At 40.3% G+C, this 72,089-nt stretch overlaps 3 protein-coding genes and 1 pseudogene across 3 annotated transcripts; 1 reads left to right on the forward strand and 3 right to left on the reverse strand.

Annotated features, from left to right (window-relative positions):
- Positions 1-943: 943 nt before the first annotated feature.
- umps (uridine monophosphate synthetase) lies at positions 944-7,062 on the reverse strand. Its single transcript, XM_068329551.1, has 10 exons — positions 6,855-7,062; positions 6,283-6,436; positions 4,924-5,048; positions 4,605-4,792; positions 4,425-4,522; positions 4,058-4,218; positions 3,509-3,626; positions 3,213-3,388; positions 3,002-3,116; positions 944-2,186 (listed from the first exon to the last, which is right to left on the reverse strand). Exons 1-10 carry the CDS (start codon positions 7,002-7,004, stop codon positions 2,008-2,010), a joined length of 1,464 nt encoding a protein of 487 aa, XP_068185652.1. The 5' UTR covers positions 7,005-7,062; the 3' UTR covers positions 944-2,007.
- Positions 7,063-7,769: 707 nt separating this feature from the next.
- Positions 7,770-35,486, reverse strand: fn1a (fibronectin 1a). The gene is made up of 49 exons (XM_068328502.1): positions 35,198-35,486; positions 34,226-34,351; positions 33,998-34,135; positions 33,571-33,702; positions 33,266-33,403; positions 32,526-32,684; positions 32,010-32,207; positions 31,693-31,875; positions 31,103-31,279; positions 28,310-28,465; positions 27,898-28,026; positions 27,538-27,681; positions 24,039-24,160; positions 23,701-23,869; positions 23,330-23,515; positions 23,107-23,235; positions 22,887-22,976; positions 22,606-22,800; positions 20,655-20,933; positions 20,234-20,497; positions 19,896-19,990; positions 19,337-19,505; positions 19,127-19,213; positions 18,747-18,938; positions 17,945-18,217; positions 17,124-17,238; positions 16,931-17,007; positions 16,756-16,845; positions 16,375-16,641; positions 16,172-16,288; positions 15,919-16,083; positions 15,657-15,812; positions 15,394-15,507; positions 15,025-15,294; positions 14,263-14,474; positions 14,057-14,144; positions 13,374-13,559; positions 13,092-13,181; positions 12,702-12,893; positions 12,492-12,581; positions 11,969-12,077; positions 11,624-11,843; positions 11,335-11,505; positions 10,952-11,090; positions 10,555-10,722; positions 10,162-10,287; positions 9,934-10,040; positions 9,305-9,424; positions 7,770-9,163 (listed from the first exon to the last, which is right to left on the reverse strand). The coding sequence occupies exons 1-49, from the start codon at positions 35,325-35,327 to the stop codon at positions 9,092-9,094; spliced, it is 7,521 nt and encodes a 2,506-aa protein (XP_068184603.1). The 5' UTR covers positions 35,328-35,486; the 3' UTR covers positions 7,770-9,091.
- Positions 35,487-57,421: 21,935 nt separating this feature from the next.
- Positions 57,422-60,533, reverse strand: LOC137605316 (melanoregulin-like). The gene is made up of 5 exons (XM_068329891.1): positions 60,286-60,533; positions 59,940-60,171; positions 58,057-58,147; positions 57,811-57,977; positions 57,422-57,723 (listed from the first exon to the last, which is right to left on the reverse strand). Exons 1-5 carry the CDS (start codon positions 60,357-60,359, stop codon positions 57,646-57,648), a joined length of 642 nt encoding a protein of 213 aa, XP_068185992.1. The 5' UTR covers positions 60,360-60,533; the 3' UTR covers positions 57,422-57,645.
- Positions 60,534-61,694: 1,161 nt separating this feature from the next.
- On the forward strand, positions 61,695-63,262 carry LOC137604551 (carboxypeptidase O-like; annotated as a pseudogene).
- The last annotated feature ends 8,827 nt before the right edge of the window (positions 63,263-72,089 follow it).

Genomic DNA, 72,089 nt, shown 5'->3' on the forward strand with positions numbered 1-72,089 from the left:
TGACGTGTGCAGGTTTCCTGAAGTCACAAACTGCGGGCATAGAGTTAAGAATATTTCCGACATGTAAAAATATCTAAAAGAAAAAAAAAACATGAAATGGTGTTGCTTTATTGGAATTGTAGGATAGAAACCTGAGTGAGAACTTCTGAATGTCTGCTTCTTAAAACGTTTGGCTTTGATTCATTTATAAAATTGATTGGTGATTCCTTTCTGATACAACACATAAAAGAAATAGATCTTACAGCAAACAATTCATGGATGTTGAATCTGTTTTGGAATGCAGGAGGAAGAGGAGGAACTGGAGCAACCCAGCTACCCAAGAAAGAAAAAGGATATTAAACAACTAGTAAATCAGGATAAGCTTGTGATTCTCAGGGGAGTAATGATTATTGATTTAAACTATAGGCCATGGGCGTTCAGTCATCTTTCCATATAGAACTCCTAAATTAGGATTTGCTGATGAAACCAAATGAGACGGCACAACTGCTTATGATGCTGAATTAGTGAGTTGGTGAAGCATGTTTCATTAGAAACCTTACAAAATAAAATTAAAAGCATAAAAAAGCCCAACTGAGTTATTTGTGTACTGTCAATTATTTTCCAGACAAGACCACTATTCATACGTAAAATGTTTCCATGGAGATAAAATATTTGTAAACAATTCTAAATATTAGGGCAGGATTACTCCCATGGTTAAGAAACTTTTGTTTGTGCAGTATGGACAGATAACGGATGACTATTGTACCCCCCATCATAGATACTTGATGTTGTGCCCCTTATCTCCCATATGAAACTGTAGTGTTAGTCTAATATGATCACTAAAGGTTCAATATTAAACAGGAAAAGTAAATCATTTTCAAATTAAGATTCACTGATGTATTAATTTTTTTTTACTAACAATAAAAACTTTTAGCTGTAGAAAAAGATGAGAAATATTCATTCAATAAATCAAGAATAAGATGACACAGGAGCCATTTTTTTGTTATCATTGATTCTTTTGCATTTACGTCAAGTGGAAAGAGCACAACTGTCTTTGCTTCAGGACACAAAATTCTACTGCTGTCTACTTTCACAGGGAGTTGTCACCACATTAAACAATTCTTTTCTATTTAAACAAAAGTCATTTGTCGAGCCGGTTTCTGGGTGAGGGAGAACTTGTAGAGTGAGATCAAGGCTCGAATTTTAACTGAATTCTTTTCCCTTTCAAAATGATTTACACCGGCATTACTCATTTAGGAAATGGACGGCAGAAATTAGACTCTGGAGACTAACCCAGATCAGCACCCAAACCATAAAAATCAAATGTGTACAGCAGCTGGAAAATCTATCATTAGGTTGGATGTTACAGGGTTCCCAAAATTGTTATATTACAGTTGGTCAAAAGCAGTAATTCTCTCATTGACCTATTAAGTTTTTGATATTATAAATATGAATCATTTCCCTTTTAAAAGTTGAATCAAGTTTGGATCACATCCATGACTGAGTCGTGCCAGCTAAAACTCACCTGCTATAAAGTCAACTTTAAATGTTGTAGAGCACTCCTCCAACCTGGCAGAATTCATTCTCACTTAATAAGCACCTTGCTTATTCCTTTATGTACAGACCTGACACTCAAGATCCAGAGTGGACAAAGCAAAATAAAGATTCGAACGACAAAAATAGCCTGAATTTCAACTCTTTGGAGAGTAGCAGTAGCAGCCACCTAATCCGAAAGACTATTCTAGCTTATCAACTCCTTTGAAATGCAGCATGATTTTCCCTGGACAGGAGGATCGGACCAAATCATTAAGAAAAACCTCCCAACATGTGGGAGGACGCTCAACAGAAGGGTTTCAAGAACATAACAGAATCTAAACATTGCATGTGCACCTCCAGAAACACATGGGGGTGCGTTTAGATGTAACTGTGATGCATGTCTGCAGGTCTCAAAGTAAATGACAATGCTCCTCAAACAGATCCTTAAATTTGAAACCAGATGTAATGAAGAAAAAAACGCCTCCTGAGCTCCTATTGGCCGCTCCGGCCCAGTCTCTTCCTGTAAGCCTCCCAGCCTGCTGTTCTGTAGGCTTCAGCAGCCTTCAGCCTATCAGGCGCCTCCAGGATCCCCCGACCCACGATGATAACATCAGAGCATTTGGTGTGCAGGACTTCTTCTGGACTGCAGTACTGTTGGCCCAGTTTATCAGCTGTAAGACAAAAATGGGAGCAGCAGGTGAGGAGGGGAGACAGGAAGAAGAGGAAGCTGTGCAAGCCCAGCAGTCATTTTGTGTACTACAGCCCCCCTGTGTGGTGAAGATGAGTCATAAGCACTACTTTTAAGCCAAGTTAATACAGGTAGTCCTCAACACGCATACTATTGGTTGCTGTTTGTAAGTTGAATTGCTCGTAAGTGGTTATTTATTTAATTTCAGTCTATGATAGTATTTGAGGTCATTTAAATGCCATTACAGGACATATAAAACAACACATAAATGAAACAAAATACTGCAGTTCCATAATGTAACTCTTACATCTCTACCTCTGCTGAATGAATGTTATCCTCAGGGGGTGTAGAAGCTAAACCAAGCTTTAATCCACTGAGTTATTCCACCGCACTTACATGAATGACACGCTGATGTGCTTCCTGGTAATCCTTGATTGTCCTTGTTTTATTTCCATCAAATTTCTCAGTTAACTCGACCAATAGTTAACATCAAATATCAAAACATTCGGAGTTCAAAGTTATTGTCAGTTAATGCTTTCGAGCAAAAACCGAAGCCAAAAACATTGGTTCCACATCATTCACTGCCTACAGAGGGACAACCATTTGTTTGCATTTTGTGAATGTCTTAAGTTGAGGACTACCATTTCAACCAGCTTCACCCGACTGCTGGTTCTAAAGTGACACAATGCCATAGTCATCAGCTGGTTAATGAAATAATTAGAATGACAAATGAGAAATGGAATAGATCCCAGTTGGGACGAATATGTAACCTCCTTGGCAACACAAAGTGCAGCTTACCACCAGCCTGCATCTGCACTCCTGGTGTCATGTGAATAAACTCTGGCCTTTTGCTGATCTTAGAACCACAAATGAAGCCAATCACGAAGTCTGACTGTTCCTCTGCCATCTGCAGCTGTAAAGACCAAAGAAGAGAGATAGACACCTGTAAAATGGTAACAATGCCCTCAACAATGGCTTACATGGGAGTAAAATGCAGGGATGTGCTTACCACAGCGTTTGTGTATTCACCAGTAGCCAGGGACCCCTGGGAGCTCATCTGAGCAATGAGCAAACAGCCCCGACCCAGAGGCTTCCCCACCGCGCTCAGACCTTTGACAACCCCTGGCCCCGGCACAGCGTGGGCATTGACTACGTGTGACCAAGAGGAGATCTGATACAAACCACCTTGGCAAACGAGAGAAGAAAACAGTCAAGTTACAGTACTTGGAACGTAATGGAACTTGGTCTAGAATTAATTCAGCGAAAAATTGCATTTCATACAGGAAAGTTCCAAAAAGTTCTCACCTTCGTACTGATGCTTCACTGTGTTCCCGATGTCAGCAAATTTGCGATCTTCAAAGATGAGAAAGCTGTGCTTCTCAGCCAAAGCCTGCAGTTCTTGGCTGAAGGCCTCTGTGTAGTCCTGATAACAGATGAATGCAGAATTGTCTGTTAGGACAATTAGAGCCATGACATTTGACAAAACTATTGTCACATAGCAGAATAAATATACAATCAATTCATATAGTGCAGTACTTCGTACAAATTTAACAGGAAGGCATATTTCTTGTGAACTAAATATTTACCTTATTTACTCGGTAAATACGGTATTTTTTAATTTGTTAATTTTTTTACTTCATGCAAAAAACAAATAAACCCATATTCCCCCTTTAAAACATTGTTGGAGGTCATATAAACGTCGTAAAATGTTTACAAGACATCTAAACAGGATAATGTCCACTAAAATCATTTATAATATTCATGTTTTATATCTATAAACAATAGATGAGACCAAATCAAACAGCCCTAGTGACTACATTTCCTGAAAAAAAAGTGGACCGGTGTCCCGACAACCTTTAGGATGTCGATGTGGGTCTTCAGCAGGCAGATGCTTGGACCCAGAGAGTCTGCCAACCCAAGAAGCTCTTCGCTGCTCGTCACATCGGCCGACAAGCACAAATTTGACTGCTTTTCCTCCATGATCCTCAGCAGCCTTGATGCAAGAGGGTGAATGTCTGCAAAGAGGAGGAAGGAGAGACTGCATAAGGTTTCATCATTAGAAAAATCATCTCTCAAATCATGCCTCAGGTGGAAAAAATGGAAAGTGTTTGTCTGGAGCGCCACACAAGAAAACTTTCAAAACTTGCAGCACATTTTAAAACCCAGAAACGCCGCAAACAATGTAAAAGAAATTCATCACACGACTCAGAAGATAACCTACTTGGTAATTTGGCTCTGTCTGCATAGCTCAGCTCCGCCGTCTGCTCCACACACAGCTTCTTGGTAGCAGGAGCATCGCCAGTGTTATCGACTTTGGGGCTGAAAAGAGATCAAGTAGAGAAGCATGCGTTAAGACTCGCAGACAATTTCTAGAGCCTGACTTGACTACGCCGTCTCGTACTTGAAGGTGTTGTTGTCCAGAATGAATTTGCGGATCATCTCAGCAGTCTGGCCGTCGATGCGTTGAGCTGCAAGCAGCACGTCGAGCAGACGGAACATGGAGATGATGGGATGAAGTTTGATTCCACGTGACGCCAACATCTCGACACCGCCTTGCTCCCTGTCCATTAGAACAACGGCGTCGGTCACCTTGAACAGATCAATATGTAGACAGACTTCAGTCAACTCAGCGGAGAGCAATCCAAGAGAATGGTGGCAGTAACTGATGTATAGAAATATATTATAGATTATCCTCTCTAATATATTTCTTGCAGCTGCACCTTTAGTCCTTGCTTGTAGAGAACCTCGGCTGTCTCCAGGATGCTCAAGCCACTGGTCACCGTGTCCTCAATGATCAGACATATATCCCCCTCACGAAATGAGCCCTCCACCATACGTTTGGTTCCTAACAGGGTTGAATAAAGCAGCATAATCAGTCTTTATTTTTCTGTGTAATAACATTTACTGTGTCTCTTCAAACAAATAAGGTCAAGAGGAGCAAATGTAGCTCCTACAGTTGTTGACCAAAGTCTTGTCGCTTATCTAAGTTGTAAAAACACCAAATAATTTGGAATCAGAAATAGCTTATGTGAAGGTTAAAGTCGCTATATTATAATACCAAAATATGGTCTTGTATAATTCAATGAGTCTTATTTAATTTAAGAGAAAGGTCAGATTCTGTTTGGACAAAACTCGTGTTCCATAAAAAAATAATGGTAAAAATTTCTTTACTTTGAATACACAAACATGCTGCAATAACATTGAAAGATGAAGTCTCGGTGCCTTGGGAAAGTAAATACAGTGCGCCTGCGTTCTTTGTGGTTAATGTGTTCCAGGAACACAAACGCGAATAACGAATTTCGCGATAAAGCGACAAACTATTTATCTTATTATTTATGGTTAAACCTTTATGAACCCTCCCCATACAGATATTAAACCACCTTCTATCTGTATGACCTTTTCCCACACTCTCACCGACTATTTAAAGCACTTTCGTGTCTCACGGAAGTGCGTTGCGTTCCGAGACTCAGGGAACATAGCGCACTTCCGGATGCCGTCAGCCAATAGAATGCGTGTACGGTATCACGTGACTACCCACCGAAAATCCGCGATGAGGTGAAGTCGCGAGTGTTGATGCGGGAATACGTAGCAGACATGTTCTTCAGGTTCTTGATCACTCTGATCTGTATTTTATCTTAGGTATGCTGTGAGAGTCCAGGTTTCACTTCATATGAGGTATGACATGCTGGGGTTCTTTTTAAACACACCTCAGAATGTATTCATTACAGTATTTGTCACAGGTGAAGCCCTAATTTTTGACTGGCTGAATCATTTAAAACCACAACAAACCTTTTTGTTCTGATCAAAAGATCTCAATGAATGATACATGATTTTGGTATAATAAACACAAGATATTCATATCAGTCAATTCTGCATCCAACTGATCAACTATTATTTTTTGTTCCTACAAATGTGAAGCCGAAGAATGTCATGCACCCGAGGAGCACGATTGTGCCTTGATTAAGATGTTATTTCTGGAATCTAAATGAACTCAGGTTCTGACTAATAAGTAACTAGATTTAAGACCATGAAACACAACATAAGACACTTTCTGTTATCAAGTTCTCCCATCCACTCACCATAGTCTTTGGCCTCCTTTCGCCTGATGAGCATCGGAAGTTCATGTCTGGAACAAATGATGGTAGCCAGTGGCAGGGCTGTGTAAGGGACACCACACACCGAATCAAACTGGAGCCCCTCTTCTTGCACACGCTGGTAGATGAGACTGGACACCTAAAGAAAAGAGGGGAAAAGGTTAGCAGGTGACAAAATAAATGCCTACACCTCCAATTTTACCACCATGTTCATCAGCTCAGTGTATATCAAAACAGAAGTTATAAAACAATTTAAATCCATTCTGCTGATACCCTTGGTTCTTAAAATGACAATACACACCGCATATATAGAAAACAAATATACAATGATCAGTAGCTGTTTGTACTGAAATCCATTAAAGGTGAGGGGAATCAGTAATTAAGTTCACTGATAGGTAACGTTCCCTGCTGATTGAAGGATCACCTCCGCCACCACCTCACTTCAACACGTGGATCGTCATTTTAGCACGGCTGAAGTAATGCTCTTTCTCTAAACGGGTACGGCACACACGCCTGTATCAAGTTCGCCCGGCACTGCAAGCACGTGTCCGGCGTACCTCGTTCATGAGCACCGGGTGAGACACGAGTACCCTCAGGTCGATGTAAACAGGAGCCATCAAGCCGCTCTTCAGTTTAAACTCTCCAAACTTCACCGCGTCCACATCATGGAGCTTCAGGATTATTTTGTCCGTGGTGTCGTCCTTCATTTTGTTTCTCGTTAACTCTGCAGATATATGTGGAGACCAACTCTTCTCTCCAACTCTTCTCTTGTTTCTTCCTGTCTGTATTCCAGGTGGCGGGTAAATTTACAATGCTTCCGCCCGGACATTTTTCACAGTAAAGGCATCGTACGTGAAGCGTGCTCTGATTTCTGAGCGACTCGGGGCAATTTATTGTGAATGTCAACAAGTCAGCTGGATCGTTCATGAACTCCAGTATTGTGTTTATTGCCTCGCCGCTTTTTTCCCCTCATATTTGTGTGAATTTGGCTCTTGTTAGCCTCCATTAATAGGAGACGTCTACATTGAAACAAACTGCAGATTCTCATATGATTAAAGATCGCAAAAGCAAGATCCTAACAATACAAAAGAGAGAGAAAGGTATAACATCTTTCTTTTGCGATTATTAACCTAATTTTAATAATAACAAAGTTTAGTAAACGACAAAATATCATTTGAATATTTTTTTAAATTTTATTTTGAAAGAAAACACAATTTCACTCAGTTCCTGTTCTTATTACGACACAGTATCATTAGCCAATCACAGCGTAGTGCGACGATCCACGACTCTGCCGTTTGTCAGTGATACAAAAATAAAATCCCTGAATTTATCCTACACTGAAGATTTTTCTTTTTACACTCAACGCAAATCTTTCACTTTTCTCTCTCACCAAAATCTTTGAAGATTCTGAGAAAAAAACAATTAAAACAAAACAAACAAATAAACAAACAAAACCACACGGGCATCATAGGGCTTGGAACATTTTTTTTTTGTTTATTAAAAAGAGTCAGTCCACAGTAGTTCAGATTTTCACACCATCAATATAAAAACAAGTTAATCAAAAATAAAGTGTACACCCCAAAAAGCATTAAACAAAATGCCTGAATGAAAAGGGATAAATAAAAGGAAAAAAAACAAAAACAAACATTTTGTAATTAACATGTACTTCACTTGTACACAAGTGTGATTTTTTTTTCTATACATTTTTGAAGCGGTTTAACTTTTGGTCAGTCAGCTTTTGATTAATAGTTTTCAAAGGCTTTATCCCCTATGACATTTTTAAACTATCCACATAACTGATCACAGAATCTTATCTAGATGATGACCTGAAGGACCTATGTAATAAAAACAAGGCAACCTCTTTTAACAGAAACCTTTAAAAAAAACTCCGTAACTTTTTAATGAGATTTGTTTTGAATTGCCTGTGACTAATAAAAAAAATCTTATTGAGTCGTTGCTTATCAAAATACAGGGACACAACACGGACAGACAAACAGAACTCCTACAATCATGTATGGCTTTTACAACTGTAATCCCATCCATTCTAATCTGAGGGCCATTCTCCTGTGTTAAACCACAATAGAAATACTGTATGGCCTTCAAGTGACTTTGTAAAAAAGCCACTTTCTCTTGATTTGGAAATGTCTAAAAATGCTGTCATTAACTAAAGGTTTCTCTAAATATATTAGTCACAGTTGGGCACAGAATGATGACAAATAAAACACATGACTAAAGTTACTAGCAGGGAACATAATTCTATAAAATCAGAGATATTTTGAGTGGTTTGTTTACTTAAGTCAATGACAGGTGGAATGTTTTAAACAATATTCGTAAGCTACAGCAAAAAATACACAACAGTACTGCATCTGGTGTGTGTGTGTGTGTGTGTGTGTGTGTGTGTGTGTGTGTGTGTGTGTGTGTGTGTGTGTGTGTGTGTGTGTGTGTGTGTGTGTGTGTGTGTGTGTGTGTGTCTCCACAGTAGGTTTGGGTGAAGAAGCAGCAGGATTTGTGCTCTGACAGGTTGATGTGAAGGATGAATCGGAAATAGAAATCCTTGTTTCAACTGAAGAAAAGGGATCACAATTGACAGGAAAAGTTGGATCTTTGAAACGGCACAGAGGTTGGTGTAGCAAATAGTCTTGTTAAGGCACTTAAACTAGTTGAGTGGAAAACCTTTAAGGCATAGATCTGATGGAATTGTTTTCTTTTGGGGGAAGCAGCAGAAGGCTTCCTTCTTGAAGTGGTAGCGATGCTGTAAGGGGTCTCTGTTCTTCATTTATACATACTCCCCTCTTCACTGGTCAGAAGGGCTGATGGCATCTGCAAGCAGCTCTGGCCTCAAACATTCAATAGGACATTGAATGTTCTGCACAGAAAAAAGAGCAAGCAAAGTGAGAAGACTTCATTAAATTAGACTTGGAAATAAACGAATAAGTTAAAAAGAATGAAAACAGCATTTTTTAAACATTGAACTTAAAAGTAGAGAAAGTCATAGTGACTAACTGACCAGTTTACGGAGGGCGTTTTCTCTATACCGGTCGAAGGCATCTGATCGCACGGGATGGAGGAGATCAGCATCTACATCAGTCTGTCCTCCTGGCCTTCTGCAGTTCTCACAACGCCAGCCCTAAGGTGGAGGAGGGAAATGTTACTGAACGAAAAAACACAGTCTCACAATCAGGTCACTTGTTTTTGCATTAAAATCATCTCCAAAACACCGTGTTATGAAAATTCTAAATGTCAATTGACATGACTTAACTGTTGGGTCATGAAAAAATGTTTGGCAAAGTTTTGTTTTGTTTTTTACGACGGATGCCCTTCCTGTTGCAAATCTCTGCGGTTATCTGAGCTTGGGACCGGGCTAGAGTTGACACTGGCTCGTGTCCCCGTAGGGCTGCAGATACCAGGGATTGAACCCGGAGCAGTATACAAGTGAAGCATGCGCTCTACCACTGAGTTACGTCCCCAGCATACAAAAAAAACATTGTTCCTCCAGCCCTCCATTTTCTGATAAATGATTCAAAATAAAGCCTGCCTTCATTTTTTATTCTCAAGATTTAAAAAGACACATATTCAGGACACGGCTGATGTTTGTGAAAGATTTCAAGACACACAAACACATGCAATCTGGCATACCTGTTGCCCTCCGTAGCATGTACAGGTGCAGATAGCTCCCAGATATTCTTTCTGCCACTGGTTTCCAACCTGATACATTTTCCCATCATCATAACATGTCGACTCATCTGGAGAATGAAAGACAAACACTTTTGTTCATTTGACATATTTTTCCATTCATTCTAAATGAATCTTGCAACAGACATAAATGGGTTAATAAATACCAAAGAATAAAATGTCCATACTTACGGGGTTCACATTTGAATTCTCCTTTCCCATTACCCATACAAGTGCAGCTCATCATGTGACCATTCTCGGCACGACGATCCCACTTCTCGCCAATACGGTAGTTATTGCCATTATCATGGCACCATTCTGAGGAAGAGCGAATAAATAGAGAAAAAAGAGAGTGCGCAGATGAGAATTCCATGAGACTCATACACTCATAAAGACAACCAGCTGTAAAGGAACGATGATCTCAGTTTCTCTATTTGTAGTGTTAGCTCTACGGACATTACAAATAACTGAGACTGAGTTAGCTTAGTTTGGAAATGTAGAATTCACATCGCATAGAATTATTTGATTTCTAATTCCATGGTATCTTTGCTAAGCATGCTGGCAGGGGGTTAATAAGCCACTCACTGGATGAATCACACCTAAAGTGACCGCTGCCCAGCCCCAGGCAGCGGCACCACAGCTTGAAGCCTGTCTCTGACATTCGCTCCCACTCAGTGCCCACCTCATGGTACGTTTGTGTGAATGTGTCAAAACAAACATCCTGATTGGTCACAATGGGCATGTCACTTCGAACTGACAAAAGGAAGGAAAAAACATGTTCAGAGTAAACAATATACGGTAATAATGACGTCAAAACTATTTAAATCTTCAAATTATAAGATTCGGAATATTAAAAGGTTGCTCGTCAAATTCATCAAACATGGTGCAACTTATATATTCTACATAGAACCAGTTATTTATATTAAAGCGTGTTAAATATTATTGTAGTAAGAGCATGTTTTGCTGATGTGGACTACTGTACCAGTGTTGCCAACAGTTACAACTTCCTCCAAAACCTTTTCTTTGCCCCCACCCCTCATGGCCTCTACCACAACATTATAGGAAGCTCCGGACGTCAATCCAATCAACGTGGCACTGTTGGAGGTGCCGGGAAGACGCATCTATAGGACAGAAAAGATGGGAAGAGGTCCTTAAATAACAAGAAGTGACATTGAAAATACCTTTTTATAAAGCTAAGGACAGGAAGTGCTGGTGGAATTAACAGGAAGTTGTTTGTAGACCAGACTGTATTATTCAACATTGCTAAGTGCGGCCTTTTTGATCGATAATGGCCACACTTCAATAAACTGCGCCCGTTGAAGGATGTGATCCATGACCTGTGAAATATATAATGTGTGTGTATACCTGGAAGCCCCTCTCCTCCAGGTGTGTGATTGGGTTACAGGACACTTCATACTCTGAGGTCTGAGGAATGGGCTGCCAGGAGATGGTTGTGATTGTCTGTACTTCTTGAGGTAACTCTGTTTCATTGTCAGGGAAACCAAAAGCAAGGCCTGGAAGAGGACCATCGCTCACCTACAGGATCAAGCACAAATAAATTGTGGTCATTAAAGCAAATGTAACTTATGTTGCAAAAATATTATTACAGTAGTAACAAAGCGGTTTTACAGCAGATAATTTAGGTCTCACAAACCTTGACCAAGGGTACTCTATTTCCATCAGGGCCTGCTACAGGAATATAGACCAACGGCTCTCTGAGAGTTGGTCTCTGGCCTTCTTTTGGTCCAGCAAATGGACCACTAAGTCCATTGTTGGGGCCCAGGTTCTGGTACTCTGTGTAAATGTGCTGGCCTTGCTGTTCTGGTCGGTTTTGGCCACTAGTACCAGCCAAGTGAACATGGTTGGAGTCAAAACTGGACACAAAAGGGGAAAGCATGAGGAAAGAATAGGAGGAATTACGTACTTACTATGAGGACAAGCACAGACATTAAATATAAAACATAACAATATTTTCCAGTGTGATAATGAAGGTTCTTACATCTTGTCATTGAAGGACTCTGGAACATCTAGGATGTCAGTGCTGGGTCTATGAGGAACAGGAAGCTGTGGAAGCTCGGGGACCAACAGCTGATGATCTGTATCTGGTTCTGATTGGACAGGAGATACAACAGGAACCCATAAATTTGTCCATGTGATCAAAAACAATAGGAATACAAAGAACACTTATGGAAGGGCACTCATCAATTTATATTCAATAAGTCAAGCAAATTAAAGTAAGAATTATAAATTCAGCATGAAGTCATTCCAAAAACTTAATATGTATTATTACTAAGTATATTATTAATACTCAATATTGGTAATTAATTTTGTTGATGTAATTCCACTTTGACTGCAGTTATAATAAGAAGCCATCAGAGGGCAGCAGAGCTTAGCTCTAGTGCACAGAATTTCTAGTACAGTATGTCACTCTTGTGACGAAAATCTTTGTGGTATTATGGATTTTAATTTGTGATTTAGTTTAATGAAAATAAATTCAAACTTGGCTTAATGTCTATACTTACGGGTTCTGGCTTTGCCCACTAGAGACGTACTTCTCAAAGCATTCTGCAGTGCGACAATCTTAACGACATACTCAGTTCCTGGTTTCAAGCCTGTGACAAATCACAACACATACAGTCAGTCAAAAGGAATGAACAATTGTCATTCACCATTAGCAAAATTAGCATGGATGCTCCACTCGTTGCAAAGTGAAACTCAGACTCCACACCTACCGTTGATAATAGCATAGCTCTGACTTGCATGGGGCCTGGGGTTAAGTTCACGTGGCAAACCTCCGGCCTCCTCATAGGTGACATAATACCCAGTCACCCCCGGGCTGCGTGAGGGCTCCCACGTAAAAGAGATGCTTTTAGGGTTCAGGGAGGTGAAGCGGATGTTGGTGGGTGGAATGACAACTGGTTTGGCTGAAAGAGATAGAAACAAGTGGTCAAAAAGTCATTCTCTACATGTGTTGAAGCATTTTGAGAAATACTTTAGATGATGTTTTACCTAAAAGGAGAAAGGAAGTATGCAGTAATGCCAGTTCATAGTATTTAGTATTGTAGTCTTGAGTATGTTGTTACCAATTATCAATTTTATGTAGGACAGAGATTAATGGCCACCTGTGGTTGCAGTGAGAGTGAGAGGTTGGCTGCGTCCATTCGCCTTCAGTGTGTAGATGTTGATCTTGTAATTGGTGCCAGGCTCCAGACCTGAAAAGAAGACACAAAGTCAGGTGAGTCATGGACCTTTTGTGGCTTTGAGCAGAAATACTAAAAAATGGATGTGATGATTATATAAGGTGATGTTTTGGATTACTTATTGCTATGTTAACTATTGTAATAATGTTACTTTTTTTATATACAAATATGTGTTCAAAAACCACATTCCAATTATCTGTGTACCTGTAATGGAGTGTGAACGTGACTCGGGGGGGATGGTCTTTTGGATGGGCACGTATCCTGAAGAGGAGAAAGTGGGTGTGGCCTCAACCAGGAAGCCTGAGATGGCATCGCTCTTGGAGCGCCAGGTGAGAGTGATGGAGGAGTCGTTCGCATTAGAGATTCGTACACGACGAGGAGGACTGATATCTTCGGGTGGGGAAGGAGAAAAGAAAGAACAAAGGTTGAGAGAACTTATCAATTAATCAATCACGTTTTTATATACCGGTATATATAAAATCAATCACGTTTAATGAATTGAATTTATCAGTATTTATATATTTATATATATATGAATATATATACTGTATATATATGTATATTTATATACAGTATATATATATATACAGTATATATATATATATATAAATATATATATATATATACTGTATATATATAAAGTGATTAAGAAGTGAGGAGATAAAGTATAAAGTATTAAATACAATGCACAGTGAAAAAAAATACTTAAAATATTGATAATATAATACTATAGAAAATCCAGACTGAATAATTTTATCGATAAAAATATCAATATTTTCAGCTACTGTCAGTAAAATTTGATTTCTATCTCAAATATTAACAGAATATCCAATTCATTTATCAGATTTATTGATCAGACTTTTTATATTAGTGAGTTAGATACTCACTTTCCAAAGTGTTGACCTCTCCTTGGAGGGGTTTGCTGGTCAGTGAGTTTTTCAAGGCGTAAACATGAACTTCATAGGCAGTTGCAACCTAAGAGAGTAAAAGAAAAAAATACATCAGTCTCTAACTTTATTGCAATCCCTCCCTAGGACCGGTTAACAATTAAAATATTTTTTATATCCTGATAGGTATGATATCATGTGTTCACCATGAGTCCAGAGATGTGTGCTTGTGTGGCATCTGGAGCCAAGTTCATCTCTTTGGTGGGACCACTCTTGTTCTTTGGGTTAACCACCACGCGGTAGCCAGTGAGGCCTTTGAGACCCGTCAGTCGGTTCTCCTGACCCGGCACTGCCCAGCGCATAGTGAAAGACGTGGGGCCAACTTGGGAGAATTGGAGTTTGGTGGGAGGTGAAATGGCTGGATGAGGAGATGAAAGTAAAAATAGTATTAGAGCAGGGGAAACTTTTGGAAGGTCAGATTTGAAAATATGAACGTGTTTGAGGGCCGACAGTCCCTGATGACAATATATAAAACAATCAAAGACGCACATATATATTGCTATTTAATATCTATTTATTTATATGCAACAAATAATGAAGTTACCAAATGTAATCATTCAGATGAACACATCGGGGCGCTCTGTGTGATAACTGACGTGTTGCTCTGATAACTTAACAACAGATTAACCACTGACATTGATGTGAAGAGTGAAACTGAGGTCTGGATCTCAGTACTGACGGCAAGTCTGGTTGGACAGCAGTGAAAGACATGTGCAAAATGTCACGTAAGTGGGAGCTACTATACTTAGTCTTGAATTCAAACCGTTCAAGTTCACCAGACTTTGGACATGCCTGCATTCAAGCTTATGGATGAAAATGAAATAAAACCTTTGTGCAGTTCTCTGAACTTAAACATTCATTTATATTCACCCCCCAAATATTAAAGCGATAACTTTTTTCATTCTTACCTGTGGCTTGTGTCCCCACTAGAGGTGTGCTGGCTGTGTCGTCATGCACAGCAATGACCTTCACAGTGTATTCAGTGCCAGGTTGCAGCCCATATATGACGGTAGACTCCGCATCATGTTGAGGAGCAGGATGCAGCTCTCTCTCACCCTCCTCTGAACTGGAATACAATACTCGGTAAGATGTAACGATTCCCTCGGGACTGTCCCAGGTGATTCGCAGAGAGGTGGAGTCAATGTCAGAGAAGGTAAGGTCTTTGGGATGGTCGACATCTAGAAGTTGAGAGATGGAAAGAAAAAAAAGGAGGCTGATGGTACGAATAGGGGAATTTTGGTAGGGAACATATGACAAACATATAAAAGTCTTCTTACTTGTTAAAGCATTCACTATAACTGGAGAGCTCTCGCCATCTTGGCCAAGAGCGTACACACTGAAAACATACTCGGCTGTGGGCATTAGTCCCGAGAATGTGAAATCTGTCTGGTCTGGACAACAGAACAAAAAGTAACACAGGATATGAGGACAACAAAGATCAAGAGTATCTAACCTTCATAAGTCAGAGAAAAGACTAAAAGCTGGCCAAGCCTTGACCTATTGATAAAGTCACACATCTTAAGTTCAATCAAATGCATACCTGGAGCTACAACCTCCGTAAAAGATGGCCCCTGTCCATTCCTGGGGACCCCTGTTACCCTGTATCCCTTAATTGGGCCCTGGGCAGGACTCCACCTCACGGTGACACTGTTGTCCTTCACATCCATCACCTCCATCTCACCAGGAGAGTCAACACCTTAGAGAAAAGAATGTTCAGATGGAGACAAGAAAGTTGTCTGTGGAAACCTGTGTGTGTGTTAGTTTGTCTGTGTGTGTGTGTGTGCGTATGTTTGTGTATGTACCTGTCCTGTGTGTGACATAGATTGGAGTGCTGGATGCAGGGCTGTCTCCTCTACCAGTCACAGCATAGACAGTGATGACGTAGTCGGTTCCAGGCTTTAGGCTGCTGATTGTGGCAGTGGACTGAGAGCCAGGTACTGTGAACTCTTTAGGGTTACTGTGACCTCCTGGATAAAAATTTACAATGTAACAAAAGTTAAGAGGAATATTTGTCAATTAGAAGAATAATTCATTAGGTCATTACTTCATGCTCACCTGTCTCTCCATGAGTAATTCTGTAATATCGCACAGTTACCGGCGGAGCATCCCAGTGAATGGTTATGCTGGTAGGGGTGGAGTCAAGCACTTCCAGGTCTGTTGGAGCATCTGAGACTGGAGAGAGAAAAAACAAAGATAAAATTGAACCACCTAATGATTAGTAACATGAAGAAGTCAAGCATCAAGTCAGGAGTTCATACTCGTCCTCTGTTTCCCGCTAAGTGGCAGACTCTCTTCCATCCGGTTCACTGCGTAGATGTTGACCAAGTAGTCTGTATCAGGAGTGAGTCCGGTCAGGGTGAAGTGGTTCCTTGATGGGGGCAGTCGTTCGTCCTTGGACCTCCCACCGCTGACCATCTGATAGCGGACGCGGTAGCCGGTGATTTTGCTCTGAGGAGCCAGCCAGTGGATGGTGAAGGAGTTGGTGAAGATCTCAGAGAATTGCAGGGCAACCGGTGAATCCAGAGCTGGAGATGATTACAATCCAAAAAAAAGGTTTAGATAATACAAATTAAGATAATTTTTTTCCCTTCAGGAACGTGTGTGTTCTTGGTGTTTACATCAGATCAGGTGCGACTCACCAGTTTTCTGAGTGCCGACGAGGGGTGAGCTCTCTCTCTGTTCATAAACACACACCACGCTCACTAGGTACTCGGTGTATGGTAGCAAGTCTGCAAGCAGTACAAAAGACAAATGCATATTTAGCCATTTATGGGTCTGTTTTATCACAATTACTTTGTTTTTGCTGAGACTCACTCCTTAGCACTACTCTGTTGCTCCCATCCGTTACACTGGTTTCTGTGATGTCATCTTCATCGTCAATGGGATGATACCTGAAAGAAGAGGGTCCATTAAAGTCAAAGTACATTCAAGGGAATGTACTTTATTTGCAATACAAATAAAATTTAAAAAACTGAGCATTAACAACTTTTTCTCTTTCTACTCATACCTGATGAGGAAGCTGTCGATGTCAGCAATGTTGGGGACACGAGGAGACGCCCAGGTGACCTCCATACTGTCTTGTTCAACCTGGCCAAAGCCCAAATCAGTGGGGGCTGGTACAGCTGTCGCAACAAGAGATCAGCTCGATTGAGAGAAAACTCAGGGTAGGTCTTTTTGTTTTACTTGCTCAAATAAAACAGCGGTCAAGGAACTGTGAAAGACCCGTGTGAAGGAGCAACGATACAAATGAGGCCTGAAAATAGACATGAAGGAAGAAAACAAGACAATGATGCAACTAAGAGAGAAGAGGTCTTTGTCGACCTTTTAAAGGAGTGAGCCTGTGTTTTATGTGTGTTAGTGTAAATATGTCTGAACTTTTATGACATCTTTAAACTGAGAGAAGGAGCTGTGTTTGCATTGGGGGGCAAAATGATCTCAGTATGTAAAAACCCCTAAACTGAAACCAGATGTTACACACACAAACACACACACACACACACACACACACACACACACACACACACACACACACACACACACACACACACACACACACACACGCATACAGATACGGACACGGACAACACAGCATGAAGCGTGTTAACATCAACAACTTAAAAGGTTGGCTTTGAAGAACCATACGTTAGAGCTAATAACATGACATTGTTACATAATAACATTGTTACATGACTCTGATCACACATCTTTACTTAAGTCTCGTCATTTATCTACAGAATGGACAATTCTGCTTTTTACTGATGACATAATAACAAAATTCCTGTTGATTCTATCAAGAATAAAGCATGTTGGTGGAAGCATGGGTCTTACAGGTCTGCTGAGTAACCTTGGTGGGTTCACTCTCGCCATTCTCCGTCACCGTGATCACGCTGATGTCATAGTCAATGCCTGGTTCCAGCCCATAGACGGTGTAATGACCGGCTGATGGCATGACAAAGTCTTCAAAGATGGGTACACTCTCTCCAGCAGCCACAACCGTGATCCTGTAACCTGTGATGGCGGTGGTGTTGAGCGGTGACCAGCGGAGGCTGATGGTGGTGTCGCTAACGTCCTGGAAGGTGAGGTCCGTCAACTGTGGGATATCTGTACCGCCGGAGAGACGGTCGGAGAGAGGTGGTGTATGGGAGAGGACAAAGAGAAGACAACAAACCAGACCGAAAGGCAGAAGGAAAGTGACGGGGTTGGACAGAAAAAGAAAACAAGTGGTTAAGGCGTGCAACAAAGTGTCTCCTTCACATCACACTGATGGAAGAGCTCAAGCAAGGCTGCTTTTCCTAGTATATATTACTGTTAAATGAGTTTTTATCTGTTCAATGGGGAATCTCCATTGAAAAGTCTTAATATATACTCAGGAAACAGTGTTACAAAACAGTCCTTGGACTGTTTCCATGAGTTCTCAGCTACTAACGCAAAGTTAGAGAAGAAATGCTAATAGTGCAGAACTAACACATATTAATCGTTGAAAAGTTAATGTGTTATCTTAGTGTTGAAAATCATATGCTTATTTACAAAATAGGCAAATGTTCTTACCTGTCCAGATAAAAAAAAAAAATCTAAACAACATGGCTCCCAGAATGTTTAGTGCCAACATCCTTTAGTTTAGCTGACTCACCAGGAGTTATAGTAGTCGATACAGGAGCGCTCTCCATGTCATCCTTAACAGTGACAACACTGATGTTGTACTCCACTCCTGGGCTGAGGTTGTCCAGGGTGCAGGAGGTCTCCCCTGCCTCCACAAACTCCTCCACACTGTTTCCTTGCTGCCCATTGGTAGGGGTGCATGTCACTCTGTAGCCTGTGATGTCTTGGAGAAAGCAAAGTTCAATCGACAAATTCAGATCATCAGTAACAGTGATGAAAACACGGAATCGATCAGTCTCAAAAAGAGTTCACATAGCGAAACATAACAGTCACAATATCAGGATAGAATATTTTCGGTATTTTTTATGCCACTTAATACTTAAATGCTTATTTAGTTATATGTGTGTATACCTGGTGTACTGGCCCCATTCCATTGGACTATGAGCTCTCCAGTGCCAGGGTTGGACTCCAGGTTGAGATCAGTGGGAGGAGGCAAAGCTGGAGATGACAAAGTAAAAGAAGAATCAGAAGAGCAGGAAAGGAATAGAAGCACATCAGATCATGAAATAAAAATACAAGAACTAAAGGTTTCAGAGTCAGTATTTAGTGTGGTTGTCTTACGGGTGACTACACGACGTGTGACCGGCGTTCCCTGTTCATGGCCATTTACGACTGGCTGGACGCTGTAGGTGTACTCTATTCCCGGAGTCAGACCGGAAATGAAAATACTCCCAGAGTCAGAGGTCACATCTCTGGGGGCTTCTCCACCCTGACTGGGATGCACTGTCAACTGAGAGATAAATGCACACAGTCAGAGACATGGCAGAGAGACAGATATGGGCTGGGGTACAGGAGGTAAAGGTCAGGGGTGACTGTTTTCTCAAGAGCGTGGCAGCCAGTGGAACATTCTGATCTCTGGTGGGATATGTTCCGGCCAATCAGATGGACAGTATCCCTGAGTTCTATGGTGGCTGTGTTATGTAACTGGAGCCTACACGAAACCAAAAATAGACTACAGCTTTCCACAGAAAACTGAACAAAATAATTTGCGCATACAAAAATATCACACAATCCACTTTTTAAAAACAATATCTATCGATTTAAAAAACAAAGACAACCAGGAAACATTGTCACATTTATCATGAAAGAAAACTTTGGTGTGCATTTGTAGCCAGTGTACCTTGTAGCCGATGCGAGAAACAGGAGTCCAGGAAATTATAATGGAGGTTTCTGTCACATCAGTGCTGAAAGGAGGAGCGTTTCCCATTGGTGAGTCTAAGAAACACAAATTGAGCAAGACCTGATTAGTTTTTTATGAGCTGGCCATTTTTTCGAAAATATTGCACCTTCTATACTCATAATAATAATCTCTGCTCATTTTAAGTGACTGATCTTGGTACAAGACACTTTAATATCCTTCAATCATCATAATGATTGGTCAGTTTGTTCCAAACTAACACACGATGAGCATATACAGTACACAACAACCAACTATGTGGCCTGACCCTCAACACTCACTAGTGGTGAACACAGCAGTCTCTCCTTCGCTTAGTGTATTCTCTTGCTCTGCATGAAGTGTAGCTGAGTACTCTGTATCCGGCTTCAGGTTGAGCAGGGTGTATTCAGAAAGACGGGCAGGCAGGCGCAGCTGCTTGGGAGTGGAGTTCTCGAAGGTGAGGAAGAGCCGGTAGCCGGTGATTTTAGCACGGGGGGCAAACCACATCATCACAGCGCTGTCCTCGGTCACGTTGGTGAAATGGATATCTGTTGGAGCATCGGGCTCTAAGAAAGAGAAATATATATATAAGTCAAAAGTTAGCAAGGTTGGAAGAGCATATTTTTCATCTCATATCGTGGTCATCTATATTTTAAAATATGGAATTTTCCCCCAACGCATTATGCAATATGCAAAGATCCTAATTCCATGTGTCTGACTCACTTGTAGTTTGTTCCCCAATGAGCGGCAGGCTTTCCTCTCCATTATGAATCGTGTAGATGTTGAAGCGGTATTGTGTTCCAGGCTCCAGGTGTGACACTTCGATGTAGGAGTTTTGACTAACAGGCAGAGTCATCTCCCTCTGCGGAGATGTAGACTCGTCAATGGGGATAGCGGTGACTCTGTAACCCGAGACGTCGCCACTCGGTCCAGTCCAGGTCAGAACAATTTTTTTGTCCGACACCTCAAAGAACTGCAGGTCGGTAGGAGAGGACACTTCATCTGCATGCAGGGAAAAAAGTCATTATTATACAAGTTCTTCATTCTTCATCCTTTAATCACTACATAGGCAAAGTAACATTTATTTATTTATTTTAAGAGACTAAAAAAAAAAAAGAGCTATGAGTCCAAAGCAATAATATGGGTAACTAAAATGCACGAATGGCTTTCTCATTTTGTAGCTTAAGGAAAACTCATTGAAGATTTATAGAAGTACTGCATTAGACTGAATCCCAGCTGTGGCTGGAGCTCTCATGCTGGAAATACATTTTAATGCATTGCGAAGCTCATTTATGAGGGAAAGTCTCATAAATTGTAAACTTTAACAGAGCCTGTTGTTTAGATGCTGTGAGAAATATAAGTCACTTCCTTTGCCATGCAAGAGAAAATGTGCCTTTCTGCCTTAAAAACAGGCAGTACAATGTACAACTCATCAGATAACATTTCAAATATGATCTGCACTCTGTAAAAGTTTTCCAATTAATTCATGTCAGCGTTTGTTTTTTTTAAATCTTGCAACCAATGAAGAACATGATTTAAAAAACAAGCCTTTGACGACCCTTGCAGAAACAAACAGCATAGTTTGCTTTTATACCATACATCTAAAAAACCCACATGATATTGTACATCTTAATTGAATCAAATGTGCAACCATGCAAAAAGACTTTCTGGGACTGAAGTGCCAAGTCATTACACTGCTTCATATTTTGGATGGAGCAAAAAGAAAAGAATGTATAAAATTGGAACATGAAGGGAAGAAATTAGATGAGACAACAATGAAGTAAGGAGCGAGCGAGAAAAGAGAACATTTTTATTACATGATCAAGTATTGCATGTAGAGAGGAAGCCCTTTATGACCAGGCTCGTGGCGAGTGAAGCCAGATCCCCTATTATGTGTCATCTTAGGCCATTTGTAACAGTACATCTGCCACAGTAGAGGAGGCCTTGTCTTTCCAATAATGGCAGCACACTCGCTCAACTAGGTCATGGATCTTCATTCCTTTACTGTCCAAACAAGCACACATACACACACTTCTAGCATCTGGACGACTGGCCCAGCGGTATTTTCGAGCTGGCGACCTTGGACATTTTACACAACTCCAATCCAGTAGAATTAGAGCACAACAGCTGTGAACCCAGTGACTTAACTTTCCACTGAAGAACTCCTCACTGCTCATGACAGTTCTAAATAAATCAAGCAACAAGCCATTGAGTGACTTAAGGGATTATGATGGATGCAGGCATGATGAGAGTAATATAGAAAAGTCATATGGACATATAACAGAGCAAGGGCTGAAGTTGGGTTTGTTAAATGGTCAAATTATGATATTTAAGATTTGAAATCAGCAAAGAGGCCAATTTGGTCACTGATGCCATAAAGTAACAGAGAAGAGTTTCCTTCTTTATTACTATAGCAAAGGTTTTTGCAAATGTTAACTTATTTCCGATAACAGTTCCACATCTGTAGACGTAAAGTGATTCTCCAGAGGCTCCGGGAGGACAAAAGCATAGCGCGCAGAGACTGATGAGACCAAAGCAAAGTATTTTTGAGGAAGAACAAATCAAAATGTGCTGCTTCTCCAGAAATCCATCAACACGGATTACTGTAAATGCTCTGGCTGAAGGCTAAAGAACCCATTCTCTCCCTTTTGCTTTGCACTTTTTAGGCTCTTACCTGGTAGTGGATCTCCAGCGGTGTTAACCTGCAGAAAGATAGGTTCGCTCTCCAAACTGTCTTCTACAGCGTATATACTGATGTTGTACATTTTCCCAGGTCGGAGGTCACTCAGAGTCACAGAGGTTGCCGTGTCTGGGAGGTTCAGTTCAGTGCTTTCACCTTCAACTGATGGTGTGTAGACAACCCGATAGCCTGGAAAGAAGGAGAGATGATAGAGCTTCCTGTTAACGGAATGGTGATAGATTTGGGATGTGACCACAACCATTGCCCTAGCATACCAGTGATGGGAGCCAGAGGTTTTTCCCAGCTGATAATGATAGAAGTTTCTTCAACATCCTCCACTTCATGATCAACAGGGGCATCAGGTGCTATGGAAAATATAGGGGTCAGTAAAACACAATTTCATTCTCAAAGCTTTTCTTTTTGTGCCTTGGAAGTTATAAAAGAGAGAGATTACAGAAGGGAATATCATATGAGAGAAAATGTTTGCTGGCTCACCGGTGGTCTGTGAAGTAGTAAGAATGAGGTTGTCTTCTCCAGCATCTGTAACCTCATAGACGTTCACAGTGTATTTCCTCCCTGGTAGAAGCTCATTAATGTTCACTGAGGTAGTTGTACGGGGCAGGTCTGATGGGAATCAATCAAATAAGACAGCCTGTCTTATTTTATGCACCTCTCCAATATGAAGCCTATATCTCACTACATGTATATATGCACTTACCCAGCACCATGGGCTGCCCAGTGCCCTGTCCCTGCTCACTGAGTTCATACTCCACTCTGAAACCTGAAACGGTGTCGGAGGCAGAAACCCAGGAGATGACAAAGCTGCTGGAGGTAATTTCGGTCACCGACTCTGAGATGTCAACCACAGGCGGAGGCTGGGTGGTCTCGCCCTGTGATGTAGCCACTGAAGGAGAAACAGAGATGGAAAATGAGAGAAACGGAGACTCAAGACTTTCAGAGCAAAAAGAACGTTTTTCACAAGAAGAAAAAAAATCAAAAATAAACTGATCATTTGCAAATATTGCCAGTTCAGACATCATGTCACAATTCTGCCGAGATCCAACAGCACATTTACCAAGAACAACTCACATGAGCCGTAAGTGGTGGTAAAGTCGAAGCGTGTGACCTCTCGACGCCCAAACCGCAGAACGCTGATCAGCTGACCTTCGTACGTGATGCCGGGTTTCAGACCAGAGATGGTGTAGGAGTTAAGATGACCAGGGATCATCACCTCCCTCCATGGACTTTGGCTGTTTTTCTTTAAATGTGATGAATAACATTAGGAAAGAAGAGTGAAAATGTGTCAACTTGGTGTACAATACACCCAGTAAGATTAGGTCAGCAAAAGCTGCTCTGTCATTATGCCCAGTTGAGAGAAACAAGGAACCAGGTGTTTGTTTACTCAGAGACTCAAGAAGAAAACTCACCACTTTCCATTTGAGGATGTACTGGGTGATGTGGGCAGACGGTGGGGCATTCCATTGAATAGGGTGGGAGTTGGGTTGGTTTCCAGATTCTGTTATAATCACCTGGACGGGCCGGTGACCACCTGAGAGAAAGCCAGTAAAGAGTTACACAAAAGAGAAAAGACCACGACGTTCACATTCTAATGTGGAATAAAGATGCCATCATAACATCTGCTCTACTACTATAAAATCTATTTCTCAACATGATAGCTCCTCTACAGCTGGAGACTTTTCAAAAACAGTCTTCACAATCTGACACAAAAGTGAGTATCAGTGAGTGTGCAACAGTGTGGACACAACGCAAAAAGAGTGGGGAGAACGTAGCACAGCCCTGTGAGATTCCAGCACAGTTGTCAACATTTGGAGGAAAGAAAAGTTTTACTCTACATTATGGGTTCTCTAATCTTTCCTCTTCTCTTGGACAAATTTATTCTACTGGAAATAAAAATGATCGCAAATAATTGAGCTGCAAAAATTAGTTGTATAATGGTTCTTTATGCTTGCTTTATATGTCCTTGAATTCATTATGAAACTCCAACACTGAAGATGGAATAACTAGATGTGGGATGGCTTAGTTGCACAATAAATGAATCCTTGAACTACCCACTTCCAGTGTCTTGGAGGAAAACAAGCAAACCAAAGTAAGATTACAGATGATGTTAACAGAGCCAAGAGATCCATTTTTAGCCCAGTATTAGTTCTGGAAGTTAAGCACCAAGCCAGACTCGCCACATCAAGACCTAACACCTGGTGGTTCAGTGGGTCACATGATTGGAGTATGGTGGGCTCTGCTTCACAGCTCCTTTAACCAATCTCTGACAGGACTTTGTGCCGTGGCTGAACTCCTTTCATCATGTTTACATCTATGAGCCAGCCGTATCCCGGGAGGATGAAGTATAGATGAGCACAAGCAGTTTAAATGCGCCAAACTACCAACCAATGAACCTGAAGATGTACAGAAAGGTTTTCAGCATCAGCAACTGGATTACTCTGTGAGATAGGAATATGCAGTCAAAGACCTCTGCCATTCTAAGGACAAATAAAAAAAATGTTGTCAGCAATAAAGAAAGAATGAAACAGCACAGATGATGTCTGAAAATAGCTGAATTTCTCATACTGCCTGAGGCACCTCGGTCTTAAAATATTCTAATAGCTCAACTAAACTCCTCAAGCTTTATTACACACTACCAAACAACATGAGACCCCTTTCCAGTCTGTCCAAATCTGTTAGTCAATCATTTTGATAAAACAGAATCTTTTATAGTGTAATTATCACATTTTACAGCAGTCCAGACTCAAGTCTACCCATTCACCATACAATGCAATTATGTTGAGTTTAATATCGAAGTCGACATCGAAGGTGGGGAAAAATGACATCATCAGTAGCTCAAAGCTGAAGTAATTTCACTGTTTTCAGAAATGAGAAAAGAGTATCAAGTAATTTTTAATGTAAGCAGAAGTCATGTGGTGAACAGCTGACATTAGCTGGGCTGATAGAAACTGGTAGCTTCAATAAAGTACTGAGGCTTTCTGACCACTTTTCCAAATAGCAGACCTATAATCAAAGTTTCTGAGCAAGTGGCTCGGTTAACCAGAAGTTTCAAGCACATACACAAACCTCAAAAGCAATCTGGGACCAATTACTGCCCATTACAGACCAACAGGCCATGGGCGACGGTCAGGGTTACATAGAATCAGATGTGGGATGCAAATGGAAATGGATGCACAGTTACAATGGCTGTACTGCATGTCCACACATGTAGAATCTTCCAGCATTGAATCCACACATGCATGCCCACATCTCTCTCTGCTTCTCAAGCATAGACACAACATTTAGTCTTGATATGGACAGATGCACAATCACGGTGGTGATAAGGACCAGAGTAAGAGGAAGTAAGTCATCCTGAATGCCCCAAAAGATTAAACTACGACGCAGAAAGGAGAGATAAAACACAGACGAAAACATGTCTTTTGAAGATCTTATTAATGGGGAGTTAAATCTGATACTTTTTAAAATCCTTCGCTTCTGTTTTTCATTGTTCCCTTTTATGGTGTTTTAACCAGCAAGACCAGCGAGCCAACTGTCTTGTAGTCTGGAAGGGTTTCTCTCTCCCCCTCTCTCTCTCCCTCCCTCCCTCTCTCTCTTTCTCTCTCTCCCCTTAAATCTTAATATGCTGTATTTTGTATGCCTAGACAAACACACACACACACACACACACACACACACACACACACACACACACACACACACACACACACACACACACACACACACACACACACACACACACACAGCTGGTTACTATTACATCCACTTACAGAGGAATATTGCCCTACATTTTGTGTCTCCTTTCAACCTGCTTCACACATGGAGTGAAAAATCAACTGTTCAAATGTTCTTTGTTTCACACCAGACATCACACATTACTCAGAGCTCTGCTGACATATTTATGACATATTCGATTTCAAATATATTTTCTTCTTAAAAATATGAAATTCAGTCAGTCATTCTGTCCACGTGCATAAACATTCGGAAAGAAGAGTGACTGAATATCCAAGCACTTCATACAGCGATCACTAAAATATCAGCTTCAGTAAGAAAACGGTCAGAAAAGGTTAACAACACAGCCTGTGAAGAGACACAACCTCTGCAAGAGGTCAAGCTGATAGTCTCAAGTCATCAGAAATAAGGAAATTTAACCAACAGGCAAATATAATGTGTAGCATTATGATCAAAGAAGCTCCGGTTAAGAGCATCAACAAAAATACATGGAGTTGAAATTTAGTGATTGCTAAAATCCACAAAATCAAAAGGTTTTATGGTGTGCATGCAGTGTGTGTTTGTGTTCAACTGGGGTCACGTGCACACACACACACACACACACACACACACACACACACACACACACACACACACACACATGCAGCGTAGTGAGTCGTGCAGCTGTGGCAACAGCACAGGGGAGCTACCAAGTGCTACCAAGAACAAAGGCTCCGAGTTGGGGGTGCGTTTGAACCAGAGGAACTAACACCCATGTCTGTCTGGTTCACATCAGAGTCAAGGGCCTCATTTCTGAGGTGAGTTAAACAAACATCCTGTGAACATTTTGTCCATCAGGACACTGAATTACACCAGTATTCATATTACCTTATTCACCAGTTCAAGTCACAAAATTATTTTTATTTTAAGTTACAGGTGAGATTCTCCTCTGTTTTGGAAAATAGCACATTTTCTGTGGAAGCCTTTATGGAAATAACAACCAGCTAATCCAGAAATGTAATAAAAACTAAAAACTTACAAAATGAAGCTCACTCAACAAATCGAGGCACAAATCCAGAACTGCCTACCGTATGCTGATACACACAAAGTTATGTTAGAAATGTGAGACCTGTCTATTAGCATGTGAAGTATCCCCCATCCTAAATACTGTATATACACTTTATATGTTGAACACCTTACCGGGGTAGGACTGCTGAGGCTCACAGCTGAGCTCGCCAATGCCGTTTCCATAGCAATAGCACTTGTACATGATTCCATGAATGACTTTGTCCCAAGACTCTCCAATCTGATAAAAGACTCTAGTTTCAGGCTCCTGGCACTGGTCTGAGAACAGAGACAGACACCGCCAGAGAATTAAAGTTAAGAGCTAAGAGCTGGCATGAAGAATCTTTTGTCTTTTCACATCCACTCATCCATTCATCGATCCATTCATCCATCTTCCAACCAGCTGGTTCTGACACAGATATATTCACTGCTAAACTGAACATTTTATCAGAGAAGATGGGTCGCTCTGTTAGATATATAACAAGGTAAACTCACCAATGGCGTCACACTTCCAGCGCCCCCGTCCCTGTCCAAAGCAGGTGCAGTTCATCATGTAGCCTTCCTCGTGTTGTTTGGTGAAGGTCTGGTTCACCTCATAGGTCAGACTGTCCACAATGCATTGGTCTGCAGCGAATGCACAAACACGGGTTCTTTTCAGAGTAACAAAGTACCTCAATGTTTCGTGTGTTTGTGTGTGTGATGCAGGTGTGTTTGAAGTTTCATTACATACAGGTGTGCAGGCTCACTTTTAATCCTCCTGCAGGTGAGTAATAATGTCACGCAGGACCTTTCACCTTTCAGAGACTTCTATTATTACGCTGGAATTACTACTACAAACAGAGGGAGGAAAGGTGACCGACCTCTACCGTCATGTGTGTTTTGGTATCTGGTAACTACGCAAACACACCTTTCAGCTGAGAGTAAGCGACGCAACTCCATTCTCCACGACCATTGCCGACGCAGGTACATCGCATCATGTGACCCAGAACATCATGTCGTTTGTCCCACTGGTCTCCAACGCGGTACATCACCCCTTCACTGGTTGTGCACACTTCTTCATGGGCTAGAACACACATGGCAAAGCCAGTTAATGAAGAAATATATTGCCCAAACACTCAAGAAGTGTCAGATACTTTTGTTCAGTAAATATTTGACTTTGGAGGAAAATGTGTGATGGAAAATCTCATCCAAAACTTCTTCTGAAAACCATCAAAAATAAACGACAGAACATAACTAAATGAATAAAGTGTGCATCACACAGGAACATCTCCAGTACATTACTCACTGGTGACTCAACTGGTTCATGATGGCATCAAGCGAAAAATAGACGCTCTCTAATGAATGATCTCCCCTGGAGATCACAGATTCCAACCTGCAATTAGGCTTTAGAGGATACAAATACCACAGAACACCTGGCCTGGAGAAAAGAAGCTTTTCCTGGATTGAAAGCCTGAAACAGCTGTCCTGTGTCCTTGTCTATGAATGACTGTGTGTGTTCAACACATGTTTTCCCCTTATTAATATTATTATTTTTCTTTTTTCAGGAAGAATAGAAAGTTTGAGAAGGTGGAAAGGCTGAGACATGCACCTGTGTGTGTGTGTGTGTGTGTGTGTGTGTGTGTGTGTGTTTCAGCGTGAATGACAGCCTATGCATCTGCTTAACTCTTCATATGGAAAAGAGATGTGGAACTTAAGGGTGGATCTGCTGTTTTGAGAACATTGTGGACTTTTCCATGAAAAGCAGGATCTGGTCCAGAGTACACCACCATTCTGGCCTCGTTCAGCAGGGGGTAGAAACACTTTGGCTGATATGTCAAGTACCAGAGTGTTGGTTTGAGATATGTTGGCTTGGCCTACGACCCAAGCTAATTTCAGCATCCAAATGATCAGAGCAAACTTAGGTGAATGACCTTCCCCTTCAGTTTTAGTCACTCTTTACATGTGTTACATTTAGAGGTTTCAAAGTTTTATTTGAAATTTGATCTGGGTTTGGGGTTTTTTTTCACTTAGCAGCCTTTTTCCTCTAGAGAAAGATATACCCATATCTACCTCAGAGTATAATAGGCAATTAATGTTGAATGGAATTTGAGGAACAGCGTATTTGTTAAATGATAGATAACTAACTATGGTGATGTTTCCTAGCACTGTTGGGGAAAAATCATTAAAAAGTAAAAAGCGCAGTTTGAATGATGAAGGTCTGATGAAGGGACAAGTTGCTCCATCACCCAAGGAACACATGGTAGACAGCAGCTTAAGCTTTTACAGGGGATAGCACAGGTGGAGGAGAAGGGATTCCAGACTATCACTGTTCTTTCAACTTCACCATTAACATCTCAAGCAGCATGTTTGTTTTGACAACCCTGTGAAGTCATTAGTGCCAACCTCAAAGACCTCCCACTGCTATGGCTGCTGACTGAGTTTAACTCAATGTCATCCCAAAGTTTGGGCGTAGACTGAAATATAAAAATAAGCATTAAAAAAATTCAGAAGTAAATTATAGCTTTAAAAAAATATACATTGTCCCATCAGTATCTGCTTGATTACATACCAAAGATTACTTTTCTAATTGTAGACAAGAGCATACAGTCAAACTGCTCTCAAATCTGCACACTGCACTGGTCCGTAACTTTGGCAGTCAAACACAATTCAAATGTTGAGGATCTTAAAAACATCATCTATTTTATCAAACTGTAAAATATTATTAATTATTTTTTTTATTTTAAGATCTTAGAAGGATTTTTAAAAAAATCAGGATTAGTTGCCCCCTCTTTTGGGGGGGCATTGTTTCAGAGTTTTGTATTTAAATCAAGTATTCTGAATTCAAGAAACACCTGGGATAAAGTGTTCCTCTGTAATCAAATGACTAAAAGGTACCGATGTCAGGCTTTGTCATTATCTTCAAACATTTATTTTCTGCACGTACCTGATGTAAGTATGTTGTTTTTATGAGCATCAACACACATTAGCTCTGACATCTAAATACGTTAGCTTCTCCTCTCTGTTTAGTGGAATGCTTGCATCATCATTACCGTTTCATTACTCCTTTGCACATTAGTGCCGCCGTCAATGACCCCCTGCTGTTTCACTGGCTTCAGCCTCCCTTTGTTTCCCATGGAGACACCTTCCCAAAACAACAACACATTGCTTACAAGGCAATGTGTCTTCAGTGTGGCTGTGTTATAAATAAAAAGGCGTAAGAACTGTAAATTAGATTGTGTCTGCGTCATCAGCCCCAACTCCCTTTTAGCATCTATCTGATAATAGCTTTTATGTAAATTAAGGTTTCCAAATCAAATGTTTTCATAACCAATGAATGCTCCGAATACAAAGGCCGTGTTAACTCTCTGATTCCAACTGGCTAAAGATACAAACAGGATGCTGCGGAATAAGTAGCTAATTGAATAAGGAGTCCCCATGGATAACCAATTCAAGGAGTGACCCGCCAATTTGCAAAGCTGTCCATAGAAATGCAGATAAACATGTTTTTCATCTATTTTGACCAAATACCTCAATTAAATCAGAACTTGTAACATTTGAATATTTAATTTGAATTTAACCCATTTCAGTGTCGGATAGAGTGACTTAAAACTGGTTTTAATGACACAAATCGTAGCAAACATTTGTTGTCTCACTGCCTCCATCCTTTCCTCTCTCTCTGTCACATTCACACACACACACACACACACACACACACACATACCAGCCATGGGACAGAACCCAAAACGTTGTTCTGCATCATAGTCTGTTGTAGTTCCGCACCACTTCATGCCATCTCTTCGTCCTTCTGCGGTGCAATCGGTGTAGTTTCGGCCGTTATAGAGGAAGGGGAACTGACACATGGCACCGTTAGAATTACCACCTCGTGTCACCACGAATGCTGTGAAGAGAAAAACACAGCAAACACTCAATTAATGGTTAATTACAGTTAAATAGTTAACACTCATGCACGCACACACACACACACGCACACACTAAATGTGTTTCTTTTAAGACAGTAATGTTACACTTTTAAAAGCTTAAAGGGGACATTCCACATTTGCCCATGACTCAACACATGACTTAAGACGAGTGGCACTTTTTAGAGCATTGTGATAATCAACCAGCGGCAGAAGAGTGGCAAAATTAAACTGCCAAAGATGAGAGAAGACAACAACAACAACAACAACAACAACAGGTTGTCTGCTGTTCACAATCTGTTGTGGTTGCTTACCCCCAGAGCCGAATGTCATGCCTACACCAAGACAAACACAAGAAAAACTGCTCATACCCTCATGAATCTGAAACACTCACCATTCTTTTCTGTGCAGAATGAATATTTCTGGTCTGTCTCAAAGTCAGAGGAGGTGGAACACCATAACTGTCCATCACTGCGTCCGTCAGAGGTACACGAGTGGTAAGTCTTCCCCTTGTAGACGAAGGGAAACACACAGGGCTGACCCCCAGAATTACCACCGTAGACAGGAGCCGGTCCATCTGTACAAAGACAAAAACACATACAGATGTAGAGAATATGACCAAACATGGCAACCCATAGATGTTGAGGATGACTAACCATGTGACTGTTTTGCATGACGATAGAAAAAAACAGTTATAGAAGCATCTCTTACCCCACTGTTCACAGCTGACTCCACTGCCCAGACAGGTACAGACCATCTGCTTAGTTCCCTGGTTCTTAATCCAGCGCTGGCCGATGAAATACGACAGTCCTGTATCTGACCGACATGGTCCATCCTGGAGAAGCTCAGGGACGACGGCAGGCTGGTAGACCGCTGGCTGGATGTTGGTGACAACACGTGAGCCAGTGCCTGAAAGGTTACATGGGATGTAAAATGACTGAAATCCAAACATGTAAACTGAAACATCAGCACTGTATTCCCACGAAAATGTTTCTGTCTCACCCCGTCTCTGTGAACTACTTCAAACAAATTCCTTCCACCAACTTTCCCATGATTCAGTTCTCCCTCTCTTGTTCCCCATTCCCCAGAGGTCACAATCACAAGTTTTGAGACACGTCTTTCTCACTTCAACACATAGGACACTTAGCGCTCCTTATCTCTCATCGCAGCATCTGTCTCTGGTATTCATTTTTCTCTCAACACAGAAGGGATATTATCATTTCTCACCTAGGCCAGTGGTGTGAAGTGAGGCGTGTCGCTCGCACTTCCATTCCCCTCGACCATTCCCTGTGCAGAGACACTGCAGGAGGTGGCCTTGGCTGTCTGATTTGGTCCAGGTATCTCCAATACGGTAGGAGGACAATATATCCTGGTCATTACAACGATCTGGGAGAGAAATAAATGAGAGAAAGTCATGAGAAATGAGTGCAGTGCTTTTGGTACAAGCTTTCCGAGAGAAAACATCAAGCTTACATGCAGAATACATTTTCTTAAGACTATACAGATTGCGTCGGTACTGACTCCTCCTGGCCACCAGCTGTTTCTGTGTTTGTACGCTGTTGACACAAGATAATCATTCATTGAGGACCTCCAATACAAAATTGGCCAAGGCCACCCTGAAGTCTCCAATTCAACAACAAATGTAACTAACAGTTTGATCTGCTGCGTCAGTCAACATAAGGGTTACAGTCAGAGGCCAATTAAAAATCTTCCAACTAACACCATTAAAGCTAGAGAGAAAATCAGTGGCATGTGATGAAGAAAAAAAAATCAATTAATTTCATTTTCTGATTGTGTGGTTCTTAATGAACTAGTTTCATGATTTCAAAATACATACAATTCGTATATTTAGTTATAACTTTTTTTTTTTTTAAAAAAGAAAGTTATATTGAAGTGAAGCTGTTCTGTGTGAAAAAGATGAAAAAAATGCATAGATTATACCGAGACAGACATAAACGGTGTCTTACTTCTGGAGGTGCATGTGATGCGTCCACTCCCCTCCCCCAGACAGGTGCAATCCACCACCATCCATCCCTGGTATGGCTTCTCCCATGTCTCCCCAACAACGTAAGACGTTCCCGCTGAGTTGTCGTAACAACGCTCCGCTGCAGGAAAGACACCTTTTTTTTAAAATACCAACAAACTCAAATAGTAATATTTATTCATCAACTGTCTCTAAACCACAGCATAATGGAAGTCAATTCCTGAATTTTTTTTTTCAGGCCAGTTAAGAAGCAATTCATCCAAAACCTTGTGGTCTGTGACGACTCACCGACGGGTTTGCAGGTCCACTCCCCTTTTCCGTTACCCAGACAGACACATTCCAGCATGTAACCACCTGTTTCATGGGGTCTCCTCCAGGTGTCACCTATCTTATATGAAGCCCCGCCCTCATGACAGCGGTCTAGACAGTTGAGAAAAAGGTGATTTTAGAGATGCATATGAATCTCTTGACAGAAAGAAAGGCAAAGAAAATAAATGAATAAAAACAAACAGTCTTCTGTTTTGTAACTATCCAGCTAACAGCAAACAGATGCACAACACCAGTTGCTTACAAGATGTTGGGTGTATGGAGATTAACCAGTTTACAGGGATCTGTCTGGAAAAACTGGGAAAATGTAGTTGCTGGGATGTGTGGTCTGAGGTTAGAATAGGTAACAACAGCAGGACAGCTTCAACACAAAAACACACAAACTTACTGGCAATGGTGCAGCTAATCTTTCCCCTCCCAGATCCAATACAGGTACAGTCCCAGATCATTCCATCCTTGGGTCTCTCATAGGTTTCTCCCACAAGGTAGAACAGCTGGTTGATTTTATCGTAACACCTTTCCTCAGCTGCAGCGGAAAACAGAAAGAAAAATGGTGTAAGGAGGGAACAGGAGATGGACAAATGCGTATTTATTGGATAAATACATTCAAATTAACCTTCAGGTTTGCTTTTGCACTTGATTCCAGCAACCCCATGACAGGTACAGACCAGGATGCTGCCCAGGTACGTCCGTTCCCATTGGTCATTAATGCCATAGAAGTGGCCATTCTCTAAACAACCATCTGACAGGATGGAGGGGAAAAAAGTTGACGGGACAAATGAGAATCGGCCAGCAGGAGGTTGAATAAAACTCACACCCCTTTGGACCAACACCCAAACACATACACTAGGGAAAATGTGAGCGAAAAACACACTCCATCCGCATACAGCCAACTCTGTACCTGCTTATGTTCTTTTGAGGGTGGAAAGACAAATGCAGCCACTGGAAAATGGTCTAACCGTGACAGAAACTACCGTCACATGCAGTGAAATAAAAATACATTTTTTTTACAGCAAAATAAGTAAACCCTAAAATGGTAATCATCTCTACTGAAAGTCGAAGCTTCACCCTTATTTGTGAAACTGAGCCTGGATGTGTTAACTCCACTTCAAAGAGCCAAGTCGCTGCTAATAAATCAGCAGCACTGAGAGGAGAGTAATGTCCAGCTTTGCTCCATCCACCAGGAAACTTCTTTGTTCACATCTAACTACTTCAACCACCCCCCACCCCTACCCCCCATTTATAAAACCAGAGTTTTGGTTAATCCAGTTACTCTGTGATTTAATCCAGAGTTTCAGTAGATATTCTGATTTTTGTGTCTTTTTTAAAGCCCATAAACACATAACCCAGACTACTTGAAAAACCAAATGGTGAATCTGCAGGAACACACTCTTGTTGGGTGTGACATACTGATTTCTATTTCAAGAAAGAAAAATGTTAAACGAGTGAGAATGACTGTAATTTAATCTCTCAAACTCCTGGTCCCCCCCCCCCCCACTGACCTCTGGTGGCCTCTGATAGGGTTCGGTTTTACCACAACGACAAATTAAAATAAATGACAATTAATTGCTGAAAAGGAAAGTCTTACCCTGAGAGACGGAGGAAACGTGATGCTGCTGTCCTTGTCTCCGGCTCCTGTGCGTCCCTTGGGGCATGCAGTTCACTGCGCTCCCGACGCAGAGGGCAACCAGCACCCTGACTATGTGGCTGCCGGACATTCTGTTAAAAACGATCTGTTAAAGCAGAAAGCACTTGTAGGAACTCCGTGACTCAAACTAGTGACGGAGAGAATTCGGTTCCTGCGCAAATCCCTTTTGTCGCGTTGCGCTCCAACCTCCCCCGATCGGTCGGCTCCTCTGCAGTCTGTGGCCCCTGTGTGCAGGTTACCAGTCTGTGGGAGTGATTTATCTGGGCATGGCTTACTTTCAACCGGAGGAGGGAGGTCCAACAAAGAGACCTAACTACCCACGCAAGTTAACCGGATAAACTTTTCGACCAAACATCAATGCGTCAAAGCAAATTTCGAATCGTGAACTCATATCCTGGCTGTTGGTTAATAAAATTATTTGCTTTTCTCATTCTCATCATTTTAATCATGTTTCCCATAAAATAAAGTTAATAAACGTGTTTGATATAATTATATATTTAATATAACCTTCATTTACCCAAATTCTCATCCCAACAATAATTCGTGTCCTCGTTGCTAGGTGATGTGTTGTGCTGCTGGAGGCTGATGTTGTGCAGCACCTTGGCCTGTAGGGTCTAAACAGTGTGTCCTGGTAGTGATCTACAAGAATGAGGTCAATGGCGTCAGGATCTGGAACATCTCCAGTAACCAAATGTTTCAATGTCTGGAAAGTGTTTAGATGTCCAGGGTTTCAATCGCAAATGATTCATCCGTGATATAAACTGTTTTCAGTAAATGCACAACTCAACAGGTCATTTTTTAAAAAAAAATTTTGCCAGCTCTGTTCATCTCTTTCGTGCGTGTTCTTTCCTTTCTTTTGTACATACTGTGGTTGAATTCTGCTCCCTCGCCTAAAAGCATTCAAAACTACATTTAAAAAAACATCTCTCACTGTTTACTCTTTATGATTTGTGTGAAGTTCACCTTTATGAAGTTCAAACATTTTATGGAAGACTTAAAATCATGTAAGTTTGCTTTTGTCGACCAGTTGGAATGGGATGAATGGAGTTTCTTGTCATTAATTAGGATTTAACGACATGTCTGTAATGACATGTGGGCATTGTTGCAAATCATTATTAAATGATATTTCAGCCACTACGTCAGATGGAATCATTATTTTATAAATGCACAGCAAGAAGATCATCCTGCAGACGTTGTGTGTGAAGTTGTTGAGCAAACACTTCTGCTGTATGTTTTTAGTCACAGGCCTATGGGGTAAGTCCATCTGCTCTATCTGCCTGCATATACAGTATAACTAAATGACAGCTTGACATGACTAATCTTCCCGTGATAGCTGTCCTCTTTTTGACATCTGATGTTTTCCAGCCTCAGAATAATTTGATCTATGCATATGCTGGTTGGATGGTAATGGTGCTTAAAGATGAAAACGTCTAAAGGTCATCCATTCATCTTCTTGAAGACGAGATAACCGTAATCTTTTCGTCTTCAGCCGCTTCGTTCGTACGTGGGTTGCAGGTGAAGCTAGAGCCTCTCTCAGCTGTTTGTGGGTGAGAGGCGGGGTACACCCCCTGTCTGTCAGGGCCACACCCTAAGACAATCGCACACACTCACACCCACAGAGAATTTTGGATTGATCAGTCAACCTAAGCTGCAACATGGAGAGAATCCACACAGATATGGAAGGAACATACACTACAAACTCCACAGAAAAGAGGGAACCCAGAATGTTCTCGCTGTGATGCAACAGCAGCAACAACTTCTCCAATGTACCGTCTTTGTCAAAAGGTCATCTGATAAAATGCAAGTGCATTTTTAATAATTCTCTGTGGAAGCACTGGAAATATGATGTCGCTGAACTCGAACCGCTTGATGTAGATGTAGAGATCAAAAACAGAATTTTGCATATTTTAGAGAGGGGGAAAAATCTACTTTAGTGGAAAACCAGAGTCAATGAAGAGAATGTGAAGTTGCATCCTGCTACAATGACAATTTAAAGTGTAACGATCTCAAGCAGTGAGACAATAACAATAGGTGGAAATATAGAAATCCATATAGTTAAAAACAATCAGATCTCCACTGATGTTTTCAGCTCTCTATTTTACTGATATTCTAATCATTCATTTGCAATAATTTATCACCTTCTTGCCCCATTATAAGACCAATCCAAACTAAAACGAATTCAGTATTGCTTCTGTATTGATCTTGGGATGAAAGGTGAAGTTAAAACCCTCATCTTATCAGCTGCTTGCTGTGACTTTACATGTAAATATGTGAACATTATAGCCATTTCAGCTGGTTTGAACTGGGGGTTTTCCATTTAAAGTGAGTCATGGGGTATGGTAACAATGAATCACACAATCATTTCCCATATGCAACTTAAAAAAGAATCTTATGCAATGAAAAGACCTTTCCAGGCACAAAAAGAACTGTTCTGATTCTATCTGCTTTAAACCACGTAATAAATGGTCTCAATACAAGAGGTCAAAAAAGGCCACGTGTCCCGAATAAAAAAATTCAGTGAAGGGCTTTATTTTAAAAAGAAATTCCTTTTGTCTAAACTTCTCAACTGATTTTGTAGAAGGTTAACAGATAATGGAACAGATTACACAAGATTTGGCAAAAGATCATGAACTGAAAGGGAAACAGAAGAGAAAAAAAAGTAAGTGAGAATGAGATAGAAGGAGTGAAAGAAAGAAAATAAGGAGAAGAGAGCGCAGGAAAGGTAAAAGGAATAGAAATCCCAAGAGCGGGATCCAGTCTGAATAATCTTCAATCAGTGGGAGAGTCAGGGGAGGAAAAGAGAGATGGGAGGATGAGAGAGAGAAGGAAGAGTTGAGAAATTTGGCCCATTGTTTCTAATGTGTTGCAATTTTCTATTATTTTTTCTATTTTAAATATTTTACACTATGCTGTTACTTTCACCATTTTGAACATTATTTCCCACATTTAAAATGTCTTCGTCGTCGTTATCTGCATCTTAAATATTCCAATCTATTTCCATACTTGATTAAATGCATTCTGATCATTTATCTTTGAGTCAAATAAGTACATTTGTTGCAATAAAAAAAAGGTTTCTCCAAGAAGCCTCTCAAAGTTGTCATGATCAGAAGTTAATGTAGGAATAATTTATATCCTTCATTTCAAGTCTCAAATGAATGCTATAAACCATGAACCATGACATGTGACAAAAATGTGTAAGACGGCACATTAAACTGACTATTGATGCTATCAAACATGCTCACCATAGCAATGCTAAAATGTTGAATTTCATTATCTTATTTTGGGTATGTTAGTATGCTAGTATTACAAACTGAGTGCCCACAAGTTCAAACACCTGATGTACCACTTGGAACTATTCACAAAAACTTTGTTTTATACAAAAGGACCAGTTCTAATCTCTGTCAGCATATCTTCTGTGTCCCTTCCCCTCGCTTTCCCCTCTTTTTCCTCCCCCTTCACCCTCCCCCCCCTCCCCAAGGAAGATGAGGTAACATTGTGAGGAAAGATGGAGTGATTAGGGGTTCAGACTTCACTCCTTTCTCAACTGGGTTGTTCTGGATATCTTTAAACTGTTGGACCTGGGAAGAATTGCAGAAGAGATCATCCTTCATCCTCTCAGCTTGTCTCCTCATTTGTCTCTCACTATCACAGATGTCAGTATTACTGAAAGGCTCTGAAGATTAAGTAGTATCAGCAGTTTTCAAGGTAGAAAATGCATTAAACACAGATGCAACTTAAATGTGGAGGGCTGTGGATTTCCTGTGCTGTGTCACTCCTGAGATTTGAAGATTCAGATGTCGGTTAACTCTCGTCACCATTTGTTCTTGGAGACGTTCAAGTAAATCACAAGAGATCATAATAGAGCGTGAGAGCAGCATGGCCCCCAACCACCTACACAGCCATTAGCTGCAGTCCACCCCAGATACGAGTGATTCAGATGTCTGATGGGACGTGAGGCATAGGCAGGAAACTTTAGAGAATAGAATAGATTATAACTTTATTCCTCTCCAGAAGAACAAATTCATTTTCACTGTGTTCCCTTTCTATTTGTTTTTATTTTTAATGCAGGATTTTACAGATTGAATGAGCTGTAACTTGGTGCACACCACATTAACGTGCATGCATCACAGTTGATTATCATTTTAAATGCATTCTCAATGTGATTTCAAAGCTTTATGACACTATTAGTGTCTGAGACATCACTTTGGAGAATAAAAAAGTTTTAAAAATCTACCCTCAGCATTGTGGACATGACGTTAGTTTTGAGGAATAACCCATCACTGAAAAGCAACTGCAGCTTCAGAAAGCAAACAGCCAATGAAAGTAAACTGTGAGTTTGATCCTTCACCGAATTCACTTTGGTCCAAACAACCTGAACTGGAAAAGAGTCTTACATTTACTCCTTCTGGTTTTATGAATGCATTCTGTTTCTTTCTGTTTCATGTTTAGTTTTAGTCTTTTCTCTTTCGGTGTCTCTCTGAACCCTCTTCTTGACCCTACTTTCCTCAAACACTACCCCCCCCCTCCTATAAACAAACAGATGATGTCATCACCGCTACATTTGGTTTATCTCCCAGTGACAGACCATAATGCATCGGTACCAACCCCCCGCAGGGAGCTCAGGCTGGATGGGAGGAAATTAGGAGTCAGGAGGGGGTGTGGTGGTGGTGTGTGTGTGTGTGTGTGTGTGTGTGTGTGTGTGTGTGTGTGTGTGTGTGTGTGTGTGTGTGTGTGTGTGTGTGTGTGTTTCAGCCAGCAAATCTTACAGACAGTTGTGAATTGTGCTGTATCCTAATGGTACAATAAAAGTATTCTCCGTCCTAGTTTTCTAGTGACTCCCCCTTCAGGGTCATTAATCTCCCCTCCACTAACAATCAAATGGATTTACTGCCTCTCATGCAGGCTCACATTACAGAAGTTTCAAAATTCAAAGGGAACGAAATCATTTGGGCTTATCACACACCATCTCATCATTCAGACGTCTCTCGATCCTCAAACGTGCGCTGACCACGACTAATAAAAGATGTGTATCTAATAATTGTCTTTCATTCTTACACTTTACTTATTTGGTCATGAATTTTCAGGTTTGTAATTAACAGATACTCATAAAAGTTGCAGATGTAGCTTCACCATTGCTTTATTAATCATCTTTGGTTTTCTGTTTTTAAGCCCATTTTGTTTCCTTGAATACTTCACTTGTTTGTTTTTCAGTCTCATCTCTTCTCATTCTTTCTCTCCTTAGTTACCGTCTAGCTTTCACCTTTCCTGTCATGTCTACCATCCTCCTACCATCCTTAGTATCCTACTCCCTTTGCTTGAGCTTTTCTGTGGTGGCAGTGTGTGGCCCATCGTAACTCAGCTGCCTGACATCTGGGCATCAAGGACTAGTTAACGTTAGCGTCATGGTGACAGGGGTGTGTGTGTGTGTGTGTGTGTGTGTGTGTGTGTGTGTGTGCGTGCATGCGTGTGTGTGTGTGTCAGAGAGAGAGAGAGAGAGAGAGAGAGAGAGAGAGAGAGAGAGAGAGAGAGAGAGGAGAGAGATAGAGAGGGAGAGAGCGAGGTAAAGACTTTCTTCCACCCCCGCATAATTGTCGTAATGGTCAGTGTTTTGTAAGTCATTACAACATTTTCACTTGAGAAACCTTCTCTTCTCTCTTTGGAACTGTATGATGTCATTGCACACAGATCAAATCATTTCTAGCATGTTCTTGTAATGGAAAATAAATATAACCTTGAACAGAACTTTTCAAAAGTAACCATGTCTATTAGTGCTCTCTCCCATCATGTGCATGCTTTAACACATTTTTTGGTAGTAGGTTCCCAGATTAGGTGTCCCAGATTAGAATACTATGTGTTTCATGCCTGACATTACTGTGGTAAATAGAGGAGAAAAGGGGCTTTAAAAGCATCTTGGCAGACTGAAAAATGTTGCCATTTACTGATGGTTGAATGGACAAAGAGCTCTCTGGATTGTTTAAGAAAGATGTATGACCTCAGACAGTGACCTGAGTGACCTGGAAATGTTTAACATAATCATTTGCATATTTTTAGGAGCAAATGTTAAGCAATGCTTATGCCAAATGAAGTAAAATACGACACTTTTTGTTTCTTTTTTCATGGATAATATCATCTTCTGAGATTAATTATAGATGGAAGGATTTTTTTCTCTCACAGGATCAATTCTTTCTGATATCAATATAGCTCTTCCTGTAAGATTGAGGTAAGACAAAAGCATATAGAATGGTTTCTCAGTTGGTACTCACAATTTTTTAATGATTACAATCTGATTACTTATGTAATGAAGTTAGAATCACATTGGGGTTTCTATGGTTATCCCATACAGAAAGGGAAAGAATTCCACACAGAAAGCTATGTCACTGTGCTGTGCCCTGATGTGTTTACCAGTCATTGAACACGGAGAGCACGGAAAGTTAGCAGAACTGGGAAATGATGACGTTCCTTAAATGTCTGACTCACTTACCATCACATATTAGTGAAGTGTAGAACTACAGACAGAGGTGTAGAGTGTGTTCTTCCCAACAAACCTACTGGCTCACATGTCTGATGTTCTTGGGCAGAGCTACTCCATCCTCTGTGCAGTGATGTGATGCTAGCAGGAGTTGAGGAATGTCTTCATCATGGGTGGGAGTAGCTCAGTCCACTGAGTCTTTGCCTGGAGAATGGAGGGTGGCCGGATCAAGACTCATATCGGGCAAAAGAATTTTGGAGTGTGAATTGGTAGTAAAGCCAGCACTGCCAAGGTGCCCTTGAGCAAGGCACTGTCCCCTTTATAAGTTGCTTATTGGGCACCCCACCCCGAGGGAGTTATCCACCACTCTATCTCTCATTATCATTTGCATGTCCCACAGGCCCCTTGTGTGTGTGTGTGTGTGTGTGTGTGTGTGTGTGTGTGTGTGTGTGTGTGTGTGTGTGTGTGTGCATTTGGGCCTATACCATATAATATACACGTGTGTGTAATGGTTACTAACATGAGTGGAAAACTAATTTCCACAACGAAAGACTAATAAAGGGTCTTTAATCTTAATCAAATTATTTCCAGGACAAACAGATCTGTATTTTGCAGATGGCACAACAAAACAGGTTTTAATACACAACCTGCAAAAACTATTACACACTGCAGCTGAAGTTGTTGTTAGATCATGAATATGGCTGTAGCTGTAATAGCTTTACATCATCTGACTTTTCTGAAAGGTCCATATTAAAACACAATTAGACTGTAAATAACAGTTAGTTAGACAACAACACTGGAAAAAATTCATCACAGTTTATCTCAATACATCCTGTACTTGATTTTGGATGAATTGATGAATGGATGGATGGCTGGATGGATGAATAATTGCCTGGTTTACTGACCAGTGTCCTACAGTTTAGTACTGAATCCCTGCTCAGTAACACAATACATGGGATATCTGTGTGGAAGATCCCTAAAATGAAAATGCAGATTTATTTTATTTCTTGCCTCTCATTTTGAATTTCAGTGTTACATCATAACCGGCATGAGTCAGTTTGGTCTGGGTGGAAACCAGTGACTGGAAAGAGACAGGGAAATGTGCAAGGACATGGAAACACACTCATACAAACACACATTTCCAGATGGCTCATCTGCACTTTACCAGACTTACTAGTAGCACTGGAAATACATCAACTGGCTGGAGAAGAGAGAAAGAGGTGGTGTGTGTTTATGATGATGTAAACTTTATTAATCCACGTGTGTGTTCTTGTCAATATATTTACAGTATCATGAACTATGTGTATCATTGCATTTTCTCCTCATGTTGGTGCTCATAATAACTTGAATATTGTAAGTAAGTAATTTCTTCATCAGACATGCAAATGCCATAAGCCCTTATGACATATATTTGGTGATGGAGAGAAAGAGTGAAGAGAAGTAAGGAAAAGCAGTACATGAGCTGAGAGGGAAAGGACAGGAGGGTGAAGGGAAGATGGAAATGTTGAATGAATACAGTAATAATCAGACAAAGACGTGCACATAACAGTTCCCATCACGGTTGAATTTCTTTTTTGTTTGAATCTTTATCAAAGGTGGAGCTTTAAAAAAAAGAAGGTGTGTGTTTGAGTAATGTGAAAATTAGAGCTGAAGAGGGGTTTAGGATTCCTTTCATGTCTAAATTAGCCCAAGAAGAGCCTCTATTTCTTTCTCACCTGTCCATTGACCCAGGACAAATAAATCAGGTCAGTTCTTTTGATGTTGTGCAGCGACCTGCCCTTGAATATCTGCTCTGCTATCAGAACAGAAGAGTGACTGTGGCACTGACAGCATGCAGACCACTCGCAAAAGATTTTTATTAATCCTTGTGGTAATATATGGACCAGAGATGTGGGAAAATGAGCAGGGATGAATGCCAGATGACTACAGTGAAGATACGAATAATAATTTTCATCTGCTGCAACAGGCCCCAGATTGCTGATTTGTAGGAATTCACTGTAAATGTTCCAGTAGTGTACTTACCTTTACAGAAATACTCAAGTTTGCAACTTGGATTTGAGTCACACTGAAGTCACCACACAGTGACTTTAGACTCACAATACTTTAAATAACTGGACAAACGAAACCTGTTTAGCTTAACATTAGCTAGCACTTACACACTTGAGACAAAGATTATATTGTATTTTGGAGATTAGTTGCAGTCACCATCACTGAAACAATCAGTGGTGAATCAAGCATGGATGTTATTTTTCCACCACCTCCAACATCTCCTTACTGGTATCGCTGGTTGTAAATGAAAGCACAAGTCATTACCTCCCCTAAGATCTATCAAGAATTTGTTGGCCACATGGAAACATTTTGTTCCAAAAGTCGCCTCTGAAGCAATAAAGGCTGATTAATTTTCCTGTGGTGTTCATCGATCCTGTCATTTCCTGGGCATTTTGAAATACAAACGTCACTGCAATGCAAACAAAAGGAACTTGGAAACAGTTGATCACATCTGCGATTGATACTCGAGGACAGATGAGTTGAAAAGGGAAAGTATTAGATCGATTTCACTTACTATCCCACATTGTTTTTGAGTTATTATAGTAGACTAACAATAAGCTTCTTGAGAACCTGGAGAGCCTCTTTTCTACGTGTGGATGTTTTACTGTTAGAGAGGTTTAATAGCTAACATGAAAAAGGATACACCACAATAAAAAAAAAAAGTTTGAATTGTTCAATTGTGTCAAAAGGAAAACCAGTGATTCACCACATATTTTTAACAGTCTGTACCCTCTGGAACTGTTTCCCCACCATAGATGGACATAGTCTGCTGCTCCAGTTGTTTGTGAGTGTGTGTATGACGGTATGTGTGCATGCCTCAGGCATTGCAACTTTATCGCCTTGTTATTTGAAACAACATATGTTGGTTGTAAAATGACACTTATTAAAAACAAAACTTCTTGCTTGTTGATTTATCCGAATGATTTCATCAAGAAAGAAAAGCATCCACTCTGAGCCGGTCACAGATGAAGAACCCATAAATTCTATGTGATTATGAAAACATGGCTTCCTCTGATGTTTCGTAGAATGACTTTAAATAGGAGGTGAATACATCAGTGTCTGCAAACAGTACACTGACAGGCTCCGTGAGTCAGTGGTGGGCGGTCAGGGATAGGAAGGCCTTCTCTGCTGGTCTAACATAACCAGAAATCATGATAATATCTATGTTAAAAGTTAATTATATTGTCATGCATTTTCCTTAAATAAATATATTCAAATATATGTATAAATATATACTTATACATTGGGATATAATATTGCATTGGCCAACACAGGGTCAGTGTTATATTTTTAGGTTAGGGAGGTTTTATCCAATCAGAATTCAGCTAGCTTGTGTTGCCAGGTGGAATGACATTTGTGCTAGACAGGTGAAGGAAGGTTGTGACTCTTTATCTTAAATGCTGTGTAATGGTGAATAAAAAACAAAATTTCTCTCTAGTCTTGTCAGAACCTTTTTAATTTCAACAACAATTCACTTTTTTCCAGATATCCAAATATTATATTAGTTTTTCTAACTTGCACAGACTGAAACACTGTAAACCAGTAAAATATCAGCATTAGAAGTCGATCACATATTTTTTTTTATATAATTGTGATCATTTCATCACAGAACAGATTGATTTACAATATACATGTATGACCAGGTCTCACCCCTACCGTGTGAGTAAATATATCACGACAGAATAACAGTTAGTTGTTGTAAATTATACAAAGTTTATTTTGTCATGAAATAGTTCTTTGAGAAAACTCTTGAAAGGACTCGTTTTGTAATTATAATCTTCGCTTATAGTGTTTGATGAAATCTTTCCAGACATCCATGCACATCTGCAACTGAGGCTTGTTTTGACTCGTCAAATTTTATTTCCCTGCTCAAACTTGTTGGAAACAGCCACCACTGCCAACCCCAACACTGCATACATTTATATCATCCATACAGCCACACAGGAGGATTGCAGTGATGTTGTTGTACTGAGGTACTGGAAACCTGTCTAAGTAATCTGGCAGAGGAGTTTGTGATTTCCTGTCTCTCGTGTATGTGTCTTTCTTTGCTTTCTCCTTGTCTTTACTTTAGCTTGTGACGCAGAGCTCTTTCTCCTTATTCTTATTCTTTCTCTTCAGCATCTTTCAGTCACAGCTCGCACTTATTTTTTTTAATCATGAAGTCTTCCTGTTGTTGTTTGTTATCATTGTCATCGTCCTTACTGGCTGGATGACCTGAGAGGTTCCGAAGGCCAACATATAAAATCCATCCCATCATCTGAAATACAGTCACTATTAAAGAAGATGCTGTTTTAATAAGCGTGGTATATGGTTGTGTGTTTTTGTATGTCGTGTCACACCCAGTTAATAGATAACGACAAGAGCAGGATTAGATCTGGTCTTAATGGAATTACAGAAAGTTTGTACATGTACCCTGTATTTACATTAACCAATAGAGATAATGCTTAATTGGTCATCTACTGGGGTTGCTAGGCAGAAAACCCGTCTCCCCTTGGAGAGTTTCTTCAGATCAAAGAGAAACAGATACTGTCCTAATTTGTCATTTTTTATCTTGTGTCTCCCTTTTAATCTTGGTTTCTCCTCCCCTTTGCTCCTCGTTTCTCCTCGTCTCTTTCCCTCTCATCTTTTCTCCAGTTGATTTCGGGGGTTTTATCATCTCCTCTATCAATAAACAAAGATGAACCAGGCCATTACGTCTGTGTATCCTAAGCTGAAAGTGATATCCACTGGATTCAGTCGCGCAAACAAACCCAAGCTATCGAGTGCATTAGATGGATTTAGGTAGTAACTTCTTTACTTCTCTAATTTTGTGGAAATGGTGCACATGTGGCGTTGATGCTGGAGAATTCTGTAGGACACAATAGCATTTCTTCAGATGATTTTCTCCATTTCAGACTCATTTAATCTGTAGAATATGATGCTGTTGATGGGTGGAAAGGAGGATTTGTACCCAGAAAGGCGAGCTCAGTCATGAACCATCTCTAATGAGTATAATTATCCTCATACAAAATCATGAAGCGGCCCTCTGGAGACTTACAGATGACTCAGAAAAGAGATGATTACCAGGCAAGGAATGAAAAGAAAAGCACTGGAGGATTGTTTTAATGTTTTATAACTGAACAGATGCTGAGAGTAAAGGAAAGAGCATGAGAACGTCCTTGGTTCACTCTTTTCACAAGACAGGAAGTTTACCAGACTGTTCACAATCTTTATATCAGAGTCCCTTTCCTCCTCCTCCTCCTTCTACAAATCTCTCATACCCCTCACCTCCTCCACCTCCTTTCCTTTTTTCAGACATCTATCTCCTCGCTTCCTCTGCTTTCACCTCCTCACCCTCCTCCTCTATCTCTTCTCCAATTTCATCTTCCTCCAGCCCACAATCTCTGCCTCCTCTTTTCCATCATCTTATAAACAAAGATTATGGAGTCAGTTAAGTAAGGCCTGAAAACATTCCTTACATTCAAGAACATTTTCTGTGGCCCAAAGAAAAAAAATAACTGAAGAGACATAAACAATAAGTTATGATGATACGTCTTACAGAAGAAGAAAAGAGAGCTGATCGAAGAGGAAATAAACCAAGAGACATATACAATAATTTGGGAATAGAACAGTACATCTAAGAAAATCTTTCATCTCACTGATTCAGCAATTTTGTATCTAAATCTCGCTTCCACTTAAACATTTAATGAGAGTTTAAATTTAATCTCTCAATTTGGCTCCAACATGATGTCATTGAGAGAACGTTGTGAGACTTAGAGGAAGTCATAGTTCATTAATGATGATAAAGGCTTTATGAATCTTAGCCAGGAATAACAAACCAAAGACTCCATCATTGTGTTGTCTGAAAACACTCTGATCCCACTCTGGGTCATTGGAGGGGGTGGGGTGGGGTTAAATACGAAAGCCTTGTATCAACATTTGAGTTCACACAGGGAGGAGAGAGACGGTGTTCAGACTGAAGGTGGAAAGAAGGATGGCTTGAGGACAGCGGAAACGTTAAAGGGGATTTTAGATGACTCCATCCTAACCAGCCCCCCACCCCACGCACACACACACACACACACACACACACACACACACACACACACACACACACACACACACACACACACACACACACACACACACACAACACACACACACACACACACACACAGTGAGAGAGACATTTCCAGGCATTGATTTTAAAATAATGAAACAGAAAGTATTTCATCGCATGTTGTTTTGAAATTAGGCATTGAAGAAAATACTGCCAAGCATGACATTTCCGCTTAAAAAAAAAAAAAAAAAGATTTGGAGGTGCTAAAATTAGCCGTCATGAAGTTTTCATGTGATGGCAGCTCACATCCTCTGTGGTTGTTGGATGCTTTGGTTAAAAGCAACAAATGTGAAGTGCATCACATCCCTTTAGAAGTTGTCCACCATCTGCATGCGTTCATCACCTCACAGGCTTCTAGGTGTGGTTTCAGCATCTCTCCTTCTCGGCCTTCATCTCAAGGCAGCTGACTTTCCTCTCTGCCTTCCATTCCCCTGTCTGACCACCACTGCCCTCCTGCTCTTTCATTTAAGCGTACCGCTTTATTTCTAATGTGTCTGTCTCCATCTGAGAATGCGTGTGTCCACTGCTTCTTCCCAGAGGGAAGGGAGGAACAAAGTTCTCGCAGTCACATTAGGATGCTGATCCAAGTGAAATGCATGCAAAGAAACACACATTTACACATGTACACTCGCGATTGAATTGATTTCAAGGATATTACATTCTATTAATTTCCTAGTGACATAACCCAAACCACTGAACCTGAACCACTGAACAAGCCTGAACCTAGCCTTCACCCTGCAAAAGATTTATGTTCTGGGACTTATGTTTTGTCCTTGTGTGCCAGGTCCCCACATTGTTTTATGTCCCACAACATGAATACACACACAAATTCAGCTTGGTGCTTGAAATTACAACATAAAGACTGATTTATTTGTTTTTTGTTAAGTTCTTGTGGCCATCTTCAGCTACATGTTTGTCGTCATTTTAGTTGGATTTAATTCAGTATAATCGCTTTCATATTTAGAGAAACATGATAACACAAAGCAGACACCATGAAAAAGCCTGACCAACTTGTTGTGGCATTTCAGAAACAAAGGAAAAGATAAAAGCCAATATTTTCTTCCTTCATGTGCCCCTTCCAGTCAAAAATGTGTCTGCCATTAGGTTCCTACTCTTGAATGTCTGAGTTACAATATGTAGAGTGAGTCTGACACTACAAAACTGTTCGCACATTCAAGATGCAAAGGTCTAGTGGTGTGATTTATTGTTGACTTAATCTTTTTTCAACTCATTACACATATAAAAAAGTAACATTTCTTGATTGTAAATTTACAGCTGTTTATGCGCTTAATTTAAAGATATTTGTACTTTTAAGTTACATTCTGTAAAATCCAGCAGAACTGCTGTATAGTTTGCGCTCTGTGCGTCATCTCATGTTTCTTATCTGTTGGTTTCGTTGTAGAAATGTCACTGTGAAGAAAAGGCCACAGCCACAATACTAATATGTACTCAGCCAGAATTTCTCAAAAGTCTAACAGTCTGGCAGGAAAGCATGAATGAACCTGACGAGGTGTAGACACGTAAATGTATGAAGAGACTCTGATAAGGCCACTACTTAAAGCTTTCCCCCTCATTTAACCTCTGTGAGCAATGGCAGCTGTTTTTCAATGAGCTCACATTGGTGGAAGCCCAGTATTTGTCATGTCTGCTGTGTGTGTGTGTGTGTGTGTGTGTGTGTGTGTGTGTGTGTGTGTGTGTGTGTGTGTGTGTGTGTGTGTGTGTGTGTGTGTGTGTGTGTGTGTGTGTGTGTGTGTGTGTGTGTGTGTGTGTGTGTGTGTGTGTGTGCGTGTAGACCTACCAGAGAGGATTTCTGGGTAGTGAGTCACAGAAAAGTAGTCAGGCAAATACATATTCCTGTGTCCCCGAGCAACACACACACACACACACACACACACACACACACACACACACACACACACACACACACACACACACACACACACACACACACACACACACACACACACACACACACACACACACACACACACACACACAGATCTGTGTCCGTGCCAACTCTTTTACGCCCCATCAAACTTCCTCGAGGAGGATCAAGCTGTACTACTACAGTATTTACAGATGTAGGAAATATTTGGTGTCTTACTGTTGATGATGAAATTGCAAGTAAAACACACACAAAAAAAATTGAAAACATTAAAATTATGAGCAAGTACTCTGCCCAGCCAATGATGCTACTGAAAACAGCACTGAAAACCAAAGCTTTTAATAAGGAGATTTTTAATGCATTGTCATTAACAATGTGTTGAGACAAACCTTTACTGACCACGTAACAGCATCAGAGGTTCTCTTGTACACCGTGTAGTGATCATCATCAAGGTTTTCCCAAAGAAAAAAATGGCTCAGGTAAAAATTTGAATGAAACTCGGAAAGAAGCAAAATTCATTTGTTTAAAAGCACAACTGCATGAATTAAACACCGGTAGCCAGCAAAGGGGACAAGTGTCATAGCCACTAGATCATATTGTACAAAAATGTACCACACTAAAACACAGTTTTCATTCCTGTTATTTTCCTGTAATAAATCCATCAAACGTCCATAGACATTTTGAAATGTAGAGACTGAAAGACTTTCAGACCCTCTCTAAAGGTTCAAGTAAACTGGACTTTATTTGTGACATTTAAAAACAGCAGTACCGGTAGTTCTACAATGAGAAGGTGTCTGAAAGGAAATTAGCTTTTGGTAGAACAAATTATTAGTTATCAACAGTAAAATAAATCTTCAAATACTGAACGCCTCAATATCTTGAGTTTTATAGCAAAGTCATTAGTTTGTCTCAAAAAGTATTATTGAGTCATTGCTGTTTGTGATGACCGCAGACAGCGCCATAAACCCTGGACAGACAGCTGGAAAGGAGCTTTGGTTTTCAAAAATAATATTCTCATTTAAAGTGGGCAGAATCCATGATGGGAACAAACATGTGAGTTGAAGCAGAAGAACAAGAGGGAAATAAACCAGCCAGCAAATGGTGTCAAAGACAATATCAGAGTGTTAGAAACCACTGACGGACTACCATAACGTTTGTTTTTTGGTTTCTTAAAAAAAAAAAAAGAAGGGATTCTGGTCTGAGGAATACTAATTTTGTCAACAGTGACATGTTAAAAAGAAAGTGATCTAAAGCTAGGACTGTATTTCTCACTGTACCTTATTTCCTCACCGAGCTTCCTGCCTTTAATTCACATCATAATTGGAAGAAGAAAAAAAATTGTGTGTCTGGAAACTCATCTTAAAAAAGCATGACGTGGAAATGGAGTCATGGTTCTGTAGTCTGACTAATCATGTGGTTGATAGAATCATGGAATCAGAATAAGATTTGTATTAGTATTCCAGAACTGCTTCCATTTCTATGAAGGGACTCTCTCCAGGGATTGATCTCCCAGCTGTGGCACATGTTTTCCCACGTGGAATTAAAGACACACTCACACGCACGCATGCACACACACACACACACACACACACACACACACACACACACACACACACACACACACACACACACACAGTGATGATTTCTTAAACACCCGACCATCTCCTTATTCTGTGCTGAGTGCATTGCTTCCTGTTTATCTGACCTTATGCTCCATTATTACATGACATCATCTGCCGTCAAGACATCAGTCACAACAGAAGGCGCATCTCTTTCTTCTTTGTGGATGCAGTCAGGACAAAGTGCTGATCCAGCCTGTGATTCATGTCAGAAGAACATGAGTGGGTCTGGACGTGTGGCTGCTTAGCGGTTGTGGCAGGAGGTCAGGTAGTTTTAACATCACAAGTGCTGACAGAAAGCCCAGCCAGGTGAGCATATGGGGGAGTGATTCACTGTCTGGTGTTCTCTGGAAATAAGACAAAAGACATTGAGGCTAAGAAATGGAGTGTTTCTCTCTCTTTCTCACCGTTTTATCCACGTTTTACTATTTTGCAGAAAAAAAAAATGCCTGTTCATAATTTATTTACCTAAAAGCAGTAGATCAAATCATTCATCGAATAACTAAATTTTAATCATGTTACTGCCATTGCATAATACTTCAGTTTTAATCTCATCAAGATTATTTCATGGTCTGTTTAAATAAATGTAGTGCTGAGTTGTGAACACACAAACACGTTAATCATCTTAGTTTAGTTGGTTCATATGAAATCTGAAGGTACTGTCTCCTCAGGAAGAATGCTCAGAGTGTTTGTAGGTATAAAGGCTTCCTCAATCAAGTTGTAGACACATAGAACTCATATACGGTATACTTTTCAAATGTTATTGTGAGGATGACATAAATCTCTCAAGTTATACCAACCATTTCCAGTCCTCATCACATGCCTTAGTTTTTGCATCCAAGACAAGCCACAGGTTGACAACACATATAAAATCATATAATCATCATCACAGCTTCCCAAAATTTTGTTGGAGGTGTTGACAGCATCAATTTTTGATAAAAGCGCCTTCAAAAAAAAGATTTAAAACAAGTATTTTTTTTCTAGTTGGGGATATCAGAAAAACATTTAAATAGCTGTCATCATTTTTGTGATGAATGCATCCAAACTGCTGGAGTCATTCTGTATGATGCTGAGAAGTAGAGCAGACCACATATTTGTGCTGGTGAGCTTTAGGCAGATTGGAGGAAAGGAAATTACTGAAATGCACGTACATATAGTTGTGCATATAAAGTCTGCATAAGTATCATTTATTGCCACACATATAAGATGTATTTGTTCTTACTAATACACCCCAATCAACTTTCCAGAAATATAGGGCTTGTTAAAGCAGAGTGTCTACAAAGTGCTACTCTTGGATGTTCTGAGTGATTATGATTGTGGCCTCAGTAACAATATGTATGCTTGTGGTCAGCTGATTCCCTCTAATCAGGTTTAATTTAAGGGAAATAAATCAGGATATTTTCAGAGCTTCCAGTGATTCACCACTGATGACCACAGCCATGCCAGAGAACACACCCTGACCAAAGGCTTTCTCGTCAATCTGTGGTGTGTGTGTGTGTGTGTGTGTGTGTGTGTGTGTGTGTGTGTGTGTGTGTGTGTGTGTGTGTGTGTGTGTGTGAGCACGCATGCATAACAAAATGCTTTCGATGGTTGTATAGAAAGGATACAAAGTAATAAACAAATCAAAAAACAACAACATAAGAAAAAAAATTTTTTGACCCACATATTAGAGTCTTCGTCTGGAGCCGGTATGGCTGTAGTGGCGTAGCAGCTTGGTGAGGGTAGATTACCACTTCAAATGTATGATAAGTCCTTCTCTCTACCATCGTGATCAGACTCGTTCTACATTTCAGCCACTCTGGTTCTACAAAATCAGACTCTGCACCACTTTCACCTAAAGTTAGCTGTGTGCACAAAGAAGCTATATTGGCTTAGCATTTTCATTTTGTGTTTACTTCATGGGGAGAATGGATAACAATCTTTTTAAACTTGATGTGCATCCTGAGCCTTTAGAGTGCATGAATTACCTTTTTTTTCCTGTGTCTGTGTAATTTTTGGTCTGGGACCCCCAACCTGTTGTCTAAAGAAACATGCAATGAAGGTGAATTGGTGGCTCTAAATTTCCCGTAGGTGTGTATATATATATGTGTGTGTGTGTGTGTGTGTGTGTGTGTGTGTGTGTGTGTGTGTGTGTGTGTGGGTGTGTGTGTGTGTGTGTGTGTGTGTGTGTGTGTGTGTGTGTGTGTGTGTGTGTATGTGTGTGTGGGTATTGTCTGTGATAAACTGGCAACTTGCCCAGGGTGGGCTTTCAGCTGCGATAGGCTGGGCACCCTGCAAAAGGATCAGCTGTTGTGGATGGAACTGTAAATCTAATAAGGCTGAAAACAGCTTAAAAGTTTGAAAACTTTGTGCTGTTGACTGTTCAAGACAATGGTACATTGGTTTTATTAATTAGACAGCTTCTGCAAGTTATATTGACTGTAAATCTCAATCAATTTAAGGCAAGATTCAAAAAGTAATCGTGAAGGTTTGACTTGATAGCCTCTAATAATGTTGTCTTTTCCTCAGCAGACTCTTAACCTCTGACTTTCTGCAGGAGTCTGACAGGTCAGCACACGATGACCTGCTTTATTTACCTTGTTCTCCAAACATCCGTTACAAATGACTGATTCTCTGTGTAAGTGTTTGTGTGTGTGTGTGTGTGTGTGTGTGTGTGTGTGTGTGTGTGTGTGCGTGTGTGTGTGTGTGTGTGTGTGTGCGCGTGCAAGCATGTGCGTCAGTGTTAATGTCCATGGGTGTAACAGCATCTTATCATAAATTACTCTGCCATATAAACAGTGGAGGCTGTGAGATGGGTAAAAAAGGAGTCCAGTAAAGATGGAGGAAAGAAGGTTCACGTAGCCAACGGCTCCATTTTTATTTATGGGAAATGAGTTCAATCAAGTCACTAAAAATTTGCCTATACTGTACTGTGCTGAACAACCAAATAAATGGGTGGTGTATTAAAGAGTAGTTTATGAAAGAAAACATCGAGGTACATGTTGCTAACAAATATTAAGGTCTCATTTGATGAATTAATAATAAGTGAATCATAATAATCCCACACTGTCTGGCTCATCCAGTTAACAGTTTGATATTATAAGAGTTTCCTGTTTATTCAAAGAAAAGAATGTGTTAAAGACGACTCATCAAATCCACGTTTACTCACCTGCATTGTGAGTAAATAAATATCTGGTTGATATTACAAGCATTTTTGTTGCTTGGGGGGCACTGCTGCCTCACAGCAAGAAGGTCATGAGTTCAAACCCCAATATTTCCAACATGGCCTTTCTGTGAAGAGTTTGTGTGTTCTCTCCATGTCTGAATGGGCTTTCTCCAGTTTCCCCTCTATCATCAGGAAATATTAAGTCATGTTGGCCCATAGTGGGGGCGCACCCAGGGTGCAGCAGCTCTGGACCAGTTCTCCATCTGACCCTCCAATTTGGTTGTGCCATCTGTATAACGACAAATGAAGATCTTTATCTTTAATATCTGTGGATTTTTTTGTTGCAGTCAACAGAATACACTCTTAATCCAAAAGGCTCCCCGTAGTGTATCGTTACAGATTTGACATTTAATTTACTAAATTAATCACCGCAGCTACAAGCCCCATATTTGGACCTAAACATGGTGGATCCTTAGTCATACTTTTGCAGCATAAAGTGCCTCAGATGTAAGATTTAACTGAAGGGCATCATAGAGTCAGGACCAGGTCAGTGTTAATTAGTCTCTGCACACACAAGAGAGAGACTGTGAGGATGGGGGAGACATAAGGGTGTGATGAAAGACAGCTGAGAAAAGAAATGCTTTCTGTATACTAGAGTAACATGAGAATGACCAATATCAATCATGTCTTTGTGCTTCATATAAAGCTGCTGTTAGCATAGCTTAGCAAGAAGGAGTAAGATTAAGAGGATATTGCAAGCTTAACTTTTCTTCAAGGTAACCAAATCTGCTGTCCTAACATTGTTAACAAAAATATTCAAACTCCATGATATATATGGTATATATAAAATGATATGTTGCAAGAAGCAGGCATCACACAAAAGCAGATCAAAATACCAAATGATTTTTATTCACCATGTTCTCAAAATCGTTCTGCTCTCTGAATAGCATGTCTCCTTAGAGTAGGCCTCTGCAAATTAGACGTTGTTAAAACACAGGGCCAAACTTCGAAAATTTTAGCAGCAAGAGTCTAGGTTAACATCTGAATTTACATAAGGACCTAACTCCAACTCCTGTCACCACTGCAAACCAAAATGCTGAAGAAAATTCAGTTCTAGTACATCAGAACTATCTGGATAAGGCAAATATGTTTTGGGATCCTGCTGTTTTGTGGATAAAACAAAATAGTAACTTGTCTGGAGGAGGAAGAAGCTGATGCTAAAAAGAAAACCCTCCCTCTCTATCTGTGAGGATATGAAGCTCGACTATCATTTCATATTCATGAAAGTTAATGATCCCAAGCAGACGTCAAAGAGAACCAAAGTTTGGCTTCAGAAGAATTCCTGCATAATTTTAGAATAAACTCCTCTGTTGTTGGATTTGAATCCCAACACAAAATCTCTGAGGGGATTTGAAGAAGGCAGTTCCAGCATGTAAAGCAGGAATATTCCAGAACTGGAGGCCTTTATCCAAGAGGAAAGATTCTTCAGGAATGCTGTTATAGCAGCTAAAGAGTTTTTACAAAGAGAGAGAAACCTTCAGAGAAATCATTTGTTGTTTGACAACCTCAAGAAAAACACAAAGACTTCATGAAATTGTCATTCTTACACACGATCATCATTTTTGATGGAAAGCAAATTCCATTCAGACAAAAAGCAGAACAACAGCAAAACTCTGTGATGAGTCTGTGAAGAGACACTTACACAAAATTCTGGGTCCACTTGTGAAGCCACAATGTACAGAAAGCCATGCTGAAAAACAATCAGTGACAAGTCTCTGTTGGATCAGCCTCTTATCGGCGTTATTAACTGGATTCTGTTCCCGCTGCCTGAGCCAGACTGGCGTTTACCCCCCGATTGCTGTCGATATACTTATCCAAGATAGGCATCTTTTGGCTGTTGTGTCATATTTAACAAACAAATATGAGAATGTGATTTTGTCTCTCAACTAATGTCGTCAGGTTTTTCTTGTGTAAGTTCTGGGTTCTCAGGCAGACCAGAGACACACTCCCAAACACACCGGTAGAAAAGTTTGACTTCGACCTTTTGACAAACCTACACGTTGACACTTACAGTAACCACAAATTGACAATCTATTTTTTTTCCCCTCTAATTTTTGGACTCAAACTTCACCCTCTTAATCATTCCCTTCTTACTTCTGTCAAATGTGCTCTTTGGGGATAGTTCAGTGAAACTCTGAAGAATGATGTCAGCTTTATCCAATCTAAAGTGCACACACAGACACACACACACAAAGAGTTGTATAATGAGAAAAAGGTGCAAGCAGCACAATCCTGACAGAGCTGCCAGACGGTTGGTCCACTTCTCATAGAGCTTCCCTCCCCCACCGTTCCACATCTGCTTCCCAAACTCAGGAAGGGGCCTTGGAGAGAACCATATCTGGGTCAGAGTAAACTCTCTCCGGCTGAATGTGTGTGCAAGCACAAAATGTGTTTAGAGCTGCAGTCATCAACTGGATCAAAACCATGGAGATAGTACAGTGTCCTAAGTTTGCACCTTCCTTAAATCTTTGAGCCGGGCAAGTGCAGAAAAAGAAGTTTGATGCCGCATAATTACCGTATTTGTTTCTTCATCCTTTGAGGTGTGACTTTAATCTTATTATGTGCTGCTAAATAACTCAAAATTTCACATCAGTGTTTCATTATAGTTCTCAGTAAACACTTTATATTTTCCATTAGTAAATTTTGTCTGGGAACAGCCACATGCATTAAATAATTCAAAGATTCATCTAATCTGTAATACAGATGTCGTCAATGAGCCAAATACAGTCCTGTGTTTTTTTTCTTCCAGTTTAATTTACCAGAACATTTTAGTGTATGGTGCCACCTGCTGGATATATAAATGAACTGCATCAGTGAATGCACTGCAACGTTAACTGCTTGTAGTTGGGGGGAAAAAAATGGCAAATTAAAAATATGTGTAAATGCATTTAATACACACATCTGAGCATATTAGGCCAAAAAGGATTCAAAGTAAAGTACAGTATTTTGTATGTGAAATCCATATCATGCATTTTAAACAGCAATGTCAGTCAGCAGTGGAAAAAGAAGCATCTTATTCTTCACATCTGGAACATTTTCAGCTTTTCCATCTTCTCTCACTTTCAGCCTGCTTTCTTTGGATATTTTTCTTTGGCCAGCCTGACAAAGTCTTCAGCGCTGTCCAGAGAAACCAGGCGGTCCTGAGAAAAAGATGAAACAGGAGGGGAGTGTGATGAGAATGAAACAAATGATAGGATGTATATATGTGTTTTACTATGTAAGTATACCATGACATAGAGGTATCTGCTCTGGTGTCCCGTGTCTGGTGGAAACAGGGAGGTGTGGACCAGCAGCTGCTCCAACAAGACTGTAGCTTTATTAAGATGCTCCTGATCTTGACAGAACTGACTCTGTCTGTTCACACACAGCAAGGCCTCTGCCTCACTCTGATAACCTGCAGATGTGAAAGGAAGATCGCAAAAAGACTACAAAACAATACAATATGAGAGCAAAGTAACATCCAGGAGTCTCACCGAGCTGCAGCAGGATTTTCTTCCATCGAGATCTAACTTCTCTGCGGGCGTAGCGCAAAGTGTGTATGTCGTAATTCAGCTTCTCCCATTCCTAGAAGCAAAATTAATATATACTACTTCACTCTGTATACCACAGACAGCCTCTCTGCTGAGACTGATCAGTCCTATACATTCAACTAGCTTCTTTGCCGACTACCCCCCGGAAATTAGATTATTCTTTAATGTATTGTTCTTTTGTTGGGGTTTTTAAGAACAAAAACTGCCTGACAACACGATTGGGATAGCTGAGTGAATATTCCATCCAGGATTCCAGGCTGCATCTCTATTAAGGAATTCATCACAACGTTCCCACTGTGTCCAGAGGCCTCACTGTTCCCAACAGAAACACTGTCACGTGTTCACCAAACTCACCCCAGCCCTATGCAGAGATTTACTGGAGGAACAAGGCTTAGATTCTACACGATTAAAAAAAACTGTTGTTAAAAATGATCAGTTATATGAAGAAAGCAAGCCCAAATCTAACCAGTATACCAGAATGATATTCTCCCTACACACACCATTAGATGGGAGAATTAAATTCTGGCTTAAATCTACTGTGCTTTTTCTTCCCACTTTCCCTGATGCCCATTGTATCACATTACATTTTGTTACGGCCCCAGGGCCCTGGTCCTTTCGGGTCACACTCTGCTCTGTCTTGCAGGTTCTCAGTTGTGAAGCCTTAACATCAAGTAACCTGGACACACCTGGCTTGTGAGCTCCGACTAATACCACACTGCTGTTTGTTTAAAATACTGGTAGTTACTGTAAATAAACGTGTTAACTTTCGGAGCCATCCACATCTCCCTTGTTTGTTGCAGTCTTACAAGTTGGCCATAACAGTATTTTTTTACACACCACATTAATTCAATAAAACTACCTCCTACAGGAACCAACTGTCATCATCTTGAAGACAAGATGATTGTAAGATTTCATCTTGTCAGAAAGCCATTGGTCCGTCTGGCTGGTCACGGGTTCTATGGAGCCTATCCCAGGTGGGTACGGGCGAAAGGCAGGGTACACCCTGGGTGAGTCGCCAGTCCAGGGTCACAAAAAGCGATCAGTTCACCTAAGTTGCATTTGCATTGCTGGAACCATCTTTCTTCTCAGGCAGTTCAAAAAGAATGTATGCCCTCTTGTGGTCAAAAATCAAAACTTTCCCACAGTGATTTATACATATTATGGGAAGTTACATTCAAAATTCAAATTTCCCCCAAAATACAATGTTTGCAAAAAATTATGCAATATACATTAACATAATGCTTAAACATTCATCCACTTATAGTTCTGTCATGATGAGAGAGGAAGACATACTACACTAGATGATATACTAATCAAATAACCCATGGGTGGGATTATTTAGTTATCTGTCCGTCCATCCATCCACCCATCCATCCATCCATCCATCCATCCATCCATCCATCCATCCATCCATCCACCCATCCATCTATCCATCCATCCATCCATCCATCCATCTGGGAGCTCTAGCAGTCAGTTGTCTTCGAGCTCATTTCTGTTATTGTGTTATTGCGGAATCCATTTTCAGTTTATTTACTGATGGAGGTCGACGACTGCCTGAGTCAAAGGCTTCTTTCAGAGTCACCTCAAATGTAATCTCCCCTCATTAATGACATTAAAGAGCTGCGGTTCATGGAACTCTGCTCTTTGGCTTTAATACATTTTTTCAACTGTCCCAGTAAGACATAGACATCAAAAAGGGAAGAAAAGAACCGTTAGAAATTGTAAAAACTTAGATTAATGCCTACTTGACAATTCCTACCTGAAATGATTACAGATGTATGGTGCTGATTTTGTGTATATGTCATGATTCCGACACTTCCTCTCACCTCTGTAGCTGCATCAGTCTGGTCTCTCATGTTGATAAAAGTCTGCAACTCTCTGTCCAGTCCTTGTCTGATGGGTGATTCCATGGATCTGCTCACGGTGACTCCTGGGCTCTCCTGATTGCTTCCCATTTTCAGAGACTGTTGGCCAAAAAGGTTCTCCAAGTCTGCATCGCTGTCGCTGGAGTCAATGGGTAACAGCTCTGCTTGTCTGGAAGTACGAGTTGTGCGCAAGCTGGAAACAAAGGAGAATAAACAGACCTGAAACACCTGGTTTAGAAACAGGATGTTATGATTGGAAAACAGGATGTTACGATTGTCATCATTGCCTATCAAGTAGTTTTCTCACCGCAAAACAGAATTCTTCTCTTCCCTGTTGTGTCTCAGATAGTACAGACAGCAGACTGTAAACTTGGCACCCATTGGCCCCCGTGCAAAAGTTTTCAGGAATTAAACACCAATGTCAAAACAATCACACCTCCTCCGAAGTCTCATGAATTCCAAATATTTCCAATCTGATGTGTCCTAAATTGTAAGAGTCTGAAACTTAACACCCAGCCAGTATCTCAACTTTTCATGTCCGTCCGTCCTGTGTATTCGTCCTGACCTGTGTGAGGGCTGTCTGTATATTACATTATCCACGTGAGCCCCAGCAGGACAGCAGCACACACGGGACTGTTTAAGGATGAATGGCACACTTATTCAGCAACTCCTGATGTTGCAGAATGCAGCAGGAGAAGCTCCGATTTCTATCCCTCCTGCTACAAAACTGACGCTGACTGCAGGACCAGTGGTTTAGACCTGGATTTATCTGCCTGTTTTATGACGGGCCCATGAAATGTCTGTGTTCATGCTGCAGGAGACGTATTTGGACAAGATAAACCTCTGCTAGTTTGAGATATCAGCTGTTATATTATTTTAGTGACACTTTATAAATGTTAATGTGTTACTGACTCAGAACAACTAGGAAAAAAGCTTTTATGGAGGAAGTCATGCTCAAATTGTGGATGTTGTTGTTCCTGACCACCAGAAGGTGAGTTGCTTTGATTTTAGATTCAGCGTTAAAACTTTTGTCTGAGCTAATTTCACAATGTTTTCTGTTTTATATGAAAGTAGGCCTTCCTCAAACAAATTAGCCTGACGTCAGATCAGTTTTTATTTGTGTCTACTTTTAAAATTAATTAGTTCTGATGATGAAATAAGAAAAGTGACAACAAAGAAAAGCAGGTATTTTGGTGAGTTTTATTAAATGAATTTAAACAAATGTTATACCTGCAGAGAAGGTGCCATTATAAATGACCAGGGAGATTAGGTTTCTTCCTCAGTGAGCCCCCACATCATTAGTTTCTGGTTCTCACAGATCACAGAGCAACACATAGTGTGGGGCAGGGTTGAATGATAAAGGTCATCATTACATAAGCGGTGTTAAGCTGAAAGCCTACAGAAGCTGTTCCTGATCGGTTACATATTGTGCAGAAGTGATCCAAATTACTTCAAATTAAATTCTATTTGGTAATGAGGCTATAATGCTTCATCACAAACAACAAATCATTTGTGAGGTTGAGCTGATGAGAACATATTTGTGCAGTCAGTGTATTTGCTGTCAGGTTTATACCAGGATGTGTATCAGCTGAAGCTCACCTTTATTAATTTCTTATAAAATTAGACGTCATGAGAAATTATTTTTTGTAACATGCAAATAAACGTGTTTCTTTTAAAATGACAGGCTAGTGGAGGGTTTGGAATCAACATGGAGTTATGGGTACACCAAAATATCACCCCATGGATGAGGTAGGTGTTTGTTTACTGCAATCTTTCCATAGAAGTCCAGTCTTTTTTTATTTATTCCCTTTTCACCTAAATCTTTTTAAATTACACATGCGTGTTGGCCAAAGGGGGGGTAAAAAAATCTAAATTAATCATTACTCTGATTAATCCTTAGTGCAAATATATGGATGGATAAAAAAAAATGTGGAGCGAGATAACCCAGAGATCATCTCTTCTTCTGTTTATGGATACACGTATGAAGGAAGGAACATCACACTGATGAAGGTATGGACACTTTTTTGGAGAATTAAGCTTTCCTTTTATTTCTTTTATTTTCCTAACATCTCATATCATTCCAGATCCTGCCTCATCTACAATCACTTCATTCCCTGCACCTGCCTTCCTCCACACGCCTGCAGTCACTCCCCAGGCTGTCGCCACCCTTCAAAAGCCAGCTCAGCCTTCTGCTCTCTGCCAGATTGTTTAGTGTTCGCCCTGACTCTCCAGCCTTTGATTCCCGCCTGTTATTGTGATTCCTGTTATTGACCCAGCCTGTTTCCCGGACCCTGCCTTTCGTCGACCCCTCTTTGGATTTGTCTGCCTGGTTTTGGATTGCCTACCTGTGTATGACCTTGTCTGTTTTTTTTGGACTCTGCCTGTTCGTCTGTCGTTTGGTTTGTTGGACTGATAACCCGGTACCTGACCCCTGTCGTGCTTTTGGGTTCCCCTTGCCAGTCGTGTTCTAGCCCTGACACCTTTCCTTTTACCTAAACATGGAGAAAAAATTATGGTGGACAGAAGTTTGAGCTGTTTCAGGCGGTTTAGACCTGTTGCCTTAGAAACCTCGCATAATCTAATTATATTTACCCCAGTGTGGCCCTCAATGAAGACCACGCAGAAGGTATATAAAGCATTTAATTCATCCTCTACCTGCATCACCTGCTTCTACCAGCTGGGACTAAAGAACCCAGAGGCCAGAGAAAAGATTGTGTGGGTGGACTGTGGTGTCCACGCTTTCCTGCCTTCTGCCAGAGGTTTGTCAAAGAAGTTTGCGTATTGAAATATGTTCCATCCAGTCCAGCAGACCCACTCGGAGTTGTGAGTGTACAAAACTCCTTTCTTTCAGATTGTCCACTCGTATAAAACCAACAAGAAGCTGCAGGAGATGCTGCAGAAGCTTGACTTCTACGTTATTCCTGTCATCAATGTGGATGGATATATATATTCAGCTGGGCCAATGACAGTGTGAGTGTATCTCAACACAATAGCCAGAAGGTATTAAAGTTTCATGACCGGATGAACTACTTGTCCTTGGTGACTGAGCATGCCTGTTTCATTGCAAAGCCGTCTGTGGAGAAAGTCCCACTCAATTCCTCCTCCGGGCAGCAGCTGCTACAGCGTTGACCTCAACAGAAATTTTAATGCCAACTGGGGAAGTGAGTTTCATGCTTCCTTTAATCACAGCATGACTACTTATCCTACATCCTCTAATTAAAAGGGAAGGACACTCCTATGTGGACAATTAAACCTGGAATAACTAGCACCGCTTAAATTAGTCATAACCCTTGTTAACAGGAAGTGTTGGAGTAATAAAATTGTTTTTGTATATAATTTACTCAAAAAACAATGAAGTTTAAATGAAAATAAAAATGCAACACTGACCCTGAGGAACTGACTAAATATAATTCTATTTTGCAAGTAAAAAAAAAGGCCCTAAAGGCCCTTGGGGTGGCAGTGGCTCAGTGGTAGAACGGGCGATAGAGCGGGTCGTCCAATGTTTCAAGATCTGCAGTTCAATTCACTGACAACAGCAGGGTCGATGTGAGAAGATGAAAAATGTTAAATGAGGCAGAACAACAGTTTCATTAAAATAAAAACATTTACACAGATCTTATCATTGATGTTAATTGATAACATATGTCCTGCTAAACGTGATTATTTAAATGAAATGTAAAATCAACCGCATTATTTTCTAATTCATGCACCTTATTATTTCATGCAGTTGTTCCTACTCTCTGCTGCAGGGGGCAGTATCACCTCATTTCATATTTTTATATTTATTTTCACTCCTCCAGGCTTTTCCTTTCTTTCTCTCTTTCTCTTTCTCTGCTGGGGAAGGACGAGGAGGATGTTGATATTTTGATAGACGAGAAATTATCAACGATAGCTCTTAAAAGGAAAAGCACTAACACTAGAATGAATAACGTGAATAAAATTGCTAAAGAAACACCTGAGAAACCTCCTGATACAAGTAGCTCTGAGAACGAAAATGACAACAGTCTGAAAGAGGTAACAGTAAAATGATTCATAAAAGGTAAAAAAAAAAATTCTTGCAAGACACAAAAGGTTCGAGGGCAAAAGAAGAATTTTTTTTTCCTGACCTCAACATGTTTCTGGACAGCGTCAGATTTTATATGAAAAGTAAAATAAGTGGTGAACCAGTTTTTACAGATGAAGAGTTTTATAGATAGAAAAAGCAAGGAAAAAAGTAAAAGACATGATTGTAGAAGAGATGATTGTGGAGAACGGATAATTCTTTTTTTTATTTTCTTGGTTTTTTTTTAGTTTGATAAATGTTAAAAGGTTAGATGTTTCTTTATTCAGAAAACGCACAGTACTATTGAAAATCCTCTTTACCTCAATCTCTTTTGGATTTTGTGTCAACGTGATTATTTTTTAATTTGATTTTTATGAATATACGTGATGTTAAAAATCGAAAAATCTCTCTCCCTCCCTCCCTGTGTCCCCCTCTGTCTCCCTTCTCTCTCTCTTGTTTTCCCATTTACAAGCACCAGGCTATAACAGGCAACATAAAAAGAAAGGCTTTTGCATGGCTCTTCCACATTGCCATTAAGAAAACAACAGGCTGGAGTCATATCTTTTTAATGAAGAATGCGTATTATTGGATAGAAAATGTTGTAATTTTTTTCCCCCAGATTTCCATGAAAAATTTAATTCCAAAAAAATTCTATGCTGGGATCAAATGGGGCCGGCATGGTGGCTCAGTGGGTAGTACTGTCACTGCACAGCAAGGCAGTTCAGGGTTTGAGTCCCACTCTGTGCAGAGTTTTTATATACTCCCCATGTCTGCGTGGGTTCTCTCCAGGTACTCCGGCTTCCTCGCCACTATGAAATTGCCCGTAAGTGTGTGCATGAGTGTTTGTGTGTCTATGTGTGGCGGGCGTCGTGCCCGGACTGTCCCCTGCTTCAATAAGGTTGATTCTTCTTATTTTTTCAAGGAATGGGATTTAAAATATAAAATAAAATTCCAGTTCAATTCCAGTTCTGAGGAGCTGGAGTCCTCTGGTGTCGAGAGGATTATGAGCAGTCATGCACTTATCAGAAGGTTGGTGTTTTGATGACTCCCCCCCCCCCATTCTGTATATTGAAGTGTCCTTGAACTTAAGATGCCAAACCTCAAATGATCCCAACGGCTGTTCCATCTAGAAGCCTTCCTGTGGCAGTCTTTTTTTAATGTGAAAGGGTGGACTGAAGTAAGTCATTTCCCCATTATACCCCATAACAGAAGTAGAGGCGATTAGTCCCAGCCAGTTGTGGACATTCATGTTTTTGCTGACTCACCGTATTCCTCAAAAGACTCATGATTTGCTACTACAGAGAGCTTTGACTTTATGTCTCAAATTCTCTCTGGATTAATTTTGTGCATCATGTCACTTAAAAAAAATTTTTTTCAAGTGACCCAAAATTAATATTTTAATTCTGCTTGTTTAATGTGAAATGCTACTTTGTTGGTACTTAAAAAAAAAAAAATCATCCCTTCCTCTACTGCACCTTTTGTTTGACAAGTCTTCTAAAGACCAATTTACCCTCTGCATTCACACAAATGAAACACCTTCCTGGACAGTCAAAAGGGCACATTTCGAATGGAAGTGGTTGGTGCAGTTGGAAGAAAAAAGCTCCCGGTTGATTTTACTCAAGCATTTTCCTTGTTCCTTTTTCTCCTTGTTTTTCAATCCAATATTTCCACAGTGTATGCCAGTGACCATCAACCACCTGTTATACACACACACACACACACACACACACACACACACACACACACACACATACACACACACACACACACACATCTTTATCAGCCATCAGTCTGAGCAGTCCATCACTCATCCTCACATAAGGTATTCAAGTGCAGTATGTCAATGTCACATTTTGTGTGTGTGTGTGTGTGTGTGTGTGTGTGTGTGTGTGTGTGTGTGTGTGTGTGTGTGTGTGTGTGTGTGTGTGTGTGTGTGTGTGTGTGTGTGTGTGTGTGTGTGTGTGTGTGTGTGTGTGTGTTGATGCTACTATGGGAACAGAATTATATTCCAGCTCACATAAAACCTCGACAGAACAGAAAGTCGGGTCAAACACCAGGGGACCAAGGGAATATTAAGCAGGAACACACACACACACACACACACACACAAACACACCTCTGAGGATGGAACAAACCGTTCTCTGCACCATCATTTACACTCATGGAAGACACACAAGTGACACAACGAGGCAGAACTTCATGGCACACACATGTTTATCATTCAGAGACACTAACTGAAGGTGCAGATAATTCATGGTGACGCTGGGTAGGTTGCGCTCATTTGTCTATTTTTGTGTCTGCGTGCATGTGTGCTGCAGCACACCACAAGTTAACGAGGGGAAAAACATGTCACAAAGACGTATATCACAAAGATGTGTAGGAGAATAAACAGTAAAGGGAAATGATCTAAGACTTAGATGTGTGTGATATTTTTAACAACAGGAATTCACCCTAATGTCACAACTTACAATCAGTTCTACCACACGAAAGGAAGAAGAAGCACAAAACCACAAAAATGTATTAACACAGTTGTGTGAAAGTGATTTAGACCCCCACATTCGCTGATAAATGTCTTTTCATTGCTAAGATCTTGAGTAACAGACAACTCACTGTGTTATTTCTATGTATTTTTGCCAGCTAATGGTCCAACTACACTCAGCTTATGTTTTTGTAGTAGTGTGTAAACACCAATAGACCCAATATTTCCATTTTTGAAAATGATTCGACCATGACTACAAATTTCAACCCCCATTCTGACAGAGTTTTGCTTTTTGGCCACTTGTAAGCAACAAATTAAAATAAAGTTTGTCCTCACGCAGAAAGTCAAACCCATTTTATGCGTGTAGCCCAGTCACAAGTCTGCATCAAAGTGCTTCACACATTATCTACAACTGAGAAAAAACAAGATGAAGCTTTAAGTCTGATTTTCCACAGTGTCTTGCATTTGCAGTGGAAATAAGCAGCATCACAATTATTCAACTAAAGATAAGTTACTGCACCAAATGGAAAAGCGAAATGTTTTTTTTTTTTAGAGAGTAAAAGAAGCCGCCTCTAAACTGGATTAAAGAATCAAGCTAAATTGCAACAACAAAGTGTGTGTCCGTGTTGCTCAGTGATGGTGCGTGCGTCTTTCATTTGCAGAAGACAGCAGTTTCTTACCCTCAGAATAAAAGCTGCATTGCAGCACTGCGTCAGTTTTTGGCCGTTTCAGGACATATTTAACAGCTCTTGAAAGTTCCGTCTTGATATTTGCAGCCAAAAGTAGAATGATGGTGTTTTATAAGCTACTTCCCTGCCTCTGTTACCCATAGTCAATGTTATCTGAGTGCTACAATCTTTAGTAGTTATAGGAGCTGTAAACTACTCCTCTAGGCTACAATACTGAGTGACAGAGGTGATCTTAAATCCAGCATTCATTGAAAAGGCGATGGAGAGGAACTGGAGCTAAGACCTTTTAAACCTATTTTTATTTCTCTTTTGAGACAACAAAAGGCTCATTCAATCACATTGTAGCTACATTGCTCAGAGCCTCAAGCAGAAGTTGCACAGAATATTTTAGTCTCGGATCGATATGGAACCAGTCACCAGGGGTCACATGTGACAGGGGCCACTGTGTTTCTGCACCAGTGAAGAAAAGAAGTTTGTAATAGTTGGATATTTCATTTAATGTTTCAACAATAGAAGCTCTGTTTGGAATGTTAATTACACCCAGCTGAAGGAAACAGCACTCCCATGTTTTTTCTGGCTTAACTTTGTATTTTTAGGGTAAAAGAAAACTTCAACCTCTTGCAAACTCTATGTGACTCTCCCAGGTTGCAACCGGGGTTCATTTTTGAGGTTAAAAGAGGAGAAACTATGTTTTTGTTTCTTAAAGTGTTGAAATCATTGCAAGTTTTCAACCAGGCTTAGTTTCATTTGTCTGCTCCTCTCTGTTTCACATCAATGTGTACAAGTAGATTTGAACATTGATGGTTTCTCCTCCGTTGCTTAGACCCGAGGGTTTCATGGCGTTCGTCTCTGTTCAGGCGTGTCCGTTTGCATGTGCGCCACACACATTCAAATAATGAACAGGAGAGTGGGTGAGAAGGCTCCTCCATCGTGGACCCACGACACATCTCTGCCACATACTTTTATAGCTAATCAATGCAGATGACACCATTTTTAACATAGTGTCACCAGCAATCAATGGGAATTATGCCATGCTTTTTAAGTGTCACTGGTAATCAATGAAGGCGGCGCCATCATCTGCATCTTCTGATCGTTGCATTTGGTGATCAATAGCAAATCTGGCTTATGAAGACACATGACGATCACATTAGCAGCTGATGATAGGTAGATACAGTATGTGTGAAATGGAACTAAGTGAGGCTCAATGTCACACAGAAAAGGGAAGAGAAATTTAAAACGCACACAAATGGAAAGAATTTGACACCAGAGACAAGAGGAAACTGCTGGACAACTCAGGAAGGTGATTTTTGTTATATTTTAAATCATTGCCCTGTAAAGGCTACATCCAGATAGCAGAGTCTACAACACAAACTCCCTCTTTTCCTTCCTTCCTTCCTTTTCTTCCTCCTCCTTACCATTTAGTTGCTCAAGTCTGAACTTGAAAACGACAACATAAAACTTTTACCTTCTTTTTCAGTGTTTTCTACTAGTCAGACTACAATAACAGTACTAAAAATTAATATTATATTATAGATTTAGATGTTAAATAACAAGGTATCTTGCCCATAGCCATCTGGGACACGCTCAAGCAAGGCAGATGAGCGACTGAAGACGAAATGATTTGATTGTGTTGTCGACAACAAAATGGATGCATGGATGGATGTTGAATATTTTTTGGCCTTTTGAAGTTGAATAAATGAATTAATGACTAGATATTTTGGGACTGCAGTAAATATTTGGTTTGAATATCATCAAGAAACGAGACAATGTTTAACAAATCATCATATATTTCCAGCTTGTGGATATGAGGTACAATACATGTACTTATATTGAGAGTCTCCAGATTGTAGTTTGAACTTAACTTGTCAGCATTAGCTACAAGTTAGGAGTAACCAGTTTTTCTCTCTTGTTCTACATCCTGTAAAAACCGTGCATCCTCATGCGTTTGTTTTTTTTATATTTGTTTCCTGTTCAGAACATTCTTCTATTTCTTATGCTACTATTTATTTATTAAGTTGCATGTTTCTTTACTACTTCCATTATTTCTTTCTTTACAAATCAGAAAACTGCGCTGATTTTTCTAAACTCAGGATTTTCAGAGATGTTTGATGCTCACAGAACAGCCGCATCACACACAGACCAGAATGCATTGCTGTACATTAATCTACTATACATTTTATAAATAGTTCAAAGGAGTCAACATAATTACACAGATAATGTTAATCCAAAAATATTATATCCAGTGTTCACCAGTCAGTGGGTAAATTTGTAGTTTGTGCAAGTCAACTTGGTTTGCTGGAGCGTTTTTATTACTGACATCTGCTTTCTCATTTTACAAATGACCTTGTGAAGAACAGCAAGATTAAATCACAACAGTAAAATTGTGTGCTGTAAAAATAAATCAGGGAGTTTATGTTAAATCTCCCAGGATCTTTAAATGAAGAGACCTGCAGTTACTACTGACAACTTCTCACGTTAAACACAAAACTTTTTTATTTCCATATAAAATGCTGATCAGAGCAGCTTTAACATGCATGATAATATCAAAGGTAAAAGGTCAACCTATCACAAATCTTGATTGTTTTCCTGTTTCCATGGGGACGCCACTGTCACCGTCTCTGTCTTATATCACATATGTTTGGAAAGCCTATGATAATAATTGATGTTGTTATAATTGAGGTTTTCTTTCAACAACTGGTGTCATCCTCGAGTGAAGCATACCTTGTGCTGGAGAGAACAGGATATGTTGAAGTTCAGATGGGCACTAGGTGTGGTACTCCTGTAAAAACATGAATATAGTCCGTCCTCTTTCCGTTCTCACCAGCGACCGTGTGAGCACCACGGTGATTTATACTATTTACTTAACCAGGATGAACTTTTCCTGCTGTGGGTAACTTCCTATTTCTCTTTTTTTAATCCCTCTGCACTGGTGACAGCCCTGACCTGAAGCTGTATTTATTTGTTTAAACAGTTTTTGGATTGTGCAAAAATACATCACATTCTTGTGTAAAACATGCAAAAACACAATCTGGGACAATAGTTTTTGTCTTTTCATGATAAGTTCTTTTCCCTCTTTAATATATTCGACAGTATTACCCCTAACAAGATTCCTGAAGTTCCTTTAATCTATATGACTGACAATCTTGTGTCCTTGAACCTTAAAATCAAGGCAGGACTTATTCCCTCAACTTCCTGCTGCTCGGAATTCTCACTCTGACCTGCACAAGGTAACTATGAAAATGTTTCATGTCTGCTCCTTCCCTGTCCACATACCACAAAATGAAGCACCAGACAGAAAAAAAACAAAACAAAACAAGATACAGAGGGAGGAGACTGATAGATGGGCAATGGGAAATGTTGGAGTGGAATAGAAACAGAGCTAAAAGGGACCACACAGCAATCAGTGCAGTCGCCGACCATCACCAAGAGATGGCCGGAACATCTGTGTCTTTGTGCAGCTGTAAAATACCTTCCACAAAAACAGGAAATGACCAATATTACAGTTATACATAATGCAACACACACACACACACACACACACACACACACACACACACACACACACACACACACACACACACACACACACACACACACACGTCTCTGATGGATGTGTGAGATTGTATGTGGCAGCGATGCAGTTTTTCTATCTCCAGATGACTCATTCCTCTGTAAAGTTCAAATCACTTTATTTTAATCATGTGGAGAAGAATAAACTTAATGGTATTTTAGTTTGCATAGTTTGATAAAACTGTGTGTGAGTTCAGGGTGTATGTATGAGAAAGTAATGCGTTCATGATCGATTGAATCTGTCGCTTTATAGATCAACATGTTGATTTATGGTGCCACCGGATGGAATAATGAATGCATGAGTGTGTGTGTCTGTCTGTGTGTAGATGTGGTGCATGTGTGTGTGATTGTGAATGTGCAGTAGTGTAAGTGTTTGTGTGTCATGACTTGACAGTTTATCATGAATCCTGATGGTGATCAATAGCTGCACAGATCCTTGAACACTGCAGAAGGCTGGAGGTTATCGACAGAAGTACACACACACACACACACACACACACACACACACACACACACACACACACGCACATGTACACACACATATATCACAGTCTTCTTCTTCCCCTTCTTGAAGCACTTGCAAATTTCGATCTTTATCTTTGCGTCACTCTGCAGAAAGAACAGAATCAGCTCTATCTAGGTGGCCCCAGCCTGCATGAGCACAAATAACAACAACGACAACAACAATAACCGATGCTGACAACCATCGAAGGAGGAAAGTTGACTGCATCAGTTTGTTGGATAGTGTTTGCAATTTCATTGGATTTTTCTATCGTTCTTTGCTAAATTGTAGGATAATTCTACTGCGCAGTTCAGGAAAGCCCATGTACATATTGGGTTGAAATTGCATATTGGATTGGTTGCCCACCACCAAACATGACATGTAGGAAAACAAAAGATATCAGTGAGATCACAGAAAGATTTTTTAACATGGAACCAGCTAACACTGGATCATACCCTTGAGGCAGCCTACCCAACAGGATGTCGTCCTTAAGACTGACTTCATCAGATGAGACACTTTCTGTATGACTTCTTTCTTTATCATTCACCCTCTTTTCATCAAATAAATAGTCTGATAGATTTGAATGTCAAATGACTGAGATCAGAGTAAAATAAGTAAGAATATCAGTTATGTTTGGAACAGACCAACCAAAATGGTATGACTTACATGTCAGTTTGTTTACATTTACTAAAATAAGTACGGCTGTCTTTCACCAGAATAATACTTAAATGCACATGTAATTAGGACCAAGACTGAAAGTGACTCACTAACATGCCATTTTATATACTTGGCGATATTTATCTGCCTGATTTCTTAATCTCTACTTTCT

The sequence above is a fragment of the Antennarius striatus genome, chromosome 12, assembly GCF_040054535.1.
Source record: "Antennarius striatus isolate MH-2024 chromosome 12, ASM4005453v1, whole genome shotgun sequence".
In the NCBI taxonomy this organism is placed as follows: domain Eukaryota; kingdom Metazoa; phylum Chordata; class Actinopteri; order Lophiiformes; family Antennariidae; genus Antennarius; species Antennarius striatus.

What these genes read in the sequence shown, in the direction of transcription:
- fn1a (XM_068328502.1), bottom strand. Translation starts at nt 35,327, where the DNA reads ATGTCCGGCAGCCACATAGTCAGGGTGCTGGTTGCCCTCTGCGTCGGG. An exon ending in CAAGGTTACTCAGCAGACCT is followed by an intron (nt 17,239 to 17,944) that starts GTAAGACCCATG and finishes TTGTTGCGACAG; the next exon opens with CTGTACCAGCCCCCACTGAT. An exon ending in GAGTCCTTCAATGACAAGAT is followed by an intron (nt 11,844 to 11,968) that starts GTAAGAACCTTC and finishes TTTTGTGTCCAG; the next exon opens with TTTTGACTCCAACCATGTTC.
- umps (XM_068329551.1), bottom strand. Translation starts at nt 7,004, where the DNA reads ATGAAGGACGACACCACGGACAAAATAATCCTGAAGCTCCATGATGTG. An exon ending in CTGGACAACAACACCTTCAA is followed by an intron (nt 4,523 to 4,604) that starts GTACGAGACGGC and finishes ATCTCTTTTCAG; the next exon opens with CCCCAAAGTCGATAACACTG. An exon ending in AGTGCAGATGCAGGCTGGTG is followed by an intron (nt 2,187 to 3,001) that starts GTAAGCTGCACT and finishes TTTGTCTTACAG; the next exon opens with CTGATAAACTGGGCCAACAG.
- LOC137605316 (XM_068329891.1), bottom strand. Translation starts at nt 60,359, where the DNA reads ATGGGTGCCAAGTTTACAGTCTGCTGTCTGTACTATCTGAGACACAAC. An exon ending in GAGAAGAATTCTGTTTTGCG is followed by an intron (nt 60,172 to 60,285) that starts GTGAGAAAACTA and finishes CTTTGTTTCCAG; the next exon opens with CTTGCGCACAACTCGTACTT. An exon ending in GAAAATCCTGCTGCAGCTCG is followed by an intron (nt 57,978 to 58,056) that starts GTGAGACTCCTG and finishes TCACATCTGCAG; the next exon opens with GTTATCAGAGTGAGGCAGAG.